At 38.9% G+C, this 72,089-nt stretch overlaps 5 protein-coding genes and 1 non-coding gene across 17 annotated transcripts in view; 2 read left to right on the plus strand and 4 right to left on the minus strand.

The window, feature by feature from the left end:
* Positions 1 to 3,649, plus strand: part of LOC110790046 (probable ubiquitin-conjugating enzyme E2 24) — a 7,900-nt gene extending 4,251 nt beyond the window's left edge. For all 3 annotated transcript variants that reach the window (XM_021994785.2, XM_056832999.1, XM_021994786.2), the window contains exons 4-9: positions 200 to 331; positions 1,180 to 1,629; positions 1,719 to 1,782; positions 1,886 to 2,025; positions 2,520 to 2,831; positions 3,062 to 3,649. In XM_021994785.2, coding sequence (XP_021850477.2) covers positions 200 to 331; positions 1,180 to 1,629; positions 1,719 to 1,782; positions 1,886 to 2,025; positions 2,520 to 2,831; positions 3,062 to 3,292 — 1,329 coding nt within the window. In that variant the 3' untranslated portion in view covers positions 3,293 to 3,649. The remainder of the gene's footprint in view (positions 1 to 199; positions 332 to 1,179; positions 1,630 to 1,718; positions 1,783 to 1,885; positions 2,026 to 2,519; positions 2,832 to 3,061) is intronic.
* Positions 3,650 to 9,073: 5,424 nt separating this feature from the next.
* Positions 9,074 to 12,571, plus strand: LOC110790045 (uncharacterized). Its single transcript, XM_021994784.2, has one exon. The coding sequence runs from the start codon at positions 9,118 to 9,120 to the stop codon at positions 11,980 to 11,982; it is 2,865 nt and encodes a 954-aa protein (XP_021850476.1). The 5' UTR covers positions 9,074 to 9,117; the 3' UTR covers positions 11,983 to 12,571.
* Positions 12,572 to 15,056: 2,485 nt separating this feature from the next.
* On the minus strand, positions 15,057 to 36,628 carry LOC110790049 (uncharacterized). The gene is made up of 10 exons (XM_056832114.1): positions 36,392 to 36,628; positions 23,426 to 23,751; positions 23,036 to 23,134; positions 21,694 to 21,821; positions 21,224 to 21,460; positions 19,248 to 19,293; positions 18,500 to 18,631; positions 18,032 to 18,098; positions 16,903 to 17,048; positions 15,057 to 15,288 (listed from the first exon to the last, which is right to left on the minus strand). The coding sequence occupies exons 1-6, from the start codon at positions 36,626 to 36,628 to the stop codon at positions 19,283 to 19,285; spliced, it is 1,038 nt and encodes a 345-aa protein (XP_056688092.1). The 3' UTR covers positions 15,057 to 15,288; positions 16,903 to 17,048; positions 18,032 to 18,098; positions 18,500 to 18,631; positions 19,248 to 19,282.
* Positions 36,629 to 37,147: 519 nt separating this feature from the next.
* Positions 37,148 to 39,038, minus strand: LOC110790044 (pentatricopeptide repeat-containing protein At2g33760). The gene has a single exon (XM_021994783.2). The coding sequence runs from the start codon at positions 38,958 to 38,960 to the stop codon at positions 37,203 to 37,205; it is 1,758 nt and encodes a 585-aa protein (XP_021850475.1). The 5' UTR covers positions 38,961 to 39,038; the 3' UTR covers positions 37,148 to 37,202.
* Positions 39,039 to 42,179: 3,141 nt separating this feature from the next.
* On the minus strand, positions 42,180 to 51,599 carry LOC110790043 (callose synthase 11). Of its 10 annotated transcripts, none has more exons than XR_008922992.1 (5): positions 46,002 to 51,599; positions 44,791 to 44,906; positions 44,232 to 44,445; positions 43,297 to 43,398; positions 42,180 to 42,574 (listed from the first exon to the last, which is right to left on the minus strand). XR_008922992.1 is itself a non-coding variant. In XM_021994782.2 (2 exons), exon 1 carries the CDS (start codon positions 51,373 to 51,375, stop codon positions 46,030 to 46,032), a length of 5,346 nt encoding a protein of 1,781 aa, XP_021850474.2. In that variant the 5' UTR covers positions 51,376 to 51,599; the 3' UTR covers positions 44,629 to 44,906; positions 46,002 to 46,029. The 10 variants fall into 10 exon arrangements, 1 of the variants encoding a protein (XP_021850474.2); XR_008922990.1 differs by having other exon boundaries at positions 43,297 to 43,469; XR_008922988.1 differs by having other exon boundaries at positions 43,297 to 43,582.
* LOC130464718 (small nucleolar RNA J33) lies at positions 48,301 to 48,380 on the minus strand. Its single transcript, XR_008925072.1, has one exon. It is a non-coding gene; the product is annotated as a small nucleolar RNA J33 (small nucleolar RNA).
* Positions 51,600 to 72,089: the final 20,490 nt, after the last annotated feature.

The following is a 72,089-nucleotide window of genomic DNA, read 5'->3' on the forward strand; positions in this document are numbered from 1 at the left end:
GTAAATTTTGTATATTTCTGCTGGTTATGTGATTTTCAGGTGTCTTCAAACATATTGGGAGATACTAATATATGATTAAAGGGCAAGTTAATTAATGTAGCAGACACTTTTAAGAAGTACATATACAAGGGCAAGTTCTCCGCTATCATTTCATGTGTTTGGCATACCTTGTTAAACTTTTTGTTGTTGTTGTTGTTAGGTTGCTCCTTACAAGATACTATGCATGGAAAAGGATGATGGATCAGTTGCAACTCATCTTTTCCAAGAAAGAAATGTTTCTGAATCCAGTGATGAGATGGCTAACTATGAGATACAATCTGCGAACCATCAGGTGAACTCTTCTGTCCCCCTCCTATCAGTACTTAGATGTGTTTGCTTTTCTCTGTGATGCTCCGGCTAAAATATCAAAATTTCATCAACCTTATGACTCTTAGTTCTAAACAGGCTCCTACATAGGCGGGTAGCGTAGGCCAGATATGTCAAACCCTTGATCAAAACTCCGATGAGCATCGTTTGCTTTCACATTAAATAAGAACCCGTAGATAATTTTAATGAGCTATTTCATTTAGTTCTCTATAATCCAAAGCCAAAGAATAACATGTCTGTTTGACTGCATTGTAAGTGGATTGTATGCTCTGTCTATACGCAAAGGTAAGTTATGAACTCAAATTATTTTATTTGTAAAAAAACATTACCAGAAAAAGGAGAAACTTTATGAGTTTCTTATATTAGGAAAAAAATACACGAGTATTGATTATTTTCAACAAAGTAATTGCTGATAAAAAACAGAAAGCAAGCATATGTCTCCTATGGGAATGCAGTTATTCTCCTCCCGTTTTATATACAGCTCTGCAGACCTATTTGTTTTCACTCTTCAGTTTCTTCCCTTCTTCTGTATGATTTTTATCCGTTGCTAACCTCTCGAGATCACCCTGCTTTTGTTGAGGCTGAACCGATGAAACTTCCCTCTTCCCCAAGTCTTATTCTGATATTCATTTTTTTTCCTAACGGGGATGCTTAATTCATGTTTACTGGCATCCTAATGGGGACGGTTTCACATTTTCCCCATATTTTTTTCCTGTATAAGCTGATGTTATGCATTTAATTGCACTTGTAAAGAAAAAGTCCATGACCTACACTAAAACCAAATTTAATGATTCAAAACTTGTCTATGTTCAGGAGTCATCAGACAGTTCTGGTATCACTGCTGTAAACTGTCAAAGCGACCATAGAAGTTCTCATTTCTTCAGCCTTTCTCAAGCTGCTATGGGATTCTTTTCTAGTATTGCTGTGAATTTCTTCAGATCACATGATTCGTCGTTCCTACCACAACACATCTCATGTGCCCATATAATTGACGAAAGCAAAATTGGAAGTTTTTGCGAGGAAAATATTGTCAAATCTTGTGATATGTACCCAGATATCCACTCTGTGGAATTCAGTGACTTTGATGCTTATGGTAGCATGAATCTGAAGGACAAAGTTGAAAAGAACTCAGAGAATATTGAACTACTGCCTGTAGCTAAAACAAAAGGCTTAAAACAGTTTAAACAGTTCGACATTGTGGATGATTGCTCTGACCATCACTTTGCTGCTGCTGCTGATGGCAAGGGATCAGCATTGTCTCAGGCAAGGATCTTTTCCTAGAAGCTTAAGTAGTTATCTTATTACCAGGAAAGGCGAGGTTAAGTAATCATGTTTTCTACTGCTTTTTGCAGATGAGAAAAGGTTGGTTGAAGAAGATTCAGCAGGAATGGAGCATTCTAGAGAAAGACCTTCCAGGTAAGACCGTAATCATAGAATTTAATTTTCTTATATTTGTGTAACATATGTACAATCTTCGTGTCCTAGTCCTGTACTAATAACATTCGTTTTACCAAAACAGAAACAATTTACGTTCGTATTTACGAGGAAAGAATGGATTTGCTTCGTGTAGCCATTGTTGGTGCTCTTGGGACTCCCTACCATGATGGCCTTTTCTTCTTTGATATACAGTTTCCCCCTGATTATCCTCATGTACCCCCTGTAAGTGTTCACTTCTCCTTTCTTTAATTTAAAATACTGGCACATGTTTCTGTGTTCATGTGTTTCTTTGCACTCTAAGCGTAGAAAAGGCGATAAGGTCGAAGCCAACAATGTTTATGCAAATTTAAGTGATACTCTCTACGCCCCTTATTGTTTGCCCCATGCTCTGAAAGTGCTTTATTAAGAGTTGGTTGTGTGAATTTGAGAAGAAATAAATATGGTGGCACCAAATGTTTTTATGTGAGAGTAAAGTGGTGGTCCCTATGAGCATTTATAGTAACGGGACAATCTTTTAGGGACTGACTAAAACGGAAAATGAGGCAAACAAATAGGGACAGAGAGGGAGTATGAAACTATTGGGTGTGACCGTGGCACCATGCAACAAGATACGCCTGACCAGCAAACGGAATTGTGAAATTGACATTTAATGCTAAATTTCAGTAAATGACATAATGGAAATCTGATACAACATTGTGTTGTGTATTTTGACACAGATGGTGCATTACCATTCTGGTGGTTTACGTCTGAATCCAAACCTTTACGAGTCAGGAAAGGTGTGTCTCAGCCTCCTCAACACGTGGACTGGCACAGGATCTGAAGTGTGGAATCCAGGAAGCTCGACTATTCTTCAAGTCCTCCTCTCTCTTCAGGCCCTTGTCCTTAATGAAAAACCCTATTTTAATGAGGCAGGCTATGATGAACAGATAGGTGGAGCTGAGGGAGAGAAGAACTCTGTCAGCTACAACGAAAGTGCTTACCTGGGTACTTGCAAATCTATGCTATACCAATTGCGAAAGCCACTCAAGGTATGATATGCTGATTTGTTCAGAACTTCTGAGTTGCAAGTTTCTCGTTGCATCCTTATATTTAACCTCAACATTATGAATCTCCTCAAAATTTGCTTGCAAAGATGAACTTTTATGCATGTCTCTCGAATCTGATTTGATTTTGTATGTTAATATTTGAATTTTTCATCCCAATGATATATTTTTATTCCGAGAAGTCGATACATGATTGTTTTACTACAATTGTGCAGCATTTTGATGAGCTGGTGGAGGAGCACTTTGAAAGACGTTATCAGCATATTCTATCAGCTTGCAAGGCTTATATGGAGGGGGCACATATTGGTTTCTGTACCAAAGTTGATCATGAAAAGGGAAACTCCATGGGTTTCAAGATTATGCTAGCTAAGCTCTTTCCCAAACTTGTGCAAGCCTTTTCTGACAAAGGAATCGATTGCAGCCACTTTCTCGAGTCAGAGAAATGAAAACCTGGTGACAGAACACTCAACAGTGTTGGCCAGTGAGACTATCTCGCGGTGTTAAAAGTCATCGTTTGTACAACATGTATGATAGAAATTTATTTGTTGTGAGCATATGACGAGAGTTGCGTGAAAGTTGTGTGTAAGATAGGTGAATAATATGGAAAAATTGTAGTGTGAAATTTACTTTTGCCTGTGTGTACTTGTCAAGTGTGGATAGTATATTTACGCTGCGTCTGTAATGGTCCGTCTGTTTTCTGTAAGAACTCTATACTTTCAGGGTAGAGTGTGTTTCCTACTCCCTAATTGTAATATATGAAGAATTCAAGTGTGAAATAAAAGAAAGTTGATGTATGATTATTATCTCCAGCTTCTTCTTTTGCATCATTTTAGTATTGCATTAGCTTGAATAGGAAAGATGGAGAAGCAATTGACTTTGAGGATCACAATGATATGGAAGCTTAAGGGGAAAAAATAGAGCTCGAAATATATCAGGAACTACATAACCCAATTTTGTCTCAAATCAACTTGATCTAAAAAACCACGTGACGAATAATAAAAGAAATAGACATGGAGTAATTCTAAATACATTTTCTTAACAAGTAGACTAGTAAAGCTTTTTTCCTTTTTAGAAAATAAAAGTAAAAAAATTATAATCTGGACACCAAGGTGGAATTACCAAACCTCATGGCAGTATGACATCAAAGTGAAACAAAGTTTAAAACTTACGACATCAATTTGGGAAAAAAAATTTAAATCTCACAACTATCAAGTTGAATTCATATCAACCAACCCTCATTATATAAAAGTAATTTTCCTTTGATTTATTATAACTACTTCGTATAATTTACTTTTTTTTTTTTTTTTTTGTTTTAAGAAACTATAATTAACTTAATGATGCATTGGATTTATTAATCACACAACGTCACATGCCATTTATGATAGACTTGTTTGAACACAATACACAAAATCTTGTTTATAATGGGTGTACAGTAATTTATTGTACACCAAGCCCAAATAACCGGGTTTCCTTACTGTGGGCTGGACTCACACGTGTGAGTAAAAAAGCGTTCTTTTTTTCTGTTTTTCTCTCGACATTCTCTGTCTTCTTTCTCTCCTTCTATCCGAAGATTTTTGTGCGATTTTTTTCGATCTATTGATGCGATTTTTGGCTGCTATTTTCTCTGCGATTCTTCTCCATAATCAAGGTCAGCTTCCTTCTTTTTTTTCTTCGATTAGTTTCATGTTAGAATCACAGGTCAAAATTCTTATTATATGCATCGTATTGGAAACAGAGAAATGCATCACCATGATAATGAATCATGCGTATAAAAGCAAAGGAACAAGAGATCCAAAATAATGAAGAAAGTATTAAGACCTTGCTGCTAGCAATCCAACGCAATGGAGACGTACATCACGTCGTCAAATTTAGGTATAAGTCAATTTTTTATTTTTTATCTTTTCGTATTTTTCTATTTAGGTTTACAAATTTTAGTTTTAATTTAGGTTTTCTAGATTGTGTTTTCACTTATTGTTTGCGATTAGGCTATGATGATGTTATGCATATCATTGTTTAGATGTTGCGATTTTGTTTTTTAGGTTTTTTATTTTATTTTATGCGATTAGTTTTCATGTTTATGTGAGTAAAAGTTAAGAAACTTAAATGTGAATCTTGCATTCTTTTTATTTCACACATTGTACATTTCTGTGTTAAAGTTGTGGTTCGATAGGTTAAAGTTATGGAAATTGTTTTAAAAGTTAAGACAGTCTTCCGTCGTCTCAAACCTAACTTTTACTTTTATTAACTTTAACTGCTAAAAGTCTGACTTTTATGTTTCTACCTTTTTTCCGCTAATGCGAGTCCGTCAATCTTTCTATTGTACACATTGTAGTTTTATGTGTATTTAGTTGTAGTTCTGCATGTTAATGTTATGAAAATTGTTCTAAAAGTTAAGACAGTCTTCCGTCATCTCAAACCTAACTTTTACTTTTAATAACTTAACTTTAACTGCTAAAAGTCTGACTTTTATATTTTTACCTTTCTTCAGCTAATGTGAGTCGTGCATTCTTTTTATTTCACACATTGTACTTTTTTGTGTTAAAGTTGTAGTTTCATAGGTTAAAGTTATGGAAATTGTTCTCAAAGTTAAGGCAGTCTTCCGTCATCTCAAACCTAACTTTTACTTTTATTAACTTAACTTTAACTTCTAAAAGTCTGACTTTTATATTTCTATTTTTCTTCCGCTAATGTGAGTCCGTCAATCTTTTTATTGTACACATTGTAGTTTTATGTGAAAACTTTCAAATTCAGAGAAACCCTGGATACTGACGAACCATTTCAATAGTACGGGTGTTGCCGTGCCACAAGGTGTATTTAGTTATAGTTCTGTATGTTAAAGTTATGAAAATTGTTCTAAAAGTTAAGACAGTCTTCCGTCATCTCAAACCTAACTTTTACTTTTAATAACTTAACTTTAACTGCTAAAAGCCTGACTTTTATATTTTTACCTTTCTTCAGCTAATGTGAGTCGTGCATTCTTTTTATTTCACACATTGTACTTTTCTGTGCTAAAGTTGTAGTTTCATAGGTTAAAGTTATGGAAATTGTTCTAAAAGTTAAGGCAGTCTTCCGTCATCTCAAACCTAACTTTTAATTTTAATAACTTAACTTTAACTGCTAAAAGTTTGACTTTTATATTTTTACCTTTTCTTCAGCTAATGTGAGTCATGCATTATTTTTATTTTCACACATTGTACTTTTCAGTGTTAAAGTTGTAATTTTATAGGTTAATGTTATGGAAATTGTTATAAGTTAAGAAAAGTTTTGTACCAGTCTACCCAATATGCAAATGTTTGAACACTAAGGCTATTAGCTCAAATAGTAGAGCAATGTGCATTTATGTACATGGTATGGGTTCAAGTCCCATATAGCCTACATACTATTGGGTTGTGTTTTGATATATTGTGAAACGACTATCAAACCTAACTTTTACTTTTAATAACTTAACTTTAACTGCTGAAAGTCTGACTTTTATATTTTTACCTTTCTTCCGCTAATGTGAGTCGTGCATTCTTTTTATTTCACACATTGTACTTTTCTGTGTTAAAGTTGTAGTTTCATAGGTTAAAGTTATGGAAATTGTTCTAAAAGTTAAGGCAGTCTTCCGTCATCTCAAACCTAACTTTTACTTTTAATAACTTAACTTTAACTGCTAAAAGCCTGACTTTTATATTTTTACCTTTCTTTAGCTAATGTGAGTCGTGCATTCTTTTTATTTCACACATTGTACTTTTTTGTGTTAAAGTTGTAGTTTTCTAGGTTAAAGTTATGGAAATTGTTCTAAAAGTTAAGGCAGTCGTCCATCATCTCAAACCTAACTTTTACTTTTAATAACTTAACTTTAACTGCTAAAAGTCTGACTTTTATATTTTTACCTTTCTTGGGCTAATGTGAGTCGTGCATTCTTTTTATTTCACACATTGTATTTTTCTGTGTTAAAGTTGTAGTTTCATAGGTTAAAGTTATGGAAATTGTTCTAAAAGTTAAGACAGTCTTCCGTCATCTCAAACCTAACTTTTACTTTTATTAACTTAACTTGAACTACTAAAAGTCTGACTTTTATATTTCTAGCTTTATTCCGCTAATGTGAGTCTGTCAATCTTTTTATTGTACACATTGTAGTTTTATGTGTATTTAGTTGTAGTTCTGTATGTTAAAGTTATGAAAATTGTTCTAAAAGTTAAGAGCCTAACTTTAATTTCTGAAGTTTCATAATAAAACAAATAGCCTATGTAGGATTTGAACCCACATCTCCGCGCAAGTTGCACGGTGCTCGCCCAGTTGAGCTAATAGGCTTTAAAAAAATTTGGTATAAAAAATTATGAGATACAATACCTATGTAAACCATCTCCCATATATGCATCAAGTGATGAAATCACTAGTGGTAGATGCTGTAACACCCTAAGCAATTCAGAATAAAAATTTGAGCTCAGGCTTGCAACACTTGCAAAGAATAGGTAACCACAGTGCTAACAACAGTAGGATAAAACCAATTCAAATCGGACTCTCAGAAAGACATAGATCAGAACAAGGAGCAAAGTGTATTCAACATATGAGGTCAATTCACAGGTACAAAAATATCTCCTACACAGCACCACTAACATCATGAAATCCATTTGAAGGAAACAACTGATTCAAGCCTTTTAAACAAGAGCCAACGTTGAACTTAAACTCAATTTGCTGTAATTACAAGCCAGAACTCATCCCAGATATAAGGCAAGCCATCAATGAACTTAAACTCAACATAAACAAGGCAGAGATTTCCACTTTGGAGGGCAGGGTGAAGAATGTTCTTATTGTTACTGGATATAAAGAGGACATTAGTGATGAAAAAATAGAGCGACTCTCAAAGTGTATACATGGAGTCGAGAAGATCTGCATCATAAGAGAGCTTGGCAACGACAATGTTCCCAAACAAGAGGCGAAAGGTTTCCTGCTTTGAGTCCTCGACCTCAAAATCAATAGCAAGCAAAGAGGTATCCATGTTTAAGTGGATATCCAGAAGTAGCATCTCAATGAGAAAGCACTAAACTGATTTATGCCTATACATTCTGTGATACTTTCTAAAATAAAACTACTCTCTTTCTCACTAGTCACTGTCATCTAAAAACCTAATCGCCGGTTCACCAATCAATAATACCCTGCTACAATTCCTGCAACAGGCACCCCAAGACACACAAATACACAATAAGCCAGAAGGGCCAGAAGGGGGGAACGAGGAAGAGAACAAATAATCAAAACAATCCTATTTACAATATGTCAACTACCATAGGAGCGATAACCATACCCACCTAAATCACACCCTCGCCACCAAAAGACCCTGATGCACATTGCAGCCCAGAGTGCACCTCTTAACTCCACCAGTCCGTGATGCTATGATCCCATATATCATTGCCCCACCCAGGGGAAGATAAGATATTGAAAAATCCCTAATTACGTGATTGTTAAACTAACATATTTTTCAGCCACTTCTCCAATGCTAAACAGGGTATTAAATCCAATTTCAAACCAATTTCAATTAGAACGATGACATCCGCCAATAGAGACAAAATCAAGCTCAATAAATTGACCTTAAGAATGGCAAGAACAACAGAGCAGAATCAAGACAACAACTACTTAGAAAATCAATCAAAATCAAATCAACTAGGCATAAGAATAGATCAACAATTTGTTACTATCAATCTATCAAAACAATAAATAAATCCAAACATTTTGATTGTATAATTGTATACCTAAATTGCTCAATCTATAAAAAACTAAATTCAAAGAGGTTGAATACATACCTGATACCTACACCATGATCCTCTACGAATTGGAGCGAAGGTCAAGCACATGAGGGATTCAAGCTCCAATTCCGATCGCGATCTATGCGTTTTCTCCTTTCTCCCCTTTCTTCTCTGCGTTTTTCTGTCTTTCTCTCTCCTCTGGTTTTTGCTGGGTTTTTTTTAATTTCTTTCTCCTCTAGTTGTTTGGGAGGTAACTATGAAATCAGATTGCGTGGAAGAATTTGCATATTCCGCAGCTGTCTAACTTTCACACGTGTGGAAGTTTAGTGTACGTTAATATTAACGTATACCTGTTGCGCGCAAGATCGATTGAACACAATATACCTCAAAATTACGCAAAACAAAATCAAATCGTAACTCATTCGGATCAAGAAGAACCTCATTTTACCTTTATGAACAACTCGTTTGCCACCTATCCATATTAAAATATCTTCCCGGTAAAATTATAAAAAAAACAATAGAATGTGTATAAGCCAGATCGCCTGATGCGTGAATCAGATTCTTGTTTTTCTCACTCCAACAAAACAATGGACACTCCTCCCTTCTTCTTCTTCTTCTTCCTCAGGAGGGTTTATTTCACCAGTTTCTCTCTCCTCATTCTCACTCTCATCTCAACCTTCATCACCCAAACCACCTCTCGCGAAATCCTCCCTTCTTCTTTCCGCACAGACAATCTCCCCCAAATTCCTTACTCTCCACACTGCGGTCAACTCATCCCTGAGTCAACGCCAACTCACCCTCACTTCACCGCCCAAGTACCCACCTTCTACTCCGCCTACGTCACCAATGGCGACCAATTCCTGGGTACCACTTCCCAGATCACCGCAAATCTCATCCCTCAGACCGTTTCCAAAACCTCCTCATCTGGGGTTTTCAAAATTCAATCCGTCTTGACTATCAGGATCAATTGGTCTCGGTTTCGTAACCAGAGGAACTTGCTCAGCGTTCATGGAGGCCCGAGGTTTCGAGGTTCCCGGAGGAATATGAGGTTTCAGCTCTCTGGGTTTTGGGATTCAGCTTCTGGACAGCTTTGTATGGTGGGATCAAGCACAAAGCGTGTGATTGGTGGTAATTCTTTGCATTTTGATGCTGTTTTTAAGTCTCAATATCCTAATAGTACTGTTATTAATACTAGCTTGATTACTGGAACTCTTGAGAGCTTGGATTCTGAGGGTAGTGATGTTTATTTTAAGCCGATTTCGATTATGAGTTTTGCTAAGATGAACTATGGTTATACATTGATTAAGGATGAAATGGCTGAAGGTGATGTTGATGATAGTGTTAATAATAGTAGTAATAACAATGATAATAGTTTGGTAAATGGGGTGAGTAAGTTAGGGAATTGTTATCAATTTGCAAGCTTAGAGGAGAATTTTGAGTTGGAGTATAATTGTGATGATGGTAGGAATTGTACTTGGATTGATAGGATTCTTGGGTTCTTGCCTAAGTTCATGTCATTAAATGAAATTGATTGTTCCGGGCAAAGGAGGGTTCGGGTTTCATTTGGTTTTTCGAATGTTAGTGATATTCGGAATGGTTATCGCCAACCATTGGATCCTAGTAGGACATTGGTTGCTGAGGGATTATGGAATATAGGCAAGGGTCAGCTTTTCTTTGCTGCTTGCCGGATTTTGAATTTCACGAAAGATCCATTGAATGCTACAATTGGTGATTGCTCAGTTAGGGTGAATTTTACATTTGCTGATACTTTGTCCATTAGAGATTCGGGTGTGATTACTGGGGATATTTGGAGCACCAAGAGTGTTGATGAACCGGATTACTTTGATAGAATTGAAATTAGTGCTTCTGGGTCTAGGAGAGCAGCACTTCCAGACATGAAATACAAGTATACTGAAATTGACAGAGCGAAGAAATTTTGTACAGAAAAGAAAGACAGTAAGAAAAAAGGAAAGAGTTTCCCTGATCCCTATTCCCAAGATATGAAATTTGACATGGAAGTGAAAAACAGCAAGGGTATACGAGCCTGGGGCAAGGCCTATCCCGTGTATGTTGGTGATCGTTTTGTGCAGAATATTTATCCATATTTCCATTCTCGCCTAGTTCCAACTCCAAACTCTGCTGGTAATAATAGTTACCATGGCTTTCTAAATGTTTCCTATCGGATAATGTTTTCTCCTAAAGCTGAATTTAAGGTGGGTGGTAGGTTATTCACTGTGAATGATACAATACGCATATCTGCTGAAGGTATTTATGATACTGATGCGGGACGCCTTTGTATGGTTGGCTGTTGGAAACTTAAAAATGATGTCAGTGCTGCACTAAATGCCAGTAAACTAGACTGTGATACTTTTATCAACATTCAGTTTCCTCCACGTGATTCGAATGTTAAAGATGTCGCCAAGGGGAGTATTGAAAGCAAACGTAAAAACTCAGATCCATTTTACTTTGACCATCTTGATTTTACTGCAACTTCACTCACAAAGTTCCAAGTAAAAAGTGCATTTTGGAGGATGGATTTTGAGATCGCGTTGGTTTTGATTTCCAACACTCTAGCATGCGTCTTTGTGGGATTGCAGCTATTCCACGTGAAAAGGAATCCAAACACCCTTCCATTCATTTCAGTTGTAATGCTCGTTGTAATCACCTTGGGACATCTTATTCCCTTGGTTTTGAATATGGAAGCATTTTTCTTGTCAAGTACTAGCAAGAGAACTGTACTTGTTGGAAGTGGTGGATGGCTCGAGGTGAATGAAGTTTTAGTCAGGGTTATAACCATGGTAGCATTTCTTCTGGAGTTCCGTCTCCTACAATTGACATGGTCCGCAAGAGGTGGTGGTGAAGAAGATAGCCAGAAAACCTTATGGGAAACTGAAAAGAAAGTAATATGTTACACTTTGCCTTTATATGCAGTAGGGGCTCTGATTGCTTGGCTTATACAGTTACTAAGGAGTAGACCTACAATGCCATTCCAGCCTAGTAGCTACATAAACTCAAACCCTTCTCTTCCATTCTGGCGTGATATGAAGTCATATGCTGGTTTCATTCTGGATGGCTTTCTTCTTCCTCAGATAATCTTCAATGTATTCTCTGATTCGAAAGAGAGGGCTCTTGCTGTTCCATACTATCTCGGAACTACAGTTGTTCGACTGTTGCCACATGCTTATGATTTGTTCAGGGCTCATAGTTCGTCATGGAGCTTTGACCCGTGGTATATATATGCAGACCCAAGAATGAATTTTTATTCCACTACATGGGATATCCTTGTTACGTGTCTTGGACTGCTGTTTGTCGTTCTTATCTTCTTGCAGCAGTGGCTTGGTGGAAGGTGGGTTATTCCGACGCGATTTAGCAAGACCGTTCAATATGAAAAAGTCCCCGTAGGACTATAGGTTCCAATAAAGATGAAGTGGTTAAAGCGCAGCTTTTGGTAGTAGTGCTTCGAAGCAATTGTGTTCATAATTCATAGCCCCTGTTGTTGGGGAAACAGACGTCCATTCTTGTTATGTTACCAAAGGAAAAGTCTGGTATGAAACTGCTTGAATGGGAACAAAATGTTAAGACAGGAGTGATGTCTTTCAAATTTTTTGGATAACGTTCTTACCTCTTGGAATGTTTTTATTGTCTCATAGAAGACTGAGGCAATTACGGTCTCATCGAAGACTGGGCAATGACGGTCTCATCGAAGACTTGCTCTGTTTAGATCAAACAGTATTTGTTATAATGGTTGTTAGTATTATCACTTCATCTTCTAGGCTGTGTTTAGCTGGAGGGACTAATCCTTTTCCAAGAAAACTAATTCTCCTATTTTTATCTGTTTAGCTTCTGTAATAAAAGCTTCTTAGGGGGCGTTCTGTTCACCTTAAAAAAATAAGTTTCGGGTCCAATAAGTACAGATAAGTTTCAATAAGTTTGAATATTATTATTATTATTATTATTATTATTATTATTAATTTATATTTATTATTATTATTATTATTATTTATATTTATTATTTATATTTTTAAATTAATTATTTATTGTTTATACTTATTATTTATTACTTATTACTCCTTCCGTCCCAGATTAGTTGTTACACTTTCCTTTTTCGTCCGTCCCAGATTAGTTGTTACACTTCTAAATTAGGAATGACCCCACAATTATTATATTATAAAATTTTAAATCAGACGGTCTGACGTGTCAGACGTGCCCATGTGTCAGGGTGCGGGTCAGGACACGGGTCAGGACGCGGGTCAAAAAAACCGTGGTTTTCAATTCGGATCATATAAATACCTATTTTTTCATTTCTCTCTCCTCAAACCCTCTCCTCAAACCCTCTCTCTCCTCAAACCCTCTGCGTCTTGAAATCGCGAACGGCGGCGAACCTGAGCTCGCCGCCTGCGAGTTTCTCTCTCCTTTTGATACTCTCCGGCGCCGGCGGTCGTCGTAGGTGAGAATGATTGCCGCCGGAGTTGAAGATCCGGAGATTTGGCTGCTGAACGAGCGAGGAAATGGAAGATCGACGAAGGAAGGAGAGGGGGGAGAAGAGTCGTATACGTACACAACCACCTCGTCGGACAACCAGAATATTGCGCTGGTGGCTCTAATCTCGCGGTGGCTGCGATATTGGTAGGGTATGCGCTAAATCAGCCTTGAGAATGTTGCCTCCTTGCCGGCGTCGCCATAGGAGGTTAGGATTTTTTAGCTTTTTAATTAATTTTGTTGATTTTGCAATTTTAGGTTTTAGATTGATTTTTTCGATTTTGCAATTTTTGTTTAATTATTTTTGTTTATTTTATCGCCGTAGTTGGTGGCTTTGATGGAGGCGGCGCCGGTGATTCTCCTTGTCGCAATAGCCGTCGGAGATGGACGGGGAACGGAACTGGAACGAAAGACTAAACGGGAGAGAGTCGCGGGAGGAGAGGCGACGATTAGCCACCTTGCAATCTGCCTCGTTCCCTCGGTGCGGCCAGACCTAGTTCAGTGTGGCTGGAGGTTGTCGGCTCCTCTTCGCGAGGCTGGTGGTGGTTGTGGTTGAAGGAAATAATGCCCTTGGTCCAAGTGTGCATTTAATGTTAAGTCTAATAAATGTGGTTCAATATTAATTAACAAGTTAATAATTCAGTGAGATCAAGTGAGCTGAATGCCTAGCTAGAGGCCGCTTCAGTTCAAGTGGAATTAATGATATTAATCCACAGCTTACTCTTGACTGAACCCGTAGGGTCACACAAATAGTACGTAAACGGATCAAGTATTTAATGGAATTAAATACTCCATCTATGGATATTCGGAATCGACGGATCTTGGTTTCAGTGGGAGCTGAGATCGTCAAAGGCAAGAAATGACTAGAGGAAAAAACTTGATAAGTTGCTCTTAAAAGTGGCTTATAAGTTGCCCTTCGTAAGTGCCACCAATGGGGGGGGTCACTTTTGTAAAATTATCAAAAGGTGCCCTTAACAAAGGCAACTTATAATCTTATAAGGTGCCCTTGTTTGCAACAAGGGCACCTTATGTGAAACTTATAAGGTGCCCTTGTTGCAAACAAGAGCACCTTATGTGAAACTTATAAGTTGCCCTTGTTGCAAACAAAGGCACCTTATAAGCTGCACATAAGTTGCTCTTGTTGCAAACAAGGGCAACTTTTGAGTTTTTTTTTTTTTTTAAAAAAAAAAAAATCTGCAATATAATTCCTAATATTCTGCAATATAATTTCTGATTTTGCAATATAATTTCTGTTCATCAAACATCAGCTTGACATTCTCAAAAATGATATAAATTTCAAATTTCCAATAATATTACCGAATTAATTTAAATGTAATTAATTAAATCGATAAATAACAAAATAATGTAAGAGTCACGAATAACTACAAGCCTTCTCCATTTATTACACTGAGGGTAGTTCACAATCGTTGAAGTAAGTAGCCCACTTGTCTCGAACTTCATCCAACTCCTTTTTGGTAAAGGGCCCCTCCCTTGGAGTTTTGAAAACCTTTAAAAGAACACCGTACATGCAAACCAATAAATTAAATTAAGTTTCATATGCGAAAACAAAAATTATATTGGACGCGAAAACAATTATCACTAGAGGAAAAAACTTGATAAGTTGCTCTTAAAAGTGGCTTATAAGTTGCCCTTCGTAAGTGCCACCAATGGGGGGGGTCACTTTTGTAAAATTATCAAAAGGTGCCCTTAACAAGGTCAACTTATAATCTTATAAGGTGCCCTTGTTTGCAACAAGGGCACCTTATGTGAAACTTATAAGTTGCCCTTGTTGCAACAAGGGCAACTTATAAGCTTTACATAAGTTGCCCTTGTTGCAAACAAGGGCACCTTATAAGCTGCACATAAGTTGCTCTTGTTGCAAACAAGGGCAACTTTTGAGTTTTATTTTTTTTAAAAAAAAATCTACAATATAATTCCTAATATTCTGCAATATAATTTCTGATTTTGCAATATAATTTCAGTTTCATCAAACATCAGCTTGACATTCTCAAAAATGATATAAATTTCAAATTTCCAATAATATTACCGAATTAATTCAAATGTAATTAATTAAATTGATAAATAACAAAATAATGTAATAGTCACGAATAACTACAAGCCTGCTCTATTTATTACACTGAGGGTAGTTCACAATCGTTGAAGTAAATAGCCCACTTGTCTCGAACTTCATCCAACTCCTTTTCGGTAAAGGGCCTCTACCTTGGAGTTTTGAAAACCTTTAAAAGAACACCGTACATGCAAACCAATAAATTAAATTAAGTTTCATATGCGAAAACAAAAATTATATTGGTCGCGAAAACAATTATATTGGCCAAAAATAACATTTTTGAACCCAACTACCAACAAACGAACCTCTTTCCACATTCTAAACCATTTTCATGATTCATATGATTAGTTATATGTTTATGAAACTCATTTCAAGTTCGTTATGCACGCGTATGGGTCATTTGGGTCGATATAGGTCATTTATGGCCAAAAATGGCATTTTCCATCCCAACTACGAACAAACAAACTTATATCCACATTCTAACCCTTTTTCACGATTCATATGATTAGTTATATGTTTATGAAACTCATTTCAAGTTCGTTATGCAAGCCTAAGGGTCATTTGGGTCGATATAGGTCATTTATGGTCAAAAATGGCATTTTTGATCCCAACTACCAACAAACGAACCTATTTCCACATTCTAACCCTTTTTCACGATTCATATGATTAGTTATATGTTTATGAAACTCATTTCAAGTTCTTTATGCAAGCCTAAGGGTCATTTGGGTCGATATAGGCCGTTTATGGCCAAAAATAGCATTTTCGATCCCAACTACCAACAAACAAACCTATTTCCACATTCTAACCCTTTTTCACGATTCATATGATTAGTTATATGATTATGAAACTCATTTCAAGTTCGTTATGCAAGCCTAAGGGTCATTTGGGTCGATATAGGACGTTTATGGCCAAAAATGGCATTTTCGATCCCAACTACCAACAAACGAACCTATTTCCACATTCTAACCCTTTTTCACAATTCATATGATTAGTTATATGTTTATGAAACTCATTTCAAGTTCGTTATGCAAGCCTAAGGGTCATTTGGGTCGATATAGGTCATTTATGGCCAAAAATGGCATTTTCGATCCCAACTACCAACAAACGAACCTATTTCCACATTCTAACCCTTTTTCATGATTCATATGATTAGTTATATGTTTATGAAACTCATTTCAAGTTCGTTATGCAAGCCTAAGGGTCATTTGGGTCGATATAGGCATTTATGGCCAAAAATGGCATTTTCGATCCCAACTACCAACAAATGAACCTATTTCCATAATCTAAACGTTTTTCATGATTCATATGATTAGTTATATGTTTATAAAACTCATTTCATGTTCGTTATGCACACCTATGTGTAATTTGGGCCGATATAGGTCATTTATGGCCAAAAATTGCATTTTCGATCCCAACTACCAACAATCGAACCTATTTCCATATTCTAAACGTTTTTCACGATTCATATGATTAGTTATATGTTTATTAAACTCATTTCAAGTTCGTTATTCACACCTAAACGTTTTTAGTAAAGGTCACCCTGTAAAACCTGTCAAAGTACATGGGTAATAAATTTCAAGGCATTTCTTCAAAATTGTCATAAGTAGGAGGGCAAAACAGAAATTTCTGTAACATGTGTTTTTGAAAGTTAAATAAATTGACCACCAACTTTAATCTTCACATATTCTTAGCAGCTAGCTCAAAGTAGCCAAAAAAAGGGTTTGAAAGTCTATGGGCAAATATAAATCATAGAAAATCAATGATAGGCATACAAATTACACACCTTTAGATTTAAAGCGTTCATTTCCTTGCTGCGAACCACAAGATAAAAACTCATGTTTGTCCCATGCTCTCTGTGCCTATCTTTCCTCCCATAACTAGTATCCATGTTTCACAATTTGGTTATTATTCACGGTACCTAGGGTGTTCCTGCATCAAGTAAAAGATACAAAATATGGTGGTTAGAACATTCACACAAGTGCAGCAACCAGCAACAAAAAATACAGCAGCAACAACAACAATAATCAAGCAGCAGCAACAACAACAATAATCAAGCAGCAACAACAACAATAATCCAGCAGCCAGCAACATTGCACTAGTGCAACAACAGGGTAGCAGCAGATCAGTCAGCAGCAGCGCGCGTATCAGCAGAACAAATCATGCAGATCAGTCAGCAACAGATCATGCAGATCATTCAGCAACAGATCATGCAGATCATTCAGCAACAGATCAGTCAGCACAGATCAGTGCAAATCAGCCTCAGATCAGTCAACAGAATGGTGGTAAAAAGACATCGATTTGAAGCTTAGCCATTGTTTTGGGTCGGTGGAAGAAAGAGCAGGTAGGTTTGTTTTAATGAAATGAAGTACTATGAATCTGAGATATGCCTCAGTTAAGGAATAAGAAAATAATAGAAGTTCAGTGACAGATAACTGAAGCATGATGCAGCATTTGCAAAAGCCTGAACTAGTTGTAAAGGCCACATAGTGTATATTTAAGGATGAGAAAATAGAAAAATGCACAGATGTTGATGGTGAGGTGGGGTATTACACTATTCCTACCCGAAAATCACCAATACTTCATTAATTTTACTTTAAAGATGTTCCCAGAGTTTGTACTATTTTTGAACTTCCAGCTTGATGTGAAATCTTGCCTTTAATAGATGTTCTACCAATACAAACTTATCAAATTTCCAGTTTGTGTTGGTAATGGTATGCAACAAGCTAGCAACTATGGAGGATCACAGTCATTGGAGATGCTCTAATAAGTAATAATCACAGATTGCTCCCCAAACATCTCCTACATGAGTCAGTAGATAACAGAATCTAGATCATGGACCAGCGATTTTTTTTCTTGTCCGAGTCTAGATCAATAGGCCAAGAAACTCGTATATTCTCAAAACAAACTCGTACCTCTCTTTTTTAGCCAGGACAACACTTGATATATCATCAGGAGCACTTGATATATCATCAGGAGATCCTACCAATGACGAATAAAAAAACATATAGCAATCAGAATCAAACTAACCTATCCCATGTACTGATGACTTTGCATCTTGCAATCCGAAGAACATGAATAATGCTATTGAAATTCCAAGACAAAACCAAGTGACAATTAGCTATTTAGCTTCATTGCTCAAGTGCATGGATATCTACAAGAAAGCACTAAACATTTTGTATCTTGTGAGTAGGTGAATTCTATATTATTTTATTATTTGAATGCACAGACATACTATTATCTTCAAAGTTTATATGTTAATGTCTATCTATCAAACTGAACAAAATAGATAGAACATGGAACAATTAAATCAAGGGACACAGCAAGAAATGTATGGATAAGCAATAAATGCAACAAAAAGGGGCGAGGCGACTGCCACTTACTGAAAGCTTAATATACACAGGAACATGTGGGGTTCCAGAGTAATCATTCTTATCAGGATGGAGTCGCAACGCCAACTTGTGGTACGCCTTTCTAATTTCCTGTTGAGATGCAGTGCTTCCCACACCAAGAACCTACACATTTATGAATTTCAACCATCAAAACCAATATCTTAAAAGACAAAAAGGGAGAATACACCGCAAAACTGCTCAAACAACAGAATTGCACAAATAAGCAGCAACTTCATTACCCCGCCCTGTATTTCTAGTTTTTCCAGAAGAAAATTTAGATTTTCCTTTTGAGTGCATACATAAAAACTAATAAAACGATATTAGCCATAACAAGACCAAACTCTCCAGTTTCCTCTTAATATTTTAATGTATAATTGATATAGCCATTTGGAAATCAATCAAATACCTTCCCCGATGGACCCATGGGATTTAGGAGCTGCGATTTCAGCAGCTCCGACTTCTTATATTATAAATAACTACAACCAACAGATGCATCGATCCTCAAATCTATGGCCATGCAATGAGAACCTTAACTAGTTTAATCTGACATTTGTTGAGATTAAAACATGTTCTGGAAAACCGAATGTTGTTAGAATACCATATTCAATCCCAAAATAACCCAGAGATTGTCAATAATCAAATAAAAAATTCGCATAAATAATAGATCTAATACCCTCAAGAAATACCTTTAATCAATGCTCAATCATAAAAATAAAACTAAAAAAAAGTTAAAAATTACCAGAACAAATCTTCCTTGGAATAGAGGTATTGTAATCACTGAAAATCTACAAAATACCCAGAAAAATTTAATCTCATTAATCATCATAATGTTACATTTATCAAAATCTACGAAATCCAGAAACTTAAAAAGCCCAATAATCATAAATATGAGATTAAAATCAAATAAAAACATATATAGAAAACCCAGAATATTAACACACTATTAATGATCACGAATCCTCAAAAAAACACAAAGTAAAATTTCAAAGCTATTACGTTATCAGAGAAGAACAATTGGTCATAATAGAAGATTTACAAAGCGACATAAGATTCTTGGATTAGAATTTGACTTTTAACACATTTGTTTAGTAGCTTAGTACCAAAGTTCTCAATTAGGTAATGTAACAAAATGGTAAATAATGTTCTGTAAGGTCCCTTAATTGATTGTAAAACGTCATTCTCTGCTAAAGTTGTGATCAATGAGCAGTTTATAGAGACTATCTTCCATTGGACTAAAATAAGCCTGGTGACAGTAAACTTCAAGATTGATTCTAAGCTAACATTTTAGAGACAGGCCTTTAAGAGAAAATGTGTCAATATCGGGCACTGTGAATTGCAGACAAGTACTTGTATTCCTACTAGACTGCTAGTTGATTCTGACGAGTATTGTCCCGTTGGTAAGTTATTACTGCTACTATCCTATTTGTACATACATTCAAGTTAGGTTGTAGTGATGTGGGAGCCTTAAGTTGGACAATGACATTAATCTTGCACTATGAAGAAGAATCATACAATAAGAAAAAGAAAACAAAATCTAACATACACTTTTCTTATGCTTATTGAAAAGAATCATCGTTTTTTATTTTATGATCTTTTTTGTGAGATCGCACACACACTAGACTTATTATTTGGATGTCTTAATTGAAGAAAGAGTGGAGTGAGATAAAACCTTCCATGAAGCAAACTGTTCAGCTAGGTATCAATCTTGTATTTTTCTTTTTTTTTTTGAAAAAAAATTCTATTTAAATTTGTCACATTTTGTGTTAAGTGATAATGAATAGTATCCAAGGATTATTTAAAAATAGCTAATAATCGCTGCTGCAATCAAGTCTATATCACTATTGTCTTCTTTTCTTTATATATAATTCTGTATAACTAAAGAATTTTAAATTTTTCCACATTGTAGAATCATTTAATTGTGGACAGCGGCTAAACCAAATTAATTTTCAACCCTGAAAAGGTCAGGCTACAGACAAAATAAAAACAGGGAGCTTAAATGCATACATGCATAACATGATAAAAAGAAAATTCTGAAATCAGTGATCACAATTCTTAATATATGCTAATCATTTTTTTTATTTAAACATGGGTAAAACAGAAAAGTGTAAGTGAACCTAGTAGGTTTCCTGTATCTCGTTTATTCTTCAAACTCCAGCTCCAAGTGGAGGGAAGGAAGGAGGTTAACATAAGGAGAGGGGGTAACCAGGAATTGCAAGATGCAAATACCGAAAACATTGACGACTGCTAGCCTAGATGTAATAGAATATAAATCATCTTCCAAACTAAAAACAAAAGAGCCAAGAGGCCACTCAGACAAAATGTCAATGCAGTTACCATTATGAAACTCCAATAGTATTTGCTGGAACATTCAGGCATAATTTAAACTCAAATAATTTAAACTCCAATAGTTTTTCGAATTGAAACTTTAGATTATATGATGATTAAATTCCTTATAAAGAAATTACAAATCAAACAAAAAAGCTACATGAACGAACAAGTATATTTGTTATCCTTCTATTAGAGTAATAGCACGAAATTTGGAAATCAAACTTTAATACTTTATATTCCATTAGTGGCAATTTTAGATTTTAGTAGCGTGTAAAATATTAATTCCGAGTTCGTTGCTGCCTAGGTTAATTCAAGGGGCAGAGAGCCGTCAGGGATATTCCATTGTGTACAAAAATAATAAAATAATAAAAAAAATGAAAAAAGTACCTGCAACAGGGATCTCAACATCAAACTCGGTGTAACATAAAACAGAGAGCATAGCAAAGACACCGGAAACAGCAAAATATAAAATAACAGCAGGACCAGCATCTTGATTAGCCTCTTGACCAGTAAGTACAAAGATACCAACACCAATGACAGCATCAATACCGAACCAAGTAAGATCCCACCAAGTTAATGATTTCTTCATATCATGGTTGCTTTCAGCCTTCACTTGGTTGAGTTCTGTATCATCCAGAGACCGTGTCGTAAGCCTATTCAAAACAAACTAAACAGACTAAGAACATACAACACACTATTGTACAACAGCAAAACAGACTGCAGCAAAACAGAATTACTGTATTGTACAACAACAAAACAGACTGCACCTGGACACCAGCAAAAAAGACTGCACACCACAGAACAAATTGCACACCAACACGCAACACACCCGCACACTAAAAAAGCTGCATACTAACCAGCAATTGCTTGTTCCTGGTGGCAGATACGCCGAGCATGTTCTCCAAGAGGAATAGATCGAATATGAAGCTTCTGAATATCATCAATGGTGCCTATTGTGAGTTCACCTTCTTTTGCGATCGCAAGGCTGTTGACAGAGAAAACAGAGGATTATTAGCACAAAAGCACCAAAGTTTATATTACAGAACTTATGGTTAGCTCCATTAACATGCACAAGAATAAAAGAGAGCAATAATGCATGTAAGTTTAAAAAAGAAAGACCATGTAAGTTAATAAACAAAAGAATTAAACAAACGAAATAAAAGACAAGAGAATTTCAATTTTCATTGACTAAATAAAAACACTAAGCATTTGAAAGAGTTGGCTAGCTTTCTTTTCAGAGGGTCAGTAACTAAAACAATGCACTTGGTGTTCACATCTATGTAGTTGACACTAAAGACAACTGTTGACTGAAAAGGGTAAGCACAGCTCATGATTCATAGCTATATACTGACAAATAACTCTTAAACATCCACCATCAATAGTAAACTAGATAGGTGATCTAAACCCATTGTTTTTAATTCTGAGACAAGAACAGAGAAGATAAAAAAATAGCTGACTCGCTTCTCTGAAATGCAGAACATGAATTATTGACAAGTAAAAAGCGGTTAGATTCAGATCATCAATTTATACGTGACTTACAAGAGCATGTCATACCCGTACTGACAACAAAAAGAGTACAGGTGCACAAAATACAGCGTGATTCTTGGACAACAGAGAATGAAGGATAACACAGCATCAAATAAACCAATTCAATGACAACTGCATAGTAAGCTTCGAAGATTTTTTCAGAATGCATTACCATATTGAGTATTTTTGATAAAGATTCAGAAAATCTACTTAGAATGTGGGTATAGTGAAACCTTAATATTCCACATTAAGCACGACAATAACTTAAATAATTTCTATTAAAACACCCTTAAACATGAAGACAAAGACTGAAACAACTTGAAAAATGCAGGAAATTAAATATATATATACAGTTAGAGCTTAAAGTTGGATAGTAAGAGTACTTTTGACATCGACCTACCACTATTGCAATTAGATTGATGACAACAATTGATTTAGATAATCCAATGCCCCTAACTTCTATAAAGCAACCTTATTATGTTATGTCCACCCTTTTAATCAATTGTATACAATTCTCAATTACAACTGACTGAAAAAAGAAAATTAAAAACAAATGATTACAAGTACTCTGTGATTCTTTATTCAGATAATGAAACAACCAAATTCTATAATAAGGCAAAAATTACGTCTCAGATGCACGGGATTCAAAATTTAAGACAGGCAGAATCATACCTTGAGCCAGAAGGAGAAGGAACAACTATAAAGCAATTCAGCTCATTTAATTTGGCAAGACTGGTACCCCCAATGTGATGGTCTCTGAGGTATTTGGTTCTAAAATCATCAACAAATTCCAAAATCAAATCCAAAACCCTTAACAAATTCCAAAATCAAACAATCCAAACCTAGAATACATCACCAGGGAACACAATCCCAATTCGAACAGTAAAAAAAGTTCAAAAAAATCAAAAGAAAAACCTAAAAAATCAAAAGCTAAGAGAAATTAACAATAATTACATACAAAAAACACAAGAATCGAACTTGAATAACATTTGACTCATAATTTATTGAATAATTAAGCATAAACTAAAAACAATAAAATCAATAAATTTAGGGTTATTTAACCTGTGAGAGAAGCAGCTAGCGGCAGAGGAAGGGAAGTGGAAGCAGCGGCGGAATTCAGGGTGCCGGCGTTGAGAGCAGCACAGAGAGAGAAGAAAATCAGGAGGAGGAGAGCTCGAAGGAAGACCGACATCAAATAGAAAGAGGAGGAAGGATAAGATCAGCAACGAAGAATGAGGAAGAGAGAGAAGAGCATTGGTGGTGATGGGGGTGGCTGTGCAGACTGGACAATCGTCGGCGGCGGCTGTGCGGACTGGAGACGCGAGAGAGCGCAGAGACAAGTGATATGGAGAGTGAAGCGAGCAGCGAGAAGAGAAGGGGAGAAATATCTGGTTTCAGTACAAAATATTTAATATTTATTTTTTTTGTTTTATTTTTTGTCAATTAAAAGATGCTCTTGTTAGATAAGGGCAGCTTTTAAACTTTTTTTTTTAAACCATTATAAGTTGCTTTTGTTGTATAAGGGCAACTTTTGATGAGCAACTTATAAGATTTTTTCCTCTAGTGAATGAATACTCCGGAAACGATGATATTTCCGGAAACGGAAATATGGATCGTATCGGAAATATAAATATTATCCAAGTCGTAGATGTTGCCGGAAACGGAAACATGGTACGTATCGAAAAATATTATTGGAAATGGAAATATTGCCGGAATCGGAAATATTGCCGGAAACGGAAATATTGTCAGAATCGGAAATATTATCGAAATCGGAAAATAATTCCGGAAACGGAAATATTAAATATTTGTTCGAAACGGAAATTAATTCCGGAATCGGAAATATTAAATATTGTTCGTATCGGAAATGAATTCCGGAATCGAGAATTTAATCGGAAGCGTATCGTACGAATTAGCATCGGACGAGGCCTGCCAGACGAAGGCTCAGCACGAAGCCGGGCCATCGCCCAGCAAGCCGAAGCGCACCAAACACACGCTGCCAAGCCACGCCAGGCCCAACAATGGCCTTGGCGCGCGCGCGGGGCTGCGACGAAATGGGCTGGCGCTGTGCGTGGGCCGCAAGGCCTGCGTGCGGTGCTAGCGTATCACTCGAAGTGTGTTACTCGAATCCTAAAGCTACCAGGATTCGTCATATGATTAAATCCTAATCCTAATAAAGATAGAATTTGTTTAATAGAGTTTTAATAAGATTCTAATTAAATAAATTAGTATCCTAATAGGATTTCAAGTCCTTTTCCATAAACTCTATAAATAGGTGCCTAGGGTCACATATTTACATCGAGAATTGAAGTATTCAAAGGTAAGATTTTCAAGCAAAAATCAACCACAAACACTTGCCCTATTTAGCCGAAATCTATAGTACCTTAAGGGCGATTCTAGTTGGTAAATCTTAAGGCGGATCCGGACGTGCTGTGGACTATCTACGGAGGGACGACACTTGGAGTCCTAAAGACTTGTTCTTGTTCGGTTCGGGCGCAGCTAGGGAGGGCACGCTACAAAGTGTATGCATCTGAATTATGCTAAATGATTATGTGTTAATAATATGTTTCCTGGCTTTATGGTTTTTCCGCATGATTTATGTTTATTCATATGTATCATAACCTAACAGTGGTATCACGAGCTTCTTATTATTTTCATAATCTAAATTGCATGAACATGGTTAAATTTTACAAATTTGCAAGGAATTAAAGGGGTGATTAGTTTTCGTAATTAATTGCAAATTGCGTTTATTTAATTATATGTACGCAGTTTTTCGGCAGTTTCTTCGTTACTCATCCAAATCGAGTGATTTTTGTGTCAATTCCGCATGTAAAAGGCATTCTAAAATTTTGACAAAAATAGTGTTTTTCGCCGAAACCCAGAATTCCCAAATTCGAAGCCTAACTATGACTTTTCGGAGGTTTTAGTTTTTCGAACGCAAAAGTTTGTAAATTTAAGATGTTAAATTAAGTATTTGCGATTCTTGTTGATAAATCTTGAGTTTTTTATTGACCTACATTTATGTTTAACAATTATGAATGCCTAGACTTGTTAATTATACAACCTTATTTGTAATTATGATTAATTTGTTGAAATTCGAATAATTTAGAATTGATTTGTTTTTCATAATTAATTAATAATTTAATTAGGTATCCATGATTAAAATCCACCCTAAAAATTGTTAATTTATGTTAAATTTTAAATTTTTATGACCTAGATTTGAATCCATGTTGATCGGAAATTAATTGATTAATAAATTTTCGATTTTTCGCCCTAAAATTATGAAATTAATATGATTTATTAATTTGTCATTAATTTTGAATTAAAAAATTTTAAATTTTTATAAAGCACGCCCATAAATCTTGCACACACAACACAATGGACGCTACGTGTTACCCTTAAGGGGTGTTGTATAGTGCGGGCATGCGATGACGAGCAAGGGAGCTCGTCGCCCATGCGGTACAACGCAGCGAGGAAGGGCCATGGCACACGAGGACAAGGCAGCACGCTGCCCTTGTGTCGAGTGTTGTGCGAAAAGTGGGCGAGTAGGCAAGGGCGATGGGCCAAGGCGCAAGCCAGAGAGCAGACGCGTGTGGGCAGCAAGCATGCTGCGCCACAGCGCGCGCTGCCGCGCCCAGCGAAGCAAGCAGACGCGAAGCAAGCAGGCGCGACGAGTGAGCGGGCTGCGCGCAGCGTGGCCTGTGCTTGCTGCGTTGCGTGTGGCCTGCTTGCGTGGTGCTGTACGATCGGTCGAGGGGCGTTAATCCTCGTGCACTCGACGGGGCTTGGGCGCAAGCCCAAGTGCTCGTCGTGTTACGATTGAGTCGTTTTGAATTTTAATTTGAAATTTTCAGTTCGGAAATAATTTTAATTAATTTTAAAATTAATAATTTAAATTGTTTTCTCGGATTTTAATTTTGAATATTATAATTATTATAAATTTTTATTTATACTAATTATTTTACTAAAATTAAACATTGAATTAATTTAAATTCATTTAATTCAACTGAAAAATAAATTAAATAAAATGGATTCAATTATAAATTTATATGAGCTTTAAATTTTAATTAAATTTGTATGTTTCCGGTTAGACTAGAAATACATTTTTATGTTTAAAATTAGTAAAGCATATGAATTTACTGGTTTAAGTGGGAGCAATTTTAGTCATAAACTCATGATTAGGTCTACAAATCCTTTAAGGTTAAACAACTTGATTAGAATTAATAAGGACTGAATAATTGGTAGATTATTGGTGCCCTTGATTAATTGCTTCAAATATTTATGTGATGCATACAATGTGTTTTAACTAACCAATTATGTGGGCCATTCATAATAATGAATGGATGAATGGTATATATTGTATATGTACTGTTTTGCAGGTTATGAAGTGACTAGTATGGCCCAAATAGGACAGAAAATATGGTCTGCGTACCATTAATTTGAATGTAATTGGTCTAAAGCACCAAATTTGTTTTTCAATTCAAATATGGTCTGCGTACCATCAAATAGTTGTAATTAGTTTAATTATAGCTTATCCTATTTGAAGAAAATGGCGCCTCCCACGGTGAAATTCAAGACGGAGTTTCCAATCCATTTTCAAGACGGACTTTGAAGTTGAAGCTTCAAGATGAAGTCGGGCCATACTAGATCACATTTATCTTATGCATGCTTTAAGTTATTTATTGCTTTTAAATATGTCTTAAATATGCATGAGATTGAAGCTTGATTATGTTGCATGATTAAGGATTTTAGTTCACTTAAAATCTAACCAACATAGTAAGAGCCTTAAGTTCCAAACTTTAAAATTGAGTTAAAAGGTGCCATGCCAAAATAACACTTACTTGGATATCCTTTACATCGATCTTAGTAATAGGTTTCCGCCATAGCGAGGTGTTACTTATCGATACTAAAGGGGTAAGGTACACAAATAATTGTGAGTACATGTTAGTTTTGGTGAAACTCAACGATATAAGTAAGGAGTCCTTTTAGGTCGTGGCAAAATCGATAGGTTTACCTAATAAGTTCTTAGACGTACCTATCAACCAAGAGTAGTTTCTAGACTATTAGCAAAAGGCTTTTGCTTACCTAAAAGATTTTAGAATTGAGTCTAAATACATAATGTGCTTAATTCTTCAATGTATTTTAGGATCTTGGAATCATTTTATTCACACCTGCCGGAACACATAACTTGAATAAAATGCTTAATGAACATTGAATTATGCATGTATGCTAGAATTTAAGTTTATTAAGAGAAACTGTGAATGATTATTTATTTGTTTATTCTTTTTCAATTGTAGTTTTAATTATGGCAAACAAAAATTCATTCAACATTCGATCAATTCTCGAAAAGGAGAAGTTGAACGGGAAAAACTTCCTTGACTGGCAAAGGAACTTGCAAATAGTTCTTATGCAGGAAGAAAAGGAGTATGTCTTGGAAGAGGCGATGCCCGAAGCCGCAGGCGACGGGGTCACTCAGGCAGCCCTCAATCGTTGGATTGATGCCAACAAGGATGTGAAATGTCTAATGCTTGCAACCATGAGTGCAGATCTACAGAAAACATTCATCAACTCAGATTCTTTCACGATCATCAGTGAGTAAAGAACATGTTCCAAGATCTGGCTCGGGTTGAAAGATTCGAGACTCATAGGCAAATTCTTGAGACCAAACTTAAGAAAGGCGAGCCCGTAAGTCCACATGTTCTCAAAATGATTTGACTCATTGAGAATATGAGTTGGCTGGATCAGCAGTTCTCTGAGGAAATGGCTGTAGACACCATCCTCCATTCTCTTCATAACGGGTATGATCAGTTCAAGTTGAACTATAGTATGAATAGTCTGGACAAAACGCTCACTGAGCTTCACGGTATGCTGAAGACCGCTGAAAAGACGCTCAAAAGTGATAAGCAAGATGTGCTTATGGTGCGTGGGGACAAGTTCAAGAAATCTGGAAAGAAGAGGAATGCTAAGAAAGGTGGCAAGAAGGCCAGCCCAACTAAGCAAATTGGCGCCAAGTCTGAAAAGAGGAAGGTCAGTCAACCCACTTCTGAATCCGAATGCTTCTACTGCAAGAAGAAGGGGCATTGGAAGAGAGATTGCTTGAAGCTAAAGGAAGATCAGAAGAACGGAACAGTCGTTCCATCTTCAGGTATTTTCGTTATAGACTGTATACTTGCTAATTCAACTTCTTGGGTATTAGATACAGGTTGTGGCTCACACTTATGTTCCAATTCACATGGACTAAGAAGAAGTAGAAAGTTAAGCAAGGGTGAAGTCAACCTACGAGTGGGAAATGGAGCACGGATTGCTGCATTAGCTGTAGGAACTTATTATTTGTCGTTGCCCTCTGGGCTAGTTTTGGAACTAGAAGAGTTTTTCCATGTTCCAAGTCTTACTAAAAACATCATTTCTGTTTCTTGCTTAGATGCTAAGGGATTTTCCTTTTTAATAAAAGACAATAGTTGTTCGTTTTATTTTAAAGAGATGTTTTATGGATCTGCTAGATTAGTCAATGGACTTTATTTATTAGATCACGACAAACAAGTTTATAACATAAATACCAAAAAGGCCAAAAAGGATGATTCAGATCTCACCTATCTGTGGCATTGTCGATTAGGCCATATTAACTTGAAACGCATAGAAAGATTTCAAAAGGAAGGAATTCTAGAACCATTTGACTTAGAGGATTATGGTAAGTGCGAATCATGTTTACTTGGCAAAATGACAAAGCAACCTTTCTCTAAAGTTGGAGAAAGAGCAACTGAACTATTGGGTTTAATCCATACAGATGTATGTGGACCAATGAGTACAAATGCTAGGGGTGGTTTCAGCTACTTTATCACTTTCACTGATGACTTCAGAAGATATGGTTATGTCTACCTAATGAAGCATAAGTCTGAATCCTTTGACAAATTCAAGGAATTTCAGAGTGAGGTAGAGAATCAATTAGGCAAGAAGATTAAGGCACTGCGGTCTGATAGAGGCGGTGAATATCTGAGCTATGAGTTTGATGACCATCTTAAAGAATGTGGAATTCTATCAGAATTGACTCCTCCTGGAACACCACAATGGAACGGTGTGTCGGAACGGAGGAACAGAACCTTGCTAGACATGGTTAGATCAATAATGGGTCAGGCCGAACTTCCAATAGAAATTTGGGGACATGCACTAAATACAGCCGCACTCACTATAAATAGAGCTCCGTCGAAAGCTGTTGAAAAGATTCCATATGAGTTATGGTTTGGAAAGCCTCCAAAAGTGTTTTTTCTTAAGATTTGGGGATGTGAAGTATACGTCAAACGATTAATTTCAGACAAACTTCATCCGAAATCTGACAAATGTATCCTTGTGGGCTATCCAAAGGAAACAAAGGGGTATTACTTCTACAATACATCTGAGAACAAGGTGTTTGTTGCTCGAGATGGTATCTTTTTGGAAAAGGATCACATTTCCAAAATGACAAGTGGGAGAAAAGTAGACCTCGAAGAAATTCGAGTCGAACAACAAACTCTAGAGAATGCTCAAGATGACATTCAAGATGAAACTCAGGGATCTTTAGAAGTTTCTGGTGAGAATCATGGACAATCTAGGGATGTAACCCCGCGTAGATCGCAGAGATATAGATCTCAACCGGAAAGGTACTTAGGTATTTTGACGAACGAGAGTTATGATGTTCTATTACTTGAAAGTGATGAACCTGCGACTTACAAGCAAGCTATAACGAGCCCTAGCTCCAAGCAATGGCAAGAAGCCATGCAATCTGAATTAGACTCCATGTCTGAAAACCAAGTATGGGATTTGGTCGATTTGCCAGATGGCTACCAAGCCATTGGAAGCAAATGGGTTTTCAAACTGAAAAAGGACAAGGATGGGAAACTTGAAGTTTCCAAAGCTAGATTGGTTGCAAAAGGTTACAGGAAAGTCCACTGTGGATTACGATGAAACCTTTTCACCAGTTGCAATGCTAAAGTCTATTCGGATAATGTTAGCGATCGCTGCATATTACGATTACGAAATATGGCAGATGGATGTCAAAACTGCTTTCTTAAACGGCGTTTTAACAGAAACTATGTTTATGACAAAGCCTGAGGGTTTTGAGGATCCAAAGAATGCTAAAAAGGTATGCAAGCTAAAGAAATCAATCTACGGATTGAAGCAGGCATCGAGGAGCTGGAATATACGTTTTGATGAAGCAGTCAGTGACTTTGGTTTCATCAAGAACGCAGACGAATCTTGTGTATACAATAAGGTCAGTGGGAGCAAAATTTCTTAGTATTATATGTCGACGACATATTACTTATCGGAAATGACATTCCTATGTTGAACTCTGTCAAGATTTGGCTTGGGAAATGTTTTTCGATGAAGGATCTAGGAGAAGCACAGTACATATTGGGCATCAAGATTTACAGAGATAGATCTAAAAAGATGATTGGATTTAGTCAAAGCACTTATATCAATAAGGTGCTTGATAGGTTCAAGATGGCAGACTCCAAGCGAGGCTACCTACCCATGTCTCATGGAATGACTCTAAGCAAGACTCAGTGCCCAAAAACACTTGATGAGCGTAGACGAATGAATGGGATTCCATATGCATCATTGATTGGTTCAATAATGTATGCTATGGTATGTACACGCCCGGATGTTGCGTACGCACTCAGTGCTACGAGCAGATAACAGTCAGACCCAGAAGAGGCACATTGGACTGCTGCCAAGAATATTCTGAAGTACCTGAAAAGGCACAAAGATGACTTCCTGGTCTATGGTGGAGATGATGAATTAATTGTTAAAGGCTATACGGACGCAAGTTTCCAAACCGACAAAGATGATTTAAGATCACAGTCTAGGTTTGTCTTCTGCCTCAACGGAGGTGCAGTAAGCTGGAAAAGTGCTAAGAAAAACACTATTGCGGATTCTACAACTGAAGCGGAGTACATTGCTGCACATGAAGCAGCAAAGGAAGCTATATGGCTAAGAAAGTTCATAGGTGAACTTGGTGTAGTCCCCTCCATTAAAGGACCATTAGCCCTGTATTGTGATAACAACGGAGCTATTGCACAGGCAAAGGAGCCTAGACACCACCAAAGAGTCAAGCATGTACTTCGTAGATTTCACCTTCTACGAGAGTTCGTTGAAAGAAAAGAAGTCGAGATAAGAAAGATTGGAACTGATGACAACATATCAGATCCATTGACTAAACCTCTGCCGCAGGCGAAGCACAACTCGCACACTGCAGCTATGGGAATCAAGCATATTGGAGAATGGCTTTGATGTCCTTGTTTAATGTTTTAAAGTTTTAAAGTTTAATACTTTGTAAAACATTATTGGTTAATCATTCACAATAAATGAATAGAATTTATTTTGCCATTTAATTTGTGGTTTATTAAATGATGAGTCCCTTCAATTTGACGAAATATTCAAGATAGACTAAGAAATGTCTATCAAGTGAACTTGAATGTCAAAAGTTGAAAATGTTCCCTGGTTGGAGTTTTCTATAAATATGGACGCATAGAAAACGTTAGACGACTAGAATGCAAGATGACTAGTAGTTCTGTTTCTTGAACTATGTGGACATGGCAATGTCGTAAGCATTTGCATAGATACTTACTTTGGGATCACTAGTATCGGACAGACCTATGAAACTTTACTGTAAGAGATGAAAATCTCTCATAAGTAAATTTCATTAAAATTATTAGACACTAAATCCTCAATACCTGAGTGATTTGAGATTACTTGTTTGAGAACTGGTTACTTTGACGTTGACCAACCGTAGCACCGTAAAAGGAGGCTATAAAGGCAACGCTCAGGTATTCACCTATCAAACGAAGTCTAATCTCAAGATCGTAAGATTGGGATTGTCCTCCCATAAATCGGGATGAGATGCTTAAAAGTTGTACAAGGACACTCGGAGAGCTAGAAACTGTAAAATGCATGGCCGTGCTCGGATGAATCATAGGCTATGATTATCTGTTTATTTGATCAGTTGAACTCTGAAACCGAGAAAAACCTCTGGACGATATAAGGATGACAACTCTTACCTTATGTTCAAGAGCAAGCATCGAGCGACAAAGGAATTAGGAAATGCACACTTGTCCCTAAGGACAAGTGGGAGACTGAAGGAAATAATGCCCTTGGTCCAAGTATGCATTTAATGTTAAGTCTAATAAATGCGGTTCAGTATTAATTAACAAGTTAATAATTCAGTGAGATCAAGTGAGCTGAATGCCTAGCTAGAGGTCGCTTCAGTTCAAGTGGAATTAATGATATTAATCCACAGCTTACTCTTGACTGAACCCGTAGGGTCACACAAATAGTAGGTAAACGGATCAAGTATTTAATGGAATTAAATACTCCATCTATGGATATTCGGAATCGACGGATCTAGGTTTTAGTGGGAGCTGAGATCGTCAAAGGCAAGAAATGAATACTCCGGAAACGATGATATTGCCGGGAACGGAAATATGGATCGTATCGAAAATATAAATATTATCCAAGTCGTAGATGTTGGCGGAAACGGAAACATGGTACGTATCGGAAAATATTATTGGAAATGGAAATATTGCCGGAATCGGAAATGTTGCCGGAAACGGAAATATTGTCAGAATCGGAAATATTATCGAAATCGGAAAATAATTCCGGAAACGGAAATATTAAATATTTGTTCGAAACGGAAATTAATTCCGGAATCGGAAATATTAAATATTGTTCGTATCGGAAATGAATTCCGGAATCGAGAATTTAATCGGAAGCGTATCGTACGAATTAGCATCGGACGAGGCCTGCCAGACGAAGGCCCAGCACGAAGTCGGGCCATCGCCCAGCAAGCCGAAGCGCACCAAACACACGCTGCCAAGCCACGCCTGGCCCAGCAATGGGACACGCTGCCAAGCCACGCCTGGCCCAGCGGGGCTGCAACGAAATGGGCTGGCGCTGTGCGTGGGCCGCAAGGCCTGCGTGCGGTGCTAGCGTATCACTCGAAGTGTGTTACTCGAATCCTAAAGCTACCAGGATTCGTCATATGATTAAATCCTAATCCTAATAAAGATAGAATTTGTTTAATAGAGTTTTAATAAGATTCTAATTAAATAAATTAGTATCCTAATAGGATTCCAAGTCCTTTTCCATAAACTCTATAAGTAGGTGCCTAGGGTCACATATTTACATCGAGAATTGAAGTATTCAAAGGTAAGATTTTCAAGCAAAAATCAGCCACAAACACTTGCCCTATTTAGCCGAAATCTATAGTACCTTAAGGGCGATTCTAGTTGGTAAATCTTAAGGCGGATCCGGACGTGCTGTGGACTATCTACGGAGGGACGACACTTGGAGTCCTAAAGACTTATTCTTGTTCGGTTTGGGCGCAGCTAGGGAGGGTACGCTACAAAGTGTATGCATCTGAATTATGCTAAATGATTATGTGTTAATAATATGTTTCCTGGCTTTATGGTTTTTCCGCATGATTTATGTTTATTCATATGTATCATAACCTAACAGTGGTTTGGGGCTCCTCTTCACCCGTACCAGGCTTTGGTGCTGCTGCATTTTTTTTAGTTAATAGTTGTAATTTTTTATCCTTTTTGTTACATTTTTTTGCGTAAATATTTTGTTTAGTCAAGAATAATTCCCTTTTAGTTAAGAATAACTCTATGTTAGTTACAATTTTGGTTCATCTCCTCTGATTGTGAGCTTCGGTTTAGTTATTCATATTCATTGTTTTAGTTAAGAATTTTATTGTTTTAGTTATGTTTTAATTATATTTAGTTATAAAATAAAATGGATTAGTTGCGGTTTTTTTTCAATTATTATTTTACTTATATTTTTTTTGTATTTAGTTAAGAAATAAATAGTTTTAGTTATTTATTATTTTCAATTAGTTTTGAGATTGAAATCGGTTAGTTAATCAATAAAACCAATTAGTTGAGGAATAGATTCAATTAGTTATGGAATAGATTCAATTAGTTAAGCAATAAAACTAATTAGTAAAACACTGAAACTATTTGGTTTATAGATTTTTTTAAGAAAAATTGTTAAGCCTAAAATTCAATTAGTTATTCACTTGAACTAATTAGTTAAGCAATTGAACCAATTAGTTTAGTTTGAAATTCAATTAGTTAAGGTTGAGATTCAATCAATTAAGCAATCGAACTAATTAGTTAAACATTTGAACCAATTAGTTAAGCACTTGAATTAATTAGTTAATCAATCGAACTAATTAGTTAATCATTTGAACCAATTAGTTAAGCAATGAAACCAATTAGTTAAGCACTTGAATTAATTAGTTAAGCAATCGAACTAATTAGTTAAAGCAATGGAACTAATTAGTTAAGCCTAAAATTCAATTAGTTAATCCCAAAATTCAATTAGGTAAGTTTTGGAACCAATTAGTTAAGCAATGAAATCAATTAGTTAAGCATTGTAATTAATTAGTGAAACGTTGAAATTCAATTAGTTAAACATTTGAACCAATTAGTTAAGCAATCGAACTAATTAGTTAAGCATTTGAACCAATTAGTTAAGCAATGAAACCAATTAGTTGAGCACTTGAATTAATTAGTTAATCAATCGAACTAGTTAGTTAAGCATTTGAACCAATTAGTTAAGCAATGAAACCAATTAGTTAAGCACTGGAATGAATTAGTTAAGCATTTGAACCAATTAGCTAAGCAATGAAACCAATTAGTTAAGCACTTGAATTAATTAGTTAAGCAATCGAATTAATTAGTTAAGCAATGAAACCAATTAGTTAAGCAATCGAACTAATTAGTTAAGCATTTGAACTAATTAGTTAAGCAGTTGAACCAATTTGTTAAGCAATGAAACCAATTGGCTAAGCACTTGAATTAATTAGTTAAGCAATGAAACGAAATGGTTAAGCACTTGAATTAATTAGTTAATCAATCGAACTAATTAGTTAAGCATTTGAACCAATTAGTTAAGCAATGAAACCAATTAGTTAAGCACTTGAATTAATTAGTTAATCAATTAGTGAAACGTTGAAATTCAATTAGTTAAACATTTTAACCAATTAGTTAAGCAATCGAACTAATTACTTAAGCATTTGAACAAATTAGTTAAGCAATGAAACCAATTAGTTGAGCACTAGAATTAATTAGTTAATCAATCGAACTAGTTAGTTAAGCATTTGAACCAATTAGTTAGCAATGAAACCAATTAGTTAAGCACTAGAGTTAATTAGTTAAGCATTTGAACCAATTAGTTAAGCAATGAAACCAATTAGTTAAGCACTTGAATTAATTAGTTAAGCAATCGAACTAATTAGTTAAGCAATGAAACCAATTAGTTAAGCAATCGAACTAATTAGTTAAGCATTTGAACCACTTTGTTAAGCAATGAAACCAATTAGTTACGTGCCTTTGAGTTAAGGTTTTGCGAGTTTTAGTTACCATTTTATTAGGTTTAGTTAAGAATTATCATGTTTTAGTTAAGAATTATTTTGTTGATTTTACATTTAGGTGCCATCTTTAAAAAAAAATACGTAACTAAAACTAAAAAAACATTAACTAAAACTTATAAAATCATAACTAAACCTCAAAATTTTTTATCTTACATAAAACAAATTTATATTTAACCAAAACAAAAAATTTCCGAACTAAAACAAATATATTTATAACTAAAATGAAAATTATCTTAACTAAAAACAAAATTAACCAAAACTTTTACATAGTCACTACCAAAATTCATCTAACTAAAATTTCAATCAATTTCTTGAGTTGTAATATGGAGTACAATACTCGGCATAGACTGACCAAACAAGCCAATTCATCAATTTAGCAGCCACAACATATGTTACAGTCAGATCTTTTTGTGGTTTGCACTCTATTCAGCAATGCCACGCCCTTTCAAGCAATAAAGTAACGTAAGTGTGCCTTCAGCAATCAAAAGAGATTTTTCAATTGGCCTGGTCATCCCTCTAGCAATTAACATAGCACCTTCTTCCAAGGTGCTCAAAATACCCAACATCCTCGATCACCGATCTACGTTAATTAGCAAACGGTAATTCTCTGTCTACAACCTCACCGGAATCTCTTTCTTAAATTCAGAGAGAACGCTGACGAGTTTGAGATCGCCGTACACCGCCGTCGCTCCTCCGCCATCGCTCCTCCGCCGTCGCTCCTCCACCGTCTGATTTTCTTTGGGGTTTTGAGCAGAGGAACGAGGAGGAGCTCCTCTGAATCTTCTGATGGTGGTGGTTGTCTCCGGCGAGAAAGAGGAGCGCAGAGAGGAGAGATAGAAATGAGAGAGAGAGGAGCGCATAGAGGAGAGAGAGTGAGAGAGCAGGAGAGAGAGAGGAGCGCAGAGATGAATGAAGGAGGAAAGAGAAATGAAATTTCTTATTTGTAAGCGCGTGAAAGAACCTGCGCGTGGGCAAATACGCTGACGTCATCATGGTCTGACGCACACGCGCGCGTCAGGCCGTCTGACACAAAAGCAGCTGTTATTATATTGTCTCTCTCTTCCAACTAAATATTTTTTTGTCCCCACATCCTCTCTCATTCAATTAAAAACATATCCCACTAACTCCTATCACATCTACTTTTTCAATAAAATAACAATTGATAACCAAACAACCACTTATCACCTAAAACTTTGTGCAAAGGTAAGTGTAACAACTAATTTGGGACGGAGGGAGTATTTATTATAATGAGTATAGATAAGTTCAGGTCAAATAAGTTAAATAAAACTTTTCATCAAAATTGATCGTCCTTAATTACCGTTCTACGAAATCTGATATTTGCTTGTTCTATTGTACTTACATTAGCTAACGCCATAAAGTACCACAAAAATTAGCATGAACTGCTTATAATTAACTCAAACGAAGTACCCCGTGTTACCAATAATCAGCACAAGTGCATACTCCGTCTTTAAAATGGTGAAAACGAAGTTTATCTCGAACAATAATTTCCCTATTAGTAACACGAGAAATAAACTTAATAGCCAAATGACAGTCCTCACACATTCGCAAATTCTTGACAATTCTAATAACAGACTCATTTTTAGTCTTCAACAACCCAAACGCTAACGCAAGCTTCTCACTGTGGTAACGAAGAGCATACTCTCGCTCCTCTTCTTCCAACTCATGAAGTACCGATTCCTGTGCTGATACATACCCAACTTCACTAATCTTCCTCATAAGTTCATCCAAGTACCTATACACTTCACTTGTTACAAAATTCGACTTATCTCTCATGCTAAACAAATAAGTCCTTTGATCAACCTCTATTATGCTATAACCAACATGTTTCTTCAACCGTTTCTTGATCATCACATTCCTAACTTTTTCCACTCTTTCCATTTTACCAGCCAATGCGTATACATTCGATAACATAACATAATGCCCTGGATTTTCTGGTTCAATAGCTAAGAGTTTTTCAGCAGCTTCAACACCCAAATCGAAGTTCTTGTGCATCTTGCAAGCTCCAACCATTGCAGTCCAAACAGCAGGGGTTGGACTCTTCAGTTTAAGAACATAATCGTATGCTTCGTTGAGAAATCCAGCTCTACCCAGCATATCAACCATGCAGACATGATGTTCGGTTCCAGGTACCACACCATAATCATTTCTCATGCTCGAAAATATTGCTCGACCTTCATTTACCATCCCGGCATGAGCACAAGCTGATAGCATAGCCACGAAAGTAATCTCATTAGGTGATGGTCCATTACATTGCATTAATTTATATACCTCCATTGCTTCTTTACCATAGCCATGAATTCCATATCCTGAGATCATCGCAGTCCATGCCACAACATTCTTCTTTCTCATTGCATCAAAAACTACCCTCCCTTTTCTGACATCCCCACATCTACCGTACATGTTTATCAATGCAGTCCCAAGAACAACGTTCAATTCAAACCCATGATTAACTATGTAATCATGAACCCAATTACCTAACTGAAGTGCACCTAATTGAGCACACGCCGATAGTACCCCAACAAAGGTAGCCGAATCAGGATCGACACTTGACTTTCCCATCAAACGAAACAAGTCAACAGCATCTTTAGCAAACCCATTTTGCTCGTACCCTGAAATCATGGCATTCCAAGCAACAATACTTCTTTGACGCATTTTATCGAACACCTTGCGTGCAACACTAAGCTCACCGCATTTCGCATAAAGAGCTACTAAAGAAGCCTGAACAAAAGAATCTGACATAAACCCATTAACCAGAGCATGTGAATGTACAGATTTGCCCAGCTTGACGGCGGAAACGTCGGCGCAAGACTTGATTAAAGAGGTGAAGGTGTAGTTTGATGGAGGGATGAGTGAGAAAAGCATACGATTGTAGAAGAAAACGGCGTCATACAGAAGGCCAAGCTTGGAGGAGAATCGGATGAGGGAGTTGAAGAGATAGGAATCTGGGTTTGGGATGGAGACAGAAAGCTTCCTGGCGTAAGCTATGGAGGAGTGAGAAGAACAGGCTAAAATGGCGAGTTTAGTGAGGAGGGATAGGCTGCGGTGAGCTCCAGTGGTGATCAGGTGGGCGTGCACCTGATGAAGCTGTTTCAGACGTGGGCCTGCTCGTACGAGAGCTTCATAGGCTGATGATGGAAATGGTGATGATCGTGAATTATTTGTTTTGTCCATGGAAGATCTGCCATGGAAGAGAGAGAAGGCAATCTCGAATTCCCGATACCAAAATTAAATTAAGCCAAACATAACCTAAAGTAAAAATTGAATTATTTGGCGCTATTTGTGATAGTTCAGTAAGAACACTTGACAAGAGGGGGGTGAATTGTTTCTTGGGTAAGATTCTTGCGGAATTTAAACAATAAAGAGGACTGAGAATAATGAGCGAAGAAAGATATAAAATGGAGGAACTTTCTTGACCCTAATCAAGAAGAACCTCACTACTCTTTTGTATTAATGCAATAACTCTATTACAAATACACTCTTTAACTCGAGTTCCTCTCGAACACGAGTTCCCCACAGCAATCCCCTTTGATTACTGTGCTCCTCTTTCTCTCTCTGACTTAACTCTAAGTCGCTCATTTTCTCTTTGACTTAACTCTAAGTCGCTCTGTTTCTCTTTGACTTAACTCTAAGTCAATTAAGGATCACTCAACCCTTAAACCCAAAATACAATTTGATATAAAACTCTATTACGTAATAAAGCTCAAAGTAATAAGGAACTCAAGGGACACTCTTTTGAAAACTGATTCTCTTTTAAAACGTTTAAGCTCTTAAGATATATTTTGCAAAGATCAGTTGTGTGTTTTGAAAAGCTAAAACTCTTCTCCTTTTATAGGAGAGTTTTACTTAGGGTTGGGTACCCATGTTCTCCTCAACTACCCACTAACAGTTACTGCTCAGTAACATGGGCATAGTTGGAGAGAAACAAGGGAGACCAAATCAAAACACTAAATGTACGTTAAACAGAAATACGTGGGGAGAGTTTCAAGGAACGTGGAAAAACTTTTACTTGAGAAACAAGGAGAATAAATCAGAATCCTATGTTTCATTTATTAATTAAATATATTTTATTTATTAAAAAGATTTTCCAAGTTAAAACTCTTTTATAATTACAGTTAACATATTTCATTTAAAACGTACCAAAATACTATGTCCCTTTCATACCAAATTACTTATAAACTTTATTAAATACTTACATAAATCCTAAAACATAAACTCATATGTTGTAGTCTTCATGTCGCACCTTTAGAAGCTTCACTCGAAGACTTCCCAATTTGTTCCTTCTCTGGAACGTCGAGGATCCACATAATATATGAGGATCTCGCCTTAGGAACTCGCCTAAGGATCTCGCCTTGCTTAATGATTATTTCTTCAATGTAGTGTCTGACATGGATCAATTACTTGCTTATATTCCACGTTGCTTAGTTTATCCAACTCAGGATCTCCTTAACTTAGCATTATCCCTCTAAGGATCTCGGAACCTATTATGCAACATAACTTAACCAATTGTCAGGAGTTTGTTTTGTCATCATCAAAACTTTAGGGTCAACAATTTGACAATTAACTATCTAGCGCAAGACCGTAAAATTTCCTAGCATTTTTTTAGGGGAAAATTACCTAGCATTTGATACAAGCAAAGCTTTCGAAAAAATTTAATATTAGTTTGTGATTGCATGGGATATCTATTTTTTTTGAGGGGAAAATAACCTAGCATTTGATACAAGCAAACATAGAAATAATTTTTGTGATTTTTTCTTACTCTGTATGATAATGATTCTTTCAAAATGACAAAATATTGATTAAAATCGATGAAATTGAATTTGTCTAATTAGCATGCGTATTATGCAGATTGTCGTATAATGTGAAATAATATTTTATTTTTGCTTACCACAAATTGATGATATATATAAATATAAAATATTGATCACCTAAGATGTAATAATACTTTGATCCCTTTGTTTTCTTTTGTTCTTCTTGCATTTTGTTTAGGGTCAGTGGCGTATACAAGATTTTGAAATAGGGTAGACATTTTCTAATTACTATTAATATGAAATATGTAATAAAATAAAATTAGTTCTTCATTAAAAAATAGCATGCAAATTGAAATTTCTTTTTGACATCGGCTCAATTTACATTGCGTTAATAAAAAAAATATAATGATTAGAAAAATAAATAGTTAAAATGTGACCGTGACTTATAGTCCTTGAGCCCATGACCTCCCATAGTCCCACTAAACCAATGGCATATAAACCATTGGGATACAAGTTCACATGTGGTTTAGTTGTTCTTGATTTTTTATTTAATGCAAACTACTAATTACTGCTTCAGTTTCTTTTATGCATCCGCCTCTGCTTAGGGTATTTCTACTTTAGGTATACTTTATTTCACCCTAGTACCATTAAAGTTTACTAACATCTGCTTTGTCCCTTGTTTGGTAACCATATGTGGTCTGTGTGGACTACTAATTCATAATATTAATTTCACACTCCCTCTGTTCTCATTCCGTTCAACATATTTGGTGAATAACACAGATATTACGAAAAGACAAATATATATAAAAAAAAACAGTCATAGTTGTGTGCTTGTATTGGGAATGTAAAAAATTTAATTGTTGTTTAATGAAAAAAAAAAACTAAGGGATGTCGGGATGGTTAGGGGAAAAGCAATCATGTTTTATTTCTTCATTGTATTTTCACAAATTTTTGGAAAAGCGAGAAGAATTATGTGACTCGACACAGAAATAAAGTGAAACATAAAACGTTTATTGGGGTACCCGATTAGTAACAAAAAGTGTAATAAGGAACGGCGGAGTACCATATTTACTCCATTTTTGTTTTTACATTTTAACGGTCCTTTTTATTCTTTATCAACAACTATTTAATTTCTATCACATCCAAACTTCAAATTTAGGACCATTAACCTTTGCAAAAATTATTTATGTAAAAAATTCCACCATTGCCTACGAGAAATGCGAAGGAACCTACACGTCCACTGCCATGAATTACTCATTGTCATCTAATAGAAAACCCACTATCGTCTTCTCTTCTACACCACTACCCTCTAACGTTACGACATTTTCTTCGTCTACCTTTACCGCCAGATATTCTCCTAGTAAAGTTTCCTTTTATTAAAATTTTGGAACGAATATGTTACCGATTGCATCCAACATAACTGAGACATTGACTTCATTAGCTTTTTATCAATTTTTTCTTGTTTATTATGCATTTGCCACTTGATTGACTTGTTTTTCCATGACAATTGCCCCATACGAGCAATAAGCCAACGTTTTATAAATGTTATTTTTCAACAAATTTAAATTCTTAAGGATATTATCAGTATTTTCACATAGCCACCAAACTACTCAAAAGTAATAGCACTCTTGCTACAAAGATGTGAATGAATGTGCGTAATGGATGACTGCCATAAAACATGGTTGCAAATAAGATAGCTAAAAATACACTAACTTGTTTTGCATCTTACTTAATGCACCTCGCTATAGTTTGATCAAGTAACAAAAATGGTTTCAAAGTATCTCAGGTAGCATCCACCGGGAGGATTTCGTCTATAAGCATCACACATTTCACGTAGAGCCGTAGATCAGCAAACAAACAGGTGTCAACACTGTTTATCAGCTCAGACGTAAGCAGCTGAACATTTCCTGATAGGCTACTCATCTGCATTCTCCGGAGGTGGTTTTCCAGACTATCAATACTAGATTTCTGAAACACAAGATATGTTCGACTTTGAAGCAGCTACACCGACTGAGCTGACTGTTGTTTTGAATTTCTCTGCATTCACGAGATTAAGAACAGAGTTTCAGAGAACAAAAAAACTAATCCAAATATGAAGCAAAATTAACAAACTTCATTCCAATGCAATGGCACAAATATGTGCTAAATGCAGAAGACTAGTGTCTGTACACCTATACATATAATATGTGATGATTTGGTGGTAGATATGAATCTTAACAAATCCAATATCAGATACAAATCCTTACAGTTCCGAATTTCCATTACACTCTCCACACAATACAACTGATCGAATATCTTGCTGCGAGTTTTTAAAACTCTTTCACACAAAATATGAATCAGGTATACTGGGAAGGTAGCTAATGCAAAACAATATAACACTGTATTACCATGCTCAACATTTGATCATGGAGACCACTTGATTGTCCATAACAGCAGGCAACACAATGAACAATACATCAAAATTAATTTGCATACATTTTCTTTTTTCCTGCAATACCCTATTAATCCATATAATCCGACTCTTTGTTCACCTCAAATACCTGTTTCGAATACTCTACACTCAGACATTAGTATGAGTCGTATGACACTTAGATTCTTCATTTATGACTAAAATCATGAAAAAGCTTCATAGAATGCTGGCTGTCTGACCCTTGGACACAAATCTGTGTCTGATACTTCTAGCCAAGTCTGAGTAACATGTGGCCAAAAGCCCATGGAAGTTACATGGGAACAAATTATAAACAAAAAAGAATACTTACCCTGTCTTTAGAGCAGACTATAAGAAGACCTTTGTTGCCAATTGATATCCGCTACTCTCCAAATCCCAGCTTCATCCACAGCCGAAAGAACTTTCTGATGCACTATTATACTCAATTGTATCACTGAACTTCATGCCGAAACAACCACATAGAACATAACTTCTACTGATGACCTAAAGATAGACCTTACTACTGTAAGTCTGTAAGGCACTGTTATACTCTTAGACTCTTAGTTGTATCATTGAACTTCACGTTGAAACAACCACATAGGACATGACTTCTACTACTGCAAGGCTTGCTGTGTATTAGTTGTAAGCGTAAAAGTTGCAGAAACACTGTTACAACACTGAAGACCTGATTTACCTGAATGACAGAAGAAACAAAAAGAATCTAATATGTTGCCACTATAAAAGGGCGTTACCAGAATCTAAGCAGACATTTTATAGTTAAGATTGAAGTTTGGGAAAATATTTGAATTATATCCCCTTGCTTTCCCAAACATGCAAGACAATTAAATACTATTCCTGCCTTTGCAGAGAAACAAATCCATAAGTCCATAACCACAACGTCCATTACAAACTTGAATCAGGAACTCTCATGTTCAGAAAAACAAAAGTAAACTGTGAAATCAAGAGACAAGAAATGCAACAGAGAAGAGTGACGTGAAAATCCCAGCAAATGGATTGAAATAACGCAACAGCCTTTTTTTTTTGTGAAATCTTATCATAATCATAATGTTACACTAATTCCAAACGGAAGGACTAGTTCCTTCTTCAAATGCATAGATACAATCCTAAAATTATTTACAACAAATCTAGCAATGCTCCACTTTTTGTAGTGTGTGTGTGAGAAAAACTACTACAGGAGGACACACCTAAAACACAGCACATAACACAACAAAACTCCTAGTGCAATTAAACGCTTAAAACAACTACCTGGCGATAAATTATCCTTAGGCATTACAATCAGACTTCAGATAGGACTTGCAACCAGATTTAGTCCAAAAAAGACTGAGGAGAGATTGTGAGATATATTGCTTGTCGAAGAACTGATACTATCCAGCCAGTCGTTTGACAAAATCATGAAAATAGTAATGCAGAAATTTAGTGTTACGCCATAATTGGATGCTCTAAGATAACTTCCTCCTTCCTGCACTTTGATAACAATCATAATTCATACGGAGTACATCAACTTGATGCTTAGACTCAATGCTGCAATTTCAGACGTGCTTTCGATTCAAATAATTCTATCTGTCATATTGGTGCCTTTATTGGACTTCAAAATTTGAAAAGGTGGATTAGATATACAAAAAATTGGCCACAAACTACAGCATGAGAGGATGTGCAAGGCAATATCCATCCTAAGAATGACTATTATGATATCAGAAATTGATATTTTATTTACGGGTGAAACAAAAATTAAATAATACTAATAGAAAAGATGCATATTACTTCACAAAGTTGACTAAAATTAATTTAATTTCCTTCATCTCACATTTAGGTTCGCGGTGAAGGGTGAATCAAGTGATACAAACAGCAGCTTCCTCAATCAAAGAAACATATTGCATGTCTATCTACATTCACTTCCATACACTTCCGATGGTGCAAAATCTGAGAAAGAAACACAACAATAAATAAAATCAATAATAGGAAAGATTCCAGTTAGATAAGTAACATGAAGGATACCAAAGCAATACAGTATTTCTAATGTAATGCACATATTACTCCGTACAGAAAAACACTATAAATCTCAGAGGTAATGACCAATAAAATATTCAATTGGTATGGCACTAATATTTGAGAGTGGATGACATTACATTTTAATAAATACAAAAAGGTGTCATGAGGTTTAATAATAGGCAGGGGGTAGCCGTTGGCTAACTAGCTTCCAACATCATGAAAGAATATACCCCTGACAAAAAATAAAAATAAAAGCATAACTAGTGGTTTCGAAACCATTATTATTATTTAATGTGATTAGGGTCATTGCTAGTCCGGATTCAAGGGTTCCTCCCATCTTCCTAATATGGGCACAATTGCTATTTTAAAACCCCGAGCTTCATAATTCAGAGTTCCAGACAGTGCTGCAGACCTGCAGTTATCATTAATCAAGAAAAAGATCCGAAAGGATCTAATACTACGTAACTTTTTTGCGGTTGCCTAGCACTTGACAGTTGACACGTAACTTCACTAAAAAATAGTTTCAGTAGCTCTTGAGATATAATAAGATGAAAAGTAAAGGACTTCATAAAATAGCAGATTCTGTTTATCAAGTGTTTAAACTATTAATATTTCTTATCAAAAAGAAAAGATTTAACTATTAACACTCCTTTTTAACAAAAAAGTATTAATAAGCTAATAAGACTGCATGTTGATAACATCAAATTTTGGTGGCACCACAGATTTCAGTTCAGCATGGGTTGTGACACTTTTGAAATATAATAACCTTTATGGCTTTATATGAAATGCTGACGTTAACAGAAAGGGAACGGTTTGAAATTTCGAAAAGTATCTACTAATATAGCCAAAAACGTCGTTGAAATACTTTCACAAGGGCATTATTGCATTATGCTTGAAAGCATCAAGGAATCTTATATTTTATGGGTCTAAACTCTTTTTTTTTAAGCTCTATCTGCATTAAAAAAACTCAGGCCCCTATCTAAAAAACCATTCTACAAAATTAGGCAGTAAGAAGAAGAATATTACCTCTATTCACATTAAAAAAAGTGATTCATCATTTGGCAGTAAGAAGTTGAGAAATTTGGAGGCCTCTGCTGAAACCTTCATTGAAAAGGATCCTAGTTTGCATTGACTGGAATCCAGGCATCCAAGACAAGAAAGCCACGGGAGCCATAACGATGATGCCAAATGTTAAATCATAGAGTCGAGCCAAGGAAACCACAGTATCCCAGACAATAGATGTTTGCAGAAAGGGACGGAGCACCTGAGCAATTAAAAGAATGCCCCAGCCCGTAGGGATGAATGCCAGAGAACTAGTCAGGAGATCGAGAACTTGAAACCTCGTGAATCTAAATAGAATGATCATCACCAATACAGTGACAGATATGACAGAGAACTGAATCATCCTGAAGTAGATATGTTTTGTAGCACCATACTTGTCCCGAGCAAATGCTATGATTACACATATCGCAACAAGTCCAAAAAAGTAGAGCCAAGAAAGCAAATACACGCCAATAGAGGTATGGCCACCAGAAATATGGAGCTGGTATACAATGCCATACTGAAAAAAGAAGAAACGTAGGTCTAATATGATCTCCAATAACTTCCCCCATAAACCAGTAGTTTTTAGATGTTCCTGCTCTTCATACCACCAGGTTTCCCAGCTCCTCTCTGCCTTAGTGGATACTCCACTACCGTACCATATCCAGGTTGTGAAATCTTCAAAGTCATACACAGTCTTCAACCAATCAAAGCCAGATGGGTTGAAAACAAATGGCGCCATAATCCATGAAACTACAAGGAACCAACTAGAGATTGACATGACTATGTATACAAATGTATTCGTGGCCAGTGGGCTGTGAGAAGCATAAACAATCAATATTACCCCAAGCTCAATCGCCTTCACAAAATGGCTTCGAGAATAAAGTCTATAGTTCTCCGAGAAACTCTTATGCTCCACAACGAAACCACGTCCAGTAGGTCGGTATTTAGCACCTCCATGAAGAATTGTTCGGCCAAAATAATGGCATCTAGTTCCCAATGAGAAGGTGTAAAACAAGGACGCTAGCTGCAACTGCATTTTCAAGAAGTCCCATATTGCTGGAAGAAAACCATGCTCCAGAGAATTCTCTACAATCATCGGGAGAGCAGTGAAGAGGCCGATTTGAATGATAAACTGCTGGTTCACAATAGCACCTAGGGCTGCATTATTGCTGCTATTTCTAACGGCATGATCCTCCACACCACTAAGAGCAAGATACAGTCGGCCCCACAAAAAGGTATAGACAGAAATCACCACCATCATTGTATTGAAATAGAAACCAACTGTGGTATAGAAGACTGAAAGCATTCGGAAGAAATCCAGCCGATGGCCCAACCTATACACATCCCTGCTGAGTACTTGCTCCCCATTCCCACTAGCAACCTTAGCCTCAAACATGGCAATCTGATTCAACCCTACATCCCTTCCTTTACCCACCTGTATGTACTCGTGATGTGTTATATTACCACCTCGAAGCGTGCAGTTGAAACCAGCAAATATGTCCTCACTCAAGTTTATCAATTTAGAAGCCTTGCTCACTCCGCCACGAGTAAGAAACCAAAATCTGTCAAACACATCTGGGTGACCATAGTGCATACGCACCTTGAGAGGATTTGCCAGAACACGTTGACCAAGAGTGACAAAACTCGTCTCCTGAGCAGACATGAACCAAGCAAGAGAGGACACAGAACCTGTGAAGATGTTTTCTCTAACTCCGAGAATGGTTGGCTTCCTGATCCCATAGTATATGTTGAATTCTTCCAAGAGGTTGCGTATTTTAAGAGCTTCCTCAAAGTAATTGTCCTGATTCATGTCAATTGCTTGAAGAGCATCACCTCGAGTAAAGATAATTGCGTGATTCTGATTCTCGGGTTTTCCTTCTCCCAACTTCACAGGACCAGGCAGCTTGATTCTATATATCTCCACTTCTCTCTGCAACTGCTGATCATACTTGACAAGAACCGAATAATACTCCACTTCATCCCTCCCCAGGTGTACCTCGTCAACATAAGCAACTCGAAGAGCCTCGTTATTTTTCATTAAATACAAGATCTCCTCAGCACGCGAGTCCCCTGCCATTTTGTGGATCCCATATACCTGACAAGTTACCACATAAGTGAATTTCATCATAGCAGTCCCAAACTCATGGCCTTTGTATAGGATACTCATACCACTAGGTGCTCTTCCAAGGTTGCGTGAAGATGGAACTCTGATTGAGCCTAATCCATCCCAGTTGTTACTCAGAGTCAATGAACCATGTGAGGCAATTTGTTGACTTCCGGCCCTTATATCCACTTCCGATGCTGAATCCAGAAAAGCGAGCATCTTGAGCGCATGATAATAATACATCATCCCCCTCACAGTACGAGAAAGAGTCTGGCCTCGGTAAGACGCCCAAAGACGTAGTTCCTTGACCTTCGTCGTCCAAATTTCTCTCTCGTCTTCTAAGCCTTCCCTCCTCATCCGCTCCATGAAATTATTCCATTCATCCTCATAAATTTTCTGCAGATAGAACAAGATGGAAATGCCATCCTCGTTCGGGCTTTGGAGTTTGCTGGTCCCGTAAATTACGTCTTCATCATAGTAAGGAGTCATTACACTGAAGGCCATCATCTTCTCCACCTGAGGAGCGTGGGGCATGTTCATGAACACAGAGTTGCTGAAGAAGGCAATGCGTCTTCTGGCCTCTTTATTTACAGGTACATTGTGCATAGAATCCCTAGAAGTCATAAGCGTATGCAAACGACGCAGCTGTCTGTAATAGAACACATCCTCCTCATCAGGAAGTTCAACAGCATTCTCAAAAAGAAATCCTGCATCTGTGGCGGGATTTTGAAGTGCCAAACCTTCCGCCCTCAAGTCATCCACCGTCCTCTTAACTCTCGGGAATTCACGAACACAAAGCTCATATAACGCCTGCAACACATTTATTATTCCATTAGTATCCTTTTGGGGACTCAGCAGGAGCTCTGTAAGAGTTACCAATTTCTTGTGAATCTTCGGTAGCAAAGTCAACTTATAGAATGCAGTAAACTTCTCAATCCCCATATAGTGTTCCATCTCGAGGAAAGCTCTAGTAACAATTGAATGTTCTTCGGTACCATACTTAACAACTTGATGAAGCAGCAAATATTTGATGCTATCATAGGCCTCTATGATTGCACACCGTCTGTACTCACTCTTGCATACCTTATACCAAAGCCACCTGTCTTGATTATTTGCCGTCTCTTCCGCCTGACTAACAGAGAGAAGAAGCTCATTACACAGTAGAATACATGGCCAGCGAATAACCCTGATATCCCAACAATTAGGAGAAAGCTCCAGAAGTTCCACTTCCCGGTCACTAAGAAGATCTTCTTCCCTCATATATTTCATTATCTCATTCCATAACAACGCAAAGCGTGTTGCCTCCACCTGGCTAGATTCTATCTTCTTGTAGGGCTGACCGAATCCATAACGCAGCCTCAACCTTTGTACTGCATCCCTAAGCTTGTGCACGATGTTGATCACCGGAACAGTGGGAAGCTGCTCCTCTGGCATGAGATTGAACTGCATTGCACTAGCGAAGAACTGAAACCTAAGCCTGAGCTGCCAAATGTTCCTAATCTCACCCAAATGCGAGAATAATCCAACATATGCACCAACCATTGAGGAGTAGACAGAATACCATATCTGTATGTCCACAAGATAAATAACAATAACAGGAAGCCACATCAACACAACTGCTATTCGGTTTGTGTTACTGAAAAACTCATGCCAGTTATACGGAACGCCCGTCATCCTCAAGAGGGCCCTTGTCGGGGCTATCAACGGCCTGATCTGAAGAAAATAGCTAAATGCAAATTTTGAAGCCAAAACTATAACCCAAAATGAAGAATACTTAATGTTGTTGAACAATCCTTCCCTCACACCACGACCCACAAACGTTCGCCTATGAAACCACCATGTTACCATGTACAGCAAAGGAAAATTGACCTCCTCTACAAAGTTCCTGATCCACGGAAGAACAAAAAGAACCAATGCCAACAATTCCGGGATGACAAACACAAAAGCCGCCTTAAGAAACATAAATATCCTTTGATCTGCTTCGAATGACCACCTCCCACGAAGGCGGCGATCCCTATCCTTCTGACTCCAAATCCTAGCATAGAACACAGAGAACACAACAATCCAAGCCACAGCCACCATGCTTTTAAGTACCATCCTCGCACCCAACAACCACTTTTCTCGAGTCACCAAACTATACTGAGTCCCTGCATCAAGGACAGCCTGGATAAGCCTAAGCCCCGCCCACGTGATAAAAACGGTAAGCAACTTCACCTGAACATGCTTCCTCCCTAATGCATCCCACGGCCACGTGGTCCCCTCCATGGCAACAATAACCATGGCATGTAAGAACAACACCAACATCACCCACAACCTATCAAAACTCCGAAACACATTCCAAAACGACCGTTGCTCCACAAACCCCGTCTTCCCTACCCTCGTCCCTTTACTGGCCGTCGAAAAGTACTTACTACTCAAATCCAAAGGCCATTTAAGGGACTTAAAACACTTCCTACTCCAAAAAAACTCATTCAAATCATCATAATTCCGCCACGCGGAATGTGGCTTCCTCCCACCCTTACTAAACCCTACCTCATCCTTAATCGTGTCGTAAAGTGGTTTAACAACATGGTTCAAAAACGCATTCTCCCCACTAATTATAGGCAAATAAGGTCTACCCGTTTCCGGGTCATCACGGTCATCAAGAATTAAGTTAAGCTCATGAGCCATATGATGAAAAATATAACAAATACATTCAGGCATGAACTTCAAATTAGCAGACTCACCCCAAATTAGCAAGTAAAGAGATACATACAGTAACTCCCGCCGGAGTTCATCGTTACCTTTTCTGAATGCGTGGAATCGAACCCGCGACCTCTTCCCCACATACGAGCACCAAGAGGAGTAGTTGCCCAGAAGCTTTTTCCGAAACTTTCGCACAAGGTTGAAGTCCAAAACGGCGGCGTTTTGAGGAGGTGGGGTCATCCGCATTTGAGAGTTAGCCAAGTGAAGGACGAGGTGCTCCCGTTGATTCCGAACGCTGTCGTTTTGGAAGCCGAAGAATAGACCCAACCAGTCAAGGAGGTCGTAGTGGTTGTACCACGTGTGGAACGGGGGTTTACGGAGGTCTTCGACGGCGCGTAGAGCTGAAGAGGCGGCGCGTACTTCGGGGTAGCGCGTTGATGGGTGGTCTATTAAGAGGTCGTGGATTGGGATTATGTTGAATGGTTGGTATGTGGTTGTAGAAGGTGGTTGAGGAGGCGGCGCGTTTGGGAACGCGCGCGCGGGGTTCTCTCTTGGCCGGCGATTCATTGCTTTTTTGGGTGGAATTTTAGAGTTGCATCAGAGAAAGAGGGGAATTGCAGTTATAGTTTGGAAAAGGGAGTTGAAGTGAGTGTGTTAATGGCGGAAGAGAGAGAAAATGGAGGAGAGAGAAAGTGGGGGAAGTGGAAGTGGAGGGGGAGACGAAAGATTGACTGTTAGCAGTCGTGTGTTTTGTGTTGAGTAAAGTGAAGGTAGTATTCATGTTTTTCTGTTTTTTTTTCTTTTTTTAATTCTTTTAACTTTTTTTCCCACAGATGTTCAAAAAATGGAAAAGATGAAAAGAGAATCGAATATTGGGAGTTCTGTTGTTGGTTGTAGCGTAGAAGTAGAAACAATCTCTGTCAATTTAACCGTTGGAAACAAAAATTAAATGAAAATATTGCCCCATGTAACGTCCGGATAAACGCATATCGACTCGTTACTTACTTGTTAGAGCTTTCGATTCGGTTACTCAAGTCAGGTCATAAACCCGTATTGGGTCTGGATCGAGTTCGGGTTAAATTTGGTACCAGTCGTGTCCGGTCTTTCATCCTTTTCAATACATGTCAGTTTCGGTTTTAGTCATTGTTCCGGTGTTGAAGTGGATAGAACAATGGGCTTCTAATGAAGGCCCTTTCGAGTGTGTTGAAAATCACCTGCACAGAGACAAAGTTACTAGTCTCGGAGTGTTTCCGGGGAAAGCTCCTCCGATGCCTAAGTAAAAACAATGTTCGGGTTCTAGAGAGAGAAGTTCTCTAGAGAGTAGTCTTAAGGCAATAAATTGGACGTACCTTGAGGTGTGAGCATTGGCGGCTTATTTATAGTGTTTGCATAATAAATGCCCATAGGTCATTTATTGCTATTGGGCCATGGGCCTTGGTTGATGGCTGAATAGCCTTTTGGAGTGTAGTGGGTTTGATGTTGTTGTTTTGAGCCATTGGGCTTTGGACTTAGTGGCCCAATTGATATTCAATTGGGAGCCCAAACAACATGCCCCCCAGACCCGGTCCATTTAGAACTAAATGGGTGGGTTTTCAGCTGTCAAAAGTCCAAAGGTTCCCTCTTTTTTTTCGAAAAAGAGGTGGTTTGAATTCGCGAATTGATGACAAGTGTTGAGGAGCAGAAGTTGGGCGGTTTTTAGAACGTGGCCTATAAATACCGCACCCCTTTCCTCGTTTTAAACTTTATTCGCTCAAACGCTTTCCATATTTCTTAAGAATTCCGGCGGTTTCTTCGGGTGTTTTCTTCAGATCTTTGCAAATTCACTGTGAATCTGCTTCGGGACCTTACTTCATTCGTTTCATTGGCGTTTTCCGCTTCCGGAGAGGTAATTTTCTTTCTGTTCTCGCTTCTTTTCTTTCTACCCTTTTCTGTGTTTCTTCGGCGCTTCCCATTTCGCCATGACTGGGGGAAGATGGAAGAAGAAATCCGGTGTGGTGTCTATTAGGGGGAAAATACCCTCTTTGTGACATGGGCATACGTGGCAAGCATTACATACGTGGCTGCCAACAAGACGCGAGGTGGCATTATTCGAACGGTATTCCCAACTGCTGGGCTCAAAACGAACGTTACAAACCCTTGATGAAGCCGGCCTTCATTACGCATTTATTATCTAATTATGAGCAATTAAGCATAAACGTTAAACTCTTGTTGTAAATGCCTATAAAATGGCTTAGTCTTGTCTATTTTACATACATAATTTCTAGGCAATAAACCTACGATTATCTTATGCTATTACAACTTGCTCTCACCATTCTCAATTATCTAGCTCGATCGATTGTTAGCACCTTCATCAAGGCAAGTCCGTCTCTAAGTCGAATTTGCCCAAAACAATTTGGCGCCCACCGTGGGGCTGACAATCAAAAGCAACTCGATAATACCATTCCAATCACCATGGCCGGAAATGCTAGCTCGTCCGACGACATTACTCGTCGCTTCAAAGCCATGGAGCAGCGCATCAACATCCTCCAGAAAGAGAATGAAGCATTGCACTCTCAAGTCAGGTCCACCGCCTCCATCGCCACCGGATCCAGGTTCCAGTACCGGCGAGACACCTCAGAGTTAAACCGCCGCTTGGATCTTGACGCCGCTCCAGACCATCCCCTCCATATACCTTTTGACGAGCCTGGGGGCCCTGTCCTCGAACAGATCCGCGAGTTCAATCCGCTACCAAATCCCCCCCGCTCTAACCCGAGTTGGCTTCCGCCACCTCCAATTCGACCACCCTCTGCAGGGACATCGGCAACAGTTGTCGCCACGACGGCTGCCCGGGTCACCCCACCTCAGGTCGGCATGACGACATCCACCATGGTGACGGCTCCCGCCTCCGTTCCGGTGTCTCGTCCGTTGCCCCCCCCAATGGTGACCATGTCAATGCCTCTGCCCGTTACGCTCCCGCTGCAAGGATCAACGCCAGCGACTCAAATGCCATGGGACCAACTCTTCTCTCAGCAAGTCGTCCAACCTGTTGTCAACCTGGTCGCTTCGGCGCCCGGAGCATCCCCCCAGTTGATGACGGTTCCTTTAGCCGGCCAAGCGCCGCAAGCAGCGTTTCCCAACGCCCTAATACGCCCTGACTCTTCTTGAAACTACTCTCCATACACTCCTCTTAACAGGTCAGTCCTTCCGGTTATGTAGACACCTACTTTTGTCCCCATTCCCGCAAGGGAAAGGTTCGATGATGAAAACGTAAATCTCCACTTGACAACGCATCTCCTATGAAATAAACGAATCTCGATTCCCCATTTCATTTCACCCGAAACCTGCTATTTATGGAAACCTGCTAAAAATAGTAACTGCCGTAAAAGGTAGCTTCTAAAAGTGGCAAATCATAAAAGAAAGAAACCTGTCAGAATTAGGTGTTGCATTCCAACATAAATCCTAAATGAGATAGAAAACTGCGAGAATCCTATTCCTAATATGATTCAGAAATAAGAGTTACGTATTAATTAAAATCCTAACGAGCCTAGAGTTCGTAACGGGCCTAGACGCATTCCGTCATAAAATTGATACGCGCTAAAAGACTCGAATTAATCTCAAACTCTACGGATTTTAGGAATCCGAATCTGACTAAAGAAAACTGCCCAGACCCTATTTTCAACGCCTGACTCTGGGCGCCGAAATCTTCGGCGCCCAGGCCTGGGCGCTGAAAATACCTGGGTACGTGTTTTTTCCTAATTCTTTGTGGATTAGAACTATGCAATTCTATCTTTCCACGAACTCTTCCCTATAAATAGGCCCCTAAATTCGACGTGAAAGAACACACAACAACACACAATTATATTCTGAGTATTGACTCCAACCCTTAGCCTAAGCCTCTCGCTGCGAAACTGTTCACGCGTTCTGTCGCAATCGATCCATAAATCGAACAGAACGTATCCTGTCCCATAATTGAGATTCGTTAAATAAAAAGGAGAAATAGCAAAGTCAAAGTGGTTAGTTTTCTGAGAACCGTGACGCACCTCTCAAGGGTGCGTCGTAATGTGTCCCTTTTCGATGATTTAACTGCTTTCCTCACCCTTTTTATGAACTGTTAAACTAACCTAATCTGATTGTTCTATCACGCCTAACAAATATAATATTTTTGGGAAATCGGATTATCATGCTAGGTCCCTTAATGCTATTTAAATCAGATAATCACGATCGAATTAGTATTATATGTTGCATATTGCTAAAATCAACTCAGATTAGTTTAATAGTTAACGCATGTCCCTTCAATTATTTATGCTGAGCTAGTAAGGATATCCTGCCTCTGGAGTTATCGACGAGCGAAGTACTCCTCTCGGTAGTTACAGTCCCCCGAACCCTCAATCTCTACCTTGCGACTCCTATATTACTAGTCAATTGGGTGTATACTCACAGGAAATCCAATTACACTTGATTGAATAAAAAGAATCGTCACACCCACGAGGGACAAGGTCACGCATTAGCCTCGCGCTTTTTCGACCCCCTCACAGTGGCGACTCCACTGGGGATAGTGAAGGAAATACTCGTGCTTGTAGGTAATCAAAATAGCCGAAGGGTGAAACGATCCTACCCCGCGTTTATTTCCCCATCAAGTTGGGACGACCTGAAAATCAGCATATTAATGTGAACGGGCAGAACCGCATAACGAATCTCGGCTCCCTCGGGAGTTGGGACTAAGGATACCTTTTTTCGCCAATAGGGGGGTGCATACGCCGCACATGTTGCCCACTCGGTACTTGTGCAGGTAGTACACCTATCCCGAACCCAATCGCTCGCTCATTAGGTCTCTCTCGCTTGCATGCCCCCTTGGCTTGCACTTGCAGGTTGGCCTCTTGGGCGAAATTCGTCTGTTGAAGACACTACCTCGACCGGGGCATGTGTTGGATCTACGATAGAAGCGGTACCAAGCCAGGCGCAAATACTACCCATAGAAGCCTATCATAAACTACGTGACATATTTAATTTACAAATCCATGTTTGTAATGTAGTTATGTGTAGAGAACTATGTGACTATGTTATGATTGTGCGTACGAATAATGCTAGACAAATAATGCTAGAAAACCAACGACCTTAAAAATTGCCCAAACATTCATGAACCAATTGGCCAAAGAGTTGTACCAAAATACGTGTTCCGTAAGCCCGAACGATCGCCACAAAAATAAGCGACGCTCGGGATGGTCTGTAACGAATCCCACAAACGCTGCACAACGCGTAAAGGACGTTATAAGGCAAGCACGCAAAACTAAAGTCGCAAAAACAAAAGTATACGCAAACAGAAAACGAGAACCAGACAAGGACGCATTTTCAACGCCCCTGGCTGGGCGCCAAAATTTCTCACGCCCACTGATGGGCGCTGAAGTTGCCGCCTGGCCTTTTGGTCAGGCACAGCAGCCTCGGTGCCCGCGCATGAAAAAATATACGTAGCAAAAAAAACTTTTCGTAAAAATTGCTGCAGGGGCGTATGAAAAGGCACTCGACTCTAAAAGCGACTAAAAAATAATAAAAAAAAATAACTCTTTGTGTCGTTGTTAGGCCTCCTACGACGACAATGCTCGGCACAAAAACCGAGCATGCTAATTAAACGACCTTGAATGTCACATGGGCAAAATATTTAAAAAAATAATGTTCGAATAAAGTTTTCAAGAAAAAAATGAATGTTCAAATAAATCCGAGTCTAGACTAGGCTATGCCAAAATACAATCTAAATCCTAAGTCTTAGTTGTCTTATCCATAGAATCGGTCCTAATACTTGGTGTTGTTCTGCAAGCTAAAAGGTTAAACCATATTGAGTCTCCCTTCCTAACATTTAAATCAATGAGCACCCATATGTAATTGTCATCCCTTTCTAGGAATCCACGGCCTCAATACTCTCTCACCAATAAAAAGAATATATTATAGTATTTGCAAAATGAAAACGGTCACATTCTGGAAATCATTCCCCCATAGTCGCACAACCCCCAAAGTGAACCTAAGGTGTCAATACCGTTAGCAAAAAATTAATGGCCTCAAGGCTTATGATCACATTGGGTCACGACTATCATAGTCCTCTCGAGCCACTCGCTCCTTTAAATACTCCTAAGTACGGACTAAAAGATTTTCCATGAATGCAACATGACAAACCATGAAAATACCCAAATCGGCATGCCATAAGGCTACCATTGGGGTAAAGCAATACACACTAAGAGAGAAGCCGCACTAATGATTCTAGCCTTGCAAAAATAAAAATTCGATCTCCCCAATTAACTACCTTGCCAACATTAAGCAAAATGGCGCATGACAAATGAACACCCAAGGGATAAAATCTGACGTGTCAACCAACGAAAGTTATGGTCCAATTAGCCTAAGTCTGAGAGTCGCTTGGTCAAGTGTTATAGGCTTACGCCATGTCATTATTTTGAGTCTAGGCCACCTCCTTGTATTCATACACGGGTTATAATCAGAAAGATTAATGAAAGTTCGAGTCTAAATCACAACTTTCAATTAAATCCCAGAAACTGGAATCTAAAAAGGAGCAAAAAATTATTTTCTATGTAATTCTTTCGTTAAGTTTCAATAAGGTAAAAATAACATTTTGAATCTACGCTATTTGCACATTTTAAGAAACGACTAAATGCGCTTGCAAAGTAAAACAATTTAAAGGTCCACTATAGGCCTACCAAACGAGGCTCACTCAGTCTCGCCTCGTGACTCGAAGACCACAACCATCTACCTCTTAGCCCAAATAAAAAAAAACTTTGAAGGATTAATGTTGGGGAGAAATCCCATGCAAAAAGGAAAAAAAATAGAAAGAGAAAAGGGAGAGCGAAAAGAGCGAGCCATGAAATACTTAGCCCGTACCTCCCAAAGTGCGAAATTTACCCAAGTAAACGAAGGAAAAGAATTGAGTCAACCAATCCAAATCATAAGATTCTACGATGTCTACCCTTTCCGATCCTTATGCTCTTAGACGCCTTCGCTCTGGGGTCCCTGTTCAGCTCATTTAACCCATCCATGTTCTCATCGCCATAACCCAAGAAACCATTACCTCGACTCTTGTTCCTGAACTTGTTGTCAACTGCAAACCACGCACGGCCATTGACACGTGCGTCATACCCGTTATTTCCAAAGCCCAAACCCATTATTACACCACCGTTAGCATAATGACCATATAACTTGTTTGAATGCATCCTGTTGATATTCCCTTGAGCCGTCCCCATGCTACTCATTGTCCTTGGTTGATATAAGCTCATGACACTAGCTTGAGGCTGCAAATTATGAGTCCTAGCAGATATAATCCTCGTGCTTACTTATACAAATTATCCTATCTCATTCAACCCATCTTTCAAACCGTCTTGAGTCACGAATAAAAAAGTAAACAAATGAAAAGTACAAAAAAAATAATAAAAAAGCAAACTTTGCAAAGCACCTTTAAAAATTCGTTTAAAAAGGAAAAAAACATTTAGCGCACGAAAAAGATTCACAAATATTTGGCACAAAACCAATATCCGCCCAGAAACCATTTTTAGCGCCCAGAGCTGGGCGCCGAAATCTTTAGCGCCCAAGCCTGGGCGCCGAATCTCTCTGCTTGCTGAAAAATTTGTCCAGAAGTGCTCGTCATTTTATCCGCACATGCACGGAAAAATAACGAACACTTTGAGGGGTACAACACGTATTCAGGTATACGTACCAAAAAAAAAACACATGAAAAGAAAATACATGTACTCAAAAAAAATATAAAATAAATTTTTGGCTTACGGCAAGGCAGCAGATTAAAATAATAATAAACTTCACTTATTCTACCGTTTCAAATAATATGTTTCCACCTCAGAACGTACTTGTTTAAAATCGGCATTCTAAAAAACCATTTTCTAGGATAAGAACTACGCAAGACCTAATTCCAAATTAAATTTATTTAAGGCGGATACGTAGGCAATCCATGATTCGGTCCAACCAATTTGCAACCAATATTAAAGCCTATAGAAATAACAAGAATAAGAAATAGAGTCCCTTATTGAAATTTAATTACTTGCAACCCAAGTCGAAAGAAAGATTTAAGTCAAAAGAAGAATCCAAGTCATTAAGATGCCAAAATTAATGAGCACACATCGAAAAATAATAAGGGCACGTACCCTTGCCAGAAGGAGCACCCACACTCCTAGGCACTTAGCCAAGACTCAAAAGACCACTTTGCCTCAATCGAATGGGGGCTAGCGCAAGCGTCCATGACCTCTAAAGTATTCGACTTGACCCTCCCTAAAGCGAACTAACTCACTTAAAGACTTTCTTTCACCACTAGACATAGTCGTTCGCTTAAAGACCTTCTTTCACCACTAAGACACAGTCATAATCGCCAACAAGTAATAAGGGCAGTAAGCTTGCAATAAAAGGATTGTTCTACGGCGTCGCCCCATCGTTCCTTCAAGCTCAGGGCACCCGTTCATGGTGATTCAAATGCTTGCGAATCTCCTTTGAAAAAAAAACCAGACATTGTCAATAGGACTTGGCACTTAACCAAGGCTCACCCTACTTAGACATATGACACGGGCATCTAAAATCGAAATCTGAAAGCATCATTAATGGGAAGACATAACAGCAACTGGGGGCTAAAAAGTGAAATGAAAGAGCTAGGGAAAGAACTAAGTATACCTTGACCTTTTGTGCAGACATACACCAAGTAAATCTAAGTCAATTTGAAAACGATTTATATTCTCGCAATTCTGGAAAAGATGGCCCTAAAAGCCTAAAGCACATGCCAAACGGGCACAAGTATATCTTGACGCCTGCACCCTGGCTTCCGGCAAATCCTTAGACAGCATTTCAAAAATCGTAACAGTATTTTGATTCACTCATGTAATCCTGTACGAACCCTTCTATAAGTCAACCTACTTAGGACACCTCGGATTGTACACAGTAGGACTCGAATTTTAAATGATTTTCAAATGATTTTTAAAAGACTTCTTCGAACCTAATAAAGTGTCGTTGGTTTAAGCTAAGTATGCGTTTATCTCGATATTGCAAGTGAGTCAAAAGATTCCAAATATGATTATGGGTAAAGAAAGGCACCTAACTTTTGGTCAAGGCACACTTCCACATGTTACTACCTTGACCATGGCGATGTCGCATAATACGACATTTACAAGAGAAGTAGCAGGTCACTACTCGAACGTACCTCGCACTAAACGAGTCTGGTTAAAACTATTCATGATCCATGTCACCATGAATGCATAAAGACGTATGCAAAGCATTATAGCACCAAGCCAATCCCGTAGCTACAGTTGGAGGCTTGAGAAAAACACTCTAAAAATGCTCGAAATGACGATTTTATCGCAAATTCTCGACGCTAATGCTATACATACATCATAGGGGCACAATCTTAAGCTTTAAATTGTGAAAAACAAACCTTAGAATGGCTACAACCCCTCCCAAATTCTAAGCACTACTTAGAATATATAAAGTCACCCCACTAACAAGGGTAACTGAAAATCGCGAGTCACCAAAACTCCGATCAAACCACTGCACATAACGCTCGCCCTTTAAAGCGCCCGTTACACAGTCTACATCGTTCCAAAGCATAAGCGAAAGAAAAAAATACTGTCAAAGTTCTGCCCAAGAAATCATTTTCAACGCCCAGTGTTGGGCGCCTATATCTTTAACGCCCCAGCCTGGGCGCCTATATCTTTAACGCCCCAGCCTGGGCGCTGAATATTTCTGCTAGCCAAGTTTTGCCCAGATATAAAAATAAGAAAGAAACACCTATGAATCCTCGCATCGAACGAAGTAATAAGCCGTGCAAACCCACGCAGAAGGTGCTACACTTGTTCGAACACCTGAACGAGGCGTGATGAAGTACTCCAATGCAAAAAATAATAATGATATCCCAAACACCTGGAGAAATGTTCTAATACATGTTGTTAGGCCACACAAGCCTACGTCGCACCATAAAGTTTAACCATCCCACAGTACAAGTCTAAAAACGGAGAGTAAGGCATATTGCGCTAAGGCGGGCACAACCAAGAACATGTGTAAAAGAGGCAAAGACTACTTATCGCCCAGATTCAAAATGCAAGCCACACGACTTCTACATTAAGGATTAAAAGTAGCAAAACGTTACCTGCCACGGAAGGGATAGCTCGCACCTACACGAGCTGAACCCCAGGGCATCTTTTTCGGAAGAACCTACAAAAATCGTACGCCAAAAGGAAGCATCCCAACATGCATACTTGGGGGCTCCAAGCTACGAAACGAACATAGCAAAATAAAAAAAAAACTCGAAGCAAGTATTTGAACGATCAAGAAGGGCACGATGCTTGAGCCCACTTCATGAATGGGCCTGAACCCTATCAAGCTTCTAAGCAAACTATTCGAAATCAGTCATTGCTCAAAAAAAAATGATTCAAGCAAACTGACTAATGGACCGCACACAACGGCCATTCTATGAACGCTCGTTCGCACATACATATCATCATTCTGAGCATCGAACATTCACGAACGCGTTCAAAAGGAAAAATATACAACAACAAGAGCGGTCAAAGTCTTACGCCTCAAGGTATGTTCCTCGGGCCATATAGACTCGCCCAACTATTGCAATAACTGTACGCCTTAAGAGCAACAGTTCCTTAAAATAAATCGCCCCAAAGCAACAAGCACCGTAGTCCACCAATCGGCTACGGCTTCTCAAGAAAATCATCACGTTCTAAAAAAAAAAAAAAAAAGAGAGAGAATACATAGAACTTCCAAGTGAAATAAGCGAATGAACAAGAGGCCAACTGTGTCATCAAAAGACCAGCCCAAACAACACTTTCAACGCCCCACCTGGGCGTGAATTATTTCAACGCCCAGGCCTGGGCGCCGAAAATGAACCCAGACTCAAAAAAAAGGCCCTAACTTCTATTGGGCCCTGCCGCATCCATTCGACTCGAAAATTGCCGGTTTCTTTACTGGAAGTCGCACCTCACGGCTTTGTTAAGAGTAGCACGCCACTACAAAGACCGCTCGCACTTACAAGCACAATCCCAAACACGATCAAGGACATTACAGAATGCGTATCCCCAGGGAACCTCTTTGACAAGAAATGACCGTCAAGCACGAGTGCTTGAGGGCTCGAAAGAAAATATAGAGTATACAAAGTTAAAAACAATATTCCCAGACTACGCTATACGAAGTCCCGTGTCTCAAAAAAAATAAAAAATAAACCGGTTTACGACCTCAAGACAAAGGTCGCCGTTGATACCTATACATAGTCCCCTAATCAAGGACCCAGGTAGTGGCAAAATTGAGCCGTAAGGACTAACTCAAAACCATAAAGGATGATGACCACAAGACAATGGTCCGTCTAAGCATGTTGTCAACCCACATTCAGGTTGCAACTAAATCCGAGCATCCCTTGAAAGAATTCGCTCCTGCAAGAATAAATGAAAAGAAATTCTCAAAAGAAATCCAAAGAACCAAAGAAATAGGAACTTGCCCATCTTCAGTCAGGCAAGAATCGCGTCACAAACCGCGCGAGTTCCCAAAGAAAACGAATTCAGGGACGTCCACCCTCAGCGGACAGGGCTCGCTCACCCTCAGCGGGCGGGATCTGCGTCACTAGCCGCGCAGGTCCTCAGTTTTCGAAAGAAATAAAATCTTCAAATTTAAAATAGGCTCGCCATCTTCAGCCGGCGGGGTCTACGGCACAAACCACGTAGGTCCTTATTTTCAAAAAAGCAAAATAAATTTCAAAATAGATTCGTCCACTTCTATCGGACGGGGTGTCCACCCTTAGCGGACAGGTTCGCCATCTTCAGCCGGCAGGGTCTACGTCACAAACCGCGTAGGTCCTTATTTTCAAAACATCAAAACAGATTCGTCCACTTCTATCGGACGGGGCGTCCACCCTCAGCGGACAGGCTCGCCCACCTTCAGCGGGCGGGGTCTGCGTCACTAACCGCGCAGGTCTTTAGTCGCTGCAGCGATAACCTTTTTCGGTTTTCCCTTTTTCCAAAAATTAAAGGATTCGTTTTCCGTTTTTCCAAAAAAGAACGATGTGCTGGATTTTCCTTCGTTTTACGTCCTATAAAAACAAGGGGGTTTTCTCGTTTAGCTAGCCCTGAAAATGATAATCTTTAAAAACGTTTTACCTCGTGATTGGGCTTGGCCAGACCCAATTACACTTTACAGCTTTAATTTCGAAAACATCTGTAGCTACTCCCAATGACAAAGTGAGGGAGTTTCTACGCACCTTTAGATCCTTCCAATGACAAAGTGAGGAAGTTTCTATACTATCAGTTGACAAATCCCAATGACACGTGAGGGATATGTCGACACTTCAAGTGATGACCCTTAAGTCAAATGTTATCACTCGGGGGCTCGTGAGACCCTCGCAAAACAGGTCACATACACCATGGCTTGTGTGACGCACTCCGTCTAATACTTTGACCATCGTCTTACTCCAAGACTCAGTCAAAGTGGGGGCTAACTGTAGACACCTACTTTTGTCCCCATTCCCGCAAGGGAAAGGTTCGATGATGAAAACGTAAATCTCCACTTGACAACGCATCTCCTATGAAATAAACGAATCTCGATTCCCCATTTCATTTCACCCGAAACCTGCTATTTATGGAAACCTGCTAAAAATAGTAACTGCCGTAAAAGGTAGCTTCTAAAAGTGGCAAATCATAAAAGAAAGAAACCTGTCAGAATTAGGTGTTGCATTCCAACATAAATCCTAAATGAGATAGAAAACTGCGAGAATCCTATTCCTAATATGATTCAGAAATAAGAGTTACGTATTAATTAAAATCCTAACGAGCCTAGAGTTCGTAACGGGCCCAGACGCATTCCGTCATAAAATTGATACGCGCTAAAAGACTTGAATTAATCTCAAACTCTACGGATTTTAGGAATCCGAATCTGACTAAAGAAAACTGCCCAAACCCTATTTTCAACGCCTGACTCTGGGCGCCGAAATCTTCGGCGCCCAGGCCTGGGCGCTGAAAATACCTGGGTACGTGTTTTTTCCTAATTCTTTGTGGATTAGAACTCTGCAATTCTATCTTTCCACGAACTCTTTCCTATAAATAGGCCCCTAATTTCGACGTGAAAGAACACACAACAACACACAATTATATTCTGAGTATTGACTCCAACCCTTAGCCTAAGCCTCTCGCTGCGAAACTGTTCACGCGTTCTGTCGCAATCGATCCATAAATCGAACAGAACGTATCCTGTCCCATAATTGAGATTCGTTAAATAAAAAGGAGAAATAGCAAAGTCAAAGTGGTTAGTTTTCTGAGAACCGTGACACACCTCTCAAGGGTGCGTCGTAATGTGTCCCTTTTCGATGATTTAACTGCTTTCCTCACCCTTTTATGAACTGTTAAACTAACCTAATCTGATTGTTCTATCACGCCTAACAAATATAATATTTTTGGGAAATCGGATTATCATGCTAGGTCCCTTAATGCTATTTAAATCAGATAATCACGATCGAATTAGTATTATATGTTGCATATTGCTAAAATCAACTCAGATTAGTTTAATAGTTAACGCATGTCCCTTCAATTATTTATGCTGAGCTAGTAAGGATATCCTGCCTCTGGAGTTATCGACGAGCGAAGTACTCCTCTCGGTAGTTACAGTCCCCCGAACCCTCAATCTCTACCTTGCGGGTGTATATTGAGAGATCCCCACACCAGGGATCACTAGGGAACCTACGGCCGTCGTGGTCAAACATAATTGCACTCCCTTTATGTCACGATAACCGGGTTTTGTCAGTTTTTCTCATTGTCGTTAAAAACTGAATGGCGACTCCTGTATTACTAGTCAATTGGGTGTATACTCACAGGAAATCCAATTACACTTGATTGAATAAAAAGAATCGTCACACCCACGAGGGACAAGGTCACGCATTAGCCTCGCGCTTTTTCGACCCCCTCACAGGTTAGTCACGGTTTCGTAACTCCTTCCCCTTATGTTGCAGGTACCCACGCTACTCAAGGAACGCCCCCTTACATGCAACAAGTGGTGCCGCAGTTCACTCCTCACCAACCTCATGGCGTATACCCGCAGAGTACCTATTATCAACATCTCCAAGCCAGCCTTCCCGAAACATTTAGCCCCCTCGTCCCGGTGCTCAACAACATCTGTGAGAACACCAATCACCAACTCCAACAAATCATGACTATGATAAACAAAATCCCTGGTGTACCAACACTAATCAAAGAAGCTAGCCTGGACAGTTATGCCGACTCCCCATATGCTGATCCCATTGATGCAATAGACATCCCAAAATGATTCAGCCCACCCAACATGCCCATGTACGACGGGACGACCGACCCAAGAGAACATATCTTGACCTACAAGCAACGGATGATGACCATTCCAGTTCCCAAACACATGAGAGAAGCCAGCCTTTGCAAGGGGTTCGGTTCGACATTGGTTGGGCCCGCCTTGAAGTGGTTGACTAGCCTGCCAAATGGGTGCATTACCTCTTTTGCTCACCTCGACAACATGTTCAACCAACAGTTCGCTAGCAGCAGGTGTTTAGAGAAGCAGACAAGCGACTTATACCGAGTAATCCAACGTCCTGACAAACCCCTGAAGGATTATATAGCCCGGTTCATCAGGGAGAAGGTGACCGTTCCTGAATGTGATTTCCCGACAGCTATCGAAGCGTTCAGGCAGGGATTGTATGGCGAAACCGACCTATGGAGGGATTTAATCAAATACCCCTGCAAGACGTTCAAAGATGCTCAAGCCAAAGCAATGGCCCAAGTTAGGTTGGAAGAAACGCTCCATTCTCGGAAAGGGGGTAATGACTACTCGAAGACGGAAAGACGGTTGCCCTATCCCAAGAGGAGCAACGATCGCCCTGCTCCTTATTCCCGACCTCAACATGTAGCAGTGGTGGAGGAAGACGACGACTCCGACTGGAAGAACAGCCCGGACCTACCTCCAAAAATTAACGAATATTCTTTCTGTGTTGACACTATAGGTCTGATGAACCACCTCTCGAAGATGGGGAAAGCAGTGCAATGGCCGCCGAAGTCCAGCAAACCCGAGTCGAAGAAGGATCCCTCTAAATGGTGTGATTTCCATGCCGACATCGGTCACACAACCAACGACTGCGTTGCGTTAAGGAGAGAAGTAGCCTACCTGCTGAAAAATGGTTACCTCAAGGACGTCATGTCAGATAAAGCTCGTGGCGTTGTCAACAAAGACAACTCTAATTCTCCATCTCGACCTCCTCCGCCTCCCCCTCATACTAAAACTGTGAATTTTATTGCTGGAGGTTCTGACATTTGTGGTTTAACTTATTCTGCAGTGAAGAGGCACGCCCGAGAAAATGAGATAGATAGACCAGTCCGAGCCGTAGCCGCCAAATACCTAACCCCTATATCTTTTGATGAATCTGATGCAGGGGACATCTCGGACAAACATCACGACGGCTTGGTAATATCTATCCCTGTTGGAAACTGCATGATCAAACGAGTCCTTGTCGACAATGGTAGCTCAACTAACGTGATGATGCTCGACGCCCTCAAGGAGATGGGGCTCAACCCAGACACAGATGTCGTCAAAAAATCCATCGTGCTAATAGGGTTTAGTGGCGAAGCAAAAACCACCTTCGGAGAAGTTACCCTACCTGTTTACGCACAAGGAATCAACCAACAGGTAAAGTTTTGTGTTATTGATTGCCCTTCATCTTACAATATTATTTTAGGCAGGCCCTGGATCCACGACATGAAGGCCATCCCTTCGACATATCACCAAACCATCAAGTTCCCGACTCGATGGGGGGTTCAAGAAATCAAAGGAGATCAGCAAGAATCCAAAGAGTGCTATAAGGCGGCCCTAAAACCATCGGCCACAAATAAATCCTCATTATAGCAATTACAGTCCAATTCCGAACCAGTGAGCTACGAAGAGCCCAAATCCGAACAACTCGACGAGATCATCTTGGATCCTACGAAGCCAGAACAGGTCATTTTTATTGGATGTGATGTACCCGACGACATCAGGTTGGAACTTGTTACATTCCTCAAAGCCAACGCGGATTGCTTTGCATGGTCACATGAAGATATGCCAGGCATCAGTCCAGACGTCATCACTCACAAACTCAGTGTCGACCCCCGACATAAGCCCGTCAAACAAAAGCGGCGGAAGTTCGCTCCAGAACGCAACCAAATTATCAACGACGAAGTTCAGCAGCTACTAGATACAGGAAAGATCAGGGAAGTAAAATACCCAGACTGGTTGGCCAATGTCGTCGTAGTCAGGAAAAAGAATGGGAAATGGCGAGTGTGCATAGATTTCACCGACATCAACAAAGCATGCCCTAAAGATTCTTTTCCCTTACCCCACATCGACGCCATGGTTGATGCTACCGCGGGACATGAGATGCTCACATTCATGGACGCATTCAGTGGGTAGAACCAGATTTTGATGCACCCAGAAGATCAAGAGAAAACTGCTTTCATCACGGAGCGAGGAACTTATTGTTACAAGGTCATGCCGTTCGGTTTAAGGAACGCAGGCGCCACCTATCAGCGCCTAGTCAACAAAATGTTCAGAAAACAGCTGGGCGACACAATGGAGGTCTACATCGACGACATGCTTGTAAAATCCAAGAAAGCCTCGGATCACATCACGCATCTTCAACAAGCCTTCAACGTGTTCCGAGAGTACAACATGAAGCTCAACCCCACCAAATGCTTGTTTGGAGTCTTTTCTGGAAAATTCTTAGGTTACATGGTTACCCAAAGAGGCATCGAAGCTAGTCCTGATCAGATCCGCGCAATCATCAACCTACAGTCACCTCGAAACCAGAAGGACGTACAAAAATTAGCAGGCAGAGTGGCTGCCCTCAACCGCTTCATCTCCAGGTCGTCCGACAAATGCAAATTGTTCTGCGACATCCTCAGGAAGAATGAGAAGTTCAGCTGGACCGATCTACACGAAGCCGCATTGCAGCAACTCAAGCAATACCTATCAGACCCCCCGTTACTGTCCAAACCAAAAAAACAATGAAGTGCTACAAGTATACCTCGCAGTTACAGAGTCGACCATCAGTGCAGTGTTAGTACGGGAAGAAGACGGAAAGCAGCTACCTGTTTATTACGTCAGTAAGTCCTTACTAGGACTTAGCGCCGAAACAAGGTACTCTCATCTCGAAAAACTTGTCCTTGCTTTAGTCGTCTCTTCTGTTAAATTGCGCCCTTATTTCGAATGTCATCCTATCACTGTTAGAACTAACTATCCCATGAAGTCAATCATGAGGAAACCCGAGTTGTCTGGCAGGATGTCCAAATGGGCAATACAATTAGGTTGTTACGACATCAGATACGAACCTCGCACAGCCATCAAGTCGCAAGCTCTGGCTGATTTTGTGGCTGACTTCAGCCCGAGCCTCCAACACGAAGTCGATCACGAAGTCAACACACTGACCGACAATGGATCCTCATCAACATGGACCCTACATACTGACGGCTCCTCCAACATACGGGGGACAGGCCTCGGCATCGTGCTAAAATCGCCACAAGGGGACACCATAGTACAATCTGTCTGTTGCGAGTTTAAAGCTACCAACAACGAAGCAGAATACGAAGCTTTGATCCTGGGGTTGTCATTAGCACTCGACATGAATATCCGCCGACTTGAGGTATGTTGCGATTCTTTATTGATTATCAGCCAGATTAACGGTTCGTATGCAGCGAAGGACTCAAAGATGCAGGCCTACTTGGAAATAGCAAAAAAGCTCGTGAACAAGTTCGACTCATGCACCTTACAACAAATACCAAGAGACCCAAACACCCAGGCTGACGTCTTAGCCAATCTTGGCTCAAACATCAAACCTAAACTCACCTCCATCCCCGTAGTCCACTTAATGTATCCAGCCATCACCAAAGATAACCTACCCATCACCGAACAGTCTCAACCTACTCAAATGCCCTCATGGCGCGACCCTTACATACACTGGCTTAAACACAACACCACCCCACCTGGAGTCACCCACGAAAAAGCCTTCCGCATGAAAGCCTCCAGATTTATCCTAATCCATGGAGTATTGTTCAGAATGTCGGTTGCAGGACCGTACCTGAGATGCCTCGATCATGACGAGATTGAGTCGACATTGCGCAACATACATGATGGAGAATGTGGAAACCACGCCGGAGGAAGAAGCTTAGCCCACAAAACCCTTACCATGGGATATTTCTGGCCCACCATGAAGAAAGACGCAATCACCTTTGCTAAGAAATGTGACTCCTGTCAGCGGTTCGCTTTCGTCTCTCATCAACCTTGTGAAGTACTCCACCATATCTTGTCCCCTTGGCCCTTCACGAAATGGGGGATGGACATAGTAGGCCCCTTACCACAAGCATCAGGACAACGCGTCTTCATGTTGGCAATGACTGATTACTTCTCCAAATGGATCGAAGTAGAAGCTTTCAAGCGAGTTCGAGATACTGAAGTCATCTCGTTCATCAAACGAAATATCCTTAGTCGGTTCGGTATCCCTTCCGAGATCGTCTACGACAATGGTTCTCAGTTTATCAGCAACAAAACCAAGGAATTCTGCAGTAGGTATAACATCACCTTACACACCTCAACACCAAGATATCCTCAAGCGAATGGCCAAGCCAAATCAAGTAACGAAATCATCATCAACAACATCAAGAAGCGCCTCGACGACGCCAAAGGAAGATGGGCAGACGAGTTACCTATGATCCTTTGGGCCGACAGGACGACGCCCAAGACGGCGACCAATCACACTCCTTTCTCCTTAGTCTTTGGTTGCGAGGCAGTAATCCCACTCGAAGTCGAACTCCCCACAGCAAGAAGCAGTTTCATGGCACCAGGAATGAACGACTCAGTCTTGGCTTATGACATTGATACTGTTGACGAACTTAGGGAATCAGCACTGGTCAGGATGGCCTCCTACCAACAAGCTGTCGCGAACAGCTACAACAAGAATGTGAGGGTTCGGATATTTCAGCAGGGAGATTGGGTTCTGCGCAAAGTCTTCCCAAACAAAAAGGATCCTTGACAAGGCAAACTAGCTCCGACATGGGAAGGTCCTTACCAGATCGTGAGACGAACAGGTCACGGTGCGTACGAGTTGGTTGATAGAGACGACACATCCATTCCAAGAAGTTGGAATGCAACACACCTAAAACTGTATCATTTCTGAACACTCAAACTCTTTTTCTTGCTTTTTAGTCTTTCCTAACACACAGGCGTACTAGCGTTCGCCGTCGCTGTGACGACACCCCGAAGTAGAGGGGGCACAATGTATCACAAAGCCGAGATCATCTTGGATAGTATACACTCACAAGTAACAAAAGTTAAGTCCCTTTCCTCTAAACTTTTTTACTTCTTTTTCTCTCCACATATTATTATCCTTACTGACTTAGGCATCGGAGGGCCGTTGGCTCCACCAACGGCCTATCCTCACGCCATCGTTCTGTTTTGCAGACAATAAACGTGACAACTGAAGGAAATAATGCCCTTGGTCCAAGTATGCATTTAATATTAAGTCTAATAAATGCGGTTCAGTATTAATTAACAAGTTAATAATTCAGCGAGATCAAGTGAGCTGAATGCCTAGCTAGAGGCCGCTTCAGTTCAAGTGGAATTAATGATATTAATCCACAACTTACTCTTGACTGAACCCGTAGGGTCACACAAATAGTACGTAAACGGATCAAGTATTTAATGGAATTAAATACTCCATCTATGGATATTCGGAATCGACTGATCTTGGTTTCAGTGGGAGCTGAGACCGTCACAAGCAAGAAATGAATACTCCGGAAACGTTGATATTGCCGGAAACGGAAATATGGATCGTATCGGAAATATAAATATTATCCAAGTCGTAGATGTTGCCGGAAACGGAAACATGGTACGTATCGGAAAATATTATCGGAAATGGAAATATTGCCGGAATCGAAAATATTGCCGGAAACGGAAATATTGTCAGAATCGGAAATATTATCGGAATCGGAAAATAATTCCGGAAACGGAAATATTAAATATTTGTTCGAAACGGAAATTAATTCCGGAATCGGAAATATTAAATATTGTTCGTATCGGAAATGAATTCCGAAACCGGGAATTTTATCGGAAGCGCATCGTACGAATTAGCATCGGACGAGGCTTGCTAGACGAAGGCCCAGCACGAAGCCAGGCCCTCGCCCAGCAAGCCGAGCGCCCAACACGAAGGCCACAAGCCTCGCCAGGCCCAGCGTAAGGCCAGGCCCAGCAAGGCTGCTGGCGCGCGCGCTGAGCGCGCTCGTGGGCTGCGAGCAGCGCCTCCTCGTGTGGGCCGCAAGGCCTGCGCGGGTGGTCGTTCCTCGTGGCCATACGACGCTCGTGTTCGTAACGAATCCTAATCCTATCAGAATTCGTGCAAAGATTAAATCCTAATCCTAATAGATTGATTTTGTTATTTAGAGTCCTAATAGGATTCTAATTAGTAAATCCACATCCTAGTAGGATTACAATTCCTTTTCCATACCTCTATAAATAAGTGCCTAGGGTCACAATTTATAGATACGATTGAAGTATTCAAAAGTAAGGTTTTTAAGCAAAATCAGCCATACACTTGCACTAACATAGCCGAAATTCCTAAGCTACCTTAAGGGCGATTCTAGTTGGTTAAGCTTGAGGCGGATCCGGACGTACTGTGGACTATCCACGGAGGGACGACATTTGGAGTCCTAAAGACTTGTTCTTGTTCGGTTCGGGCGCAGCTAGGGAAGGCACGCTACAAAATGTATGCATCTATACTATGCTAAATGATTATGTGTAAATAATATGTTTCCTGGCTTTATGGTTTTTCCGCATGATTTATGTTTTGTCATATGTATCATAACCTATCAGTGGTATCACGAGCCTCTTATTATTTTCATAATCTAAATTGCATAAACATGGTTAAATATTACAAATTTGCAAGGACTTAAAAGGGGTGATTAATTTTCGTAATTGTTAATTAATTGCAAATTGCGTTTATTTAATTATATGTACGCAGTTTTTCGGCAGAATGTTCGTTACTCAACCAAATCGAGTGATTTTTGTGTCAATTCCGCATGTAAAAGGCATTCTAAAATTTTGACAAAAATAATGTTTTTCGTCGAAACCCAGAATTCCCAAATTCGAAGCCTAACTATGACTTTTCGGAGGTTTTAGTTTTTCGAACGCAAAAAATTTGTAAATTTAAGATGTTAAATTAAATATTTGCGATTCTTGTTGATAAATCTTGAATTTTTGATTGACCTACTGTATATGTTTAACAAGTT

Source organism: Spinacia oleracea, chromosome 6 (genome assembly GCF_020520425.1).
Source record: "Spinacia oleracea cultivar Varoflay chromosome 6, BTI_SOV_V1, whole genome shotgun sequence".
Classification (NCBI taxonomy): Eukaryota; Viridiplantae; Streptophyta; class Magnoliopsida; order Caryophyllales; family Amaranthaceae; genus Spinacia; species Spinacia oleracea.

Coding starts and splice junctions, on each gene's coding strand:
- LOC110790045 (XM_021994784.2), top strand. CDS start 9,118: ATGCGTGAATCAGATTCTTGTTTTTCTCACTCCAACAAAACAATGGAC.
- LOC110790049 (XM_056832114.1), bottom strand. CDS start 36,628: ATGCGCTCCTCTCTCTCTCATTTCTATCTCTCCTCTCTGCGCTCCTCT. Junction 21,822..23,035: donor CCTTCTCCTTCTGGCTCAAG/GTATGATTCTGC, acceptor CTCTGTCAACAG/CCTTGCGATCGCAAAAGAAG. Junction 21,461..21,693: donor CCAGGAACAAGCAATTGCTG/GTTAGTATGCAG, acceptor TGGATGATACAG/AACTCAACCAAGTGAAGGCT.
- LOC110790044 (XM_021994783.2), bottom strand. CDS start 38,960: ATGGACAAAACAAATAATTCACGATCATCACCATTTCCATCATCAGCC.
- LOC110790043 (XM_021994782.2), bottom strand. CDS start 51,375: ATGAATCGCCGGCCAAGAGAGAACCCCGCGCGCGCGTTCCCAAACGCG.